This window comes from Lactuca virosa, chromosome 7 (assembly GCF_052849685.1).
Source record: "Lactuca virosa cultivar CGN04683 chromosome 7, Lactuca_virosa_CGN04683_v6, whole genome shotgun sequence".
In the NCBI taxonomy this organism is placed as follows: domain Eukaryota; kingdom Viridiplantae; phylum Streptophyta; class Magnoliopsida; order Asterales; family Asteraceae; genus Lactuca; species Lactuca virosa.
Genome location: NC_136432.1, coordinates 119052851 through 119124939, shown reverse-complemented (window position 1 = coordinate 119124939; position 72089 = coordinate 119052851). Strand labels below are relative to the sequence as shown.

At 38.2% G+C, this 72089-nt stretch overlaps 1 protein-coding gene across 1 annotated transcript; it reads left to right on the top strand.

Moving 5' to 3' along the window:
• The first annotated feature begins 38582 nt into the window (after window positions 1-38582).
• Window positions 38583-46158, top strand: LOC145125502 (putative inactive cadmium/zinc-transporting ATPase HMA3). The gene is made up of 9 exons (XM_079060955.1): window positions 38583-38976; window positions 40928-41185; window positions 41272-41369; window positions 41468-41723; window positions 41814-41951; window positions 42035-42353; window positions 42450-42652; window positions 44410-44609; window positions 44681-46158. The coding sequence occupies exons 1-9, from the start codon at window positions 38784-38786 to the stop codon at window positions 45950-45952; spliced, it is 2937 nt and encodes a 978-aa protein (XP_078917081.1). The 5' UTR covers window positions 38583-38783; the 3' UTR covers window positions 45953-46158.
• The last annotated feature ends 25931 nt before the right edge of the window (window positions 46159-72089 follow it).

Sequence of the window (72089 nt, the reverse complement as noted above, 5' to 3'; positions counted from 1 at the left end):
AATGATTGTTGTCAAGTCTTTCTGACTTCGTGTATAATCATTAAGAGGGTCAATGCATATAAGTTTAGAATCTAACAGATTTCAGGAAATGGCATGAATTTGGAAGTCTTGCATTTGCAGTAAGGATTTGGGACTGTGAAAAGAGGATCATTGGAGTGATGTTCAATTGATCTATTTTACAAAGTAAAGATCATAGACAAATATAGTATGCATACTTGGTGTATGGCATGACTAGTGTTTAGAAAACATAGTGTACATGCTTGGAGCATGGGACAACTATTGTTTTAAATTCAAGTATAAAGTTGATAAAACCGAAACAATGAATAATGAGTAATCAGTATGGTGATAAATAAAAGTGTTTATTTATATTCATAGGGTTTGATACCATATTTGATTCATTTATTCTTGTGTTTCACTTTGCATGTTTTGACTTCCAGAATAACTAAGTCGCTCTTCCTGAATGATTAAGTTATTCAAACCATCCACAGTCGGTCATATGTTGGAAGTAGATATGAATCAAGACTGTCTTGGGTTGGTTTGTAGAGGTAAAAGTTGGTGGACAAAAGTGGTGCTACAACACTCATGAGTGCTCATAAGTTCTGAGTATTGGATTCAACCCGCGTTCATTTGAATCACTTCATGGATTTTATCACGAGTGATCATGAGACGATAATATCTTATATTCTTCAAACCTAGAGATATGAGTTGTTACTATGAGTTGGTTATACATTGATTGCACGAAAACGCATTGGTAACTCGATGTTATAAAACGTGCCTTTGTGTATGATTCAACAAGTAGTAGAACAAGCCATATGAGTCGAAGTTTATCCATTCCTTTTACCTTCGGAATAAAAGCGATATCTGTGGGCCCCTCGATGATTTAAAGATGATACATGTGAGTGCTTGGCCAAGCCAGGACTGATTTGATTTGTTCAATCAGTCAGTCATCATGAATCGAAAATCGGGAAACAACAAATGGACAGAGAGAATGATTGATAATCCATGTCTCAGTCCATATGATATCTAGAATGGAGGAATATATGATTCCTTATCTAATGGACAAGTCATTGACAAAGGTCAGAGTTCATCGACAAGGTCAGAGTTCGACAGAAGCTTTTGAGAGCTACGATTGCTGATCGGTTCCTGAAGTCATACGTAATAATAGTTTTAGACTTATCCAAGTGGGAGACTGTTGGATTAATGTCTAAGTCCATAACTATAATTGGTAAGACTTGACCCGACCCGGCATGGTCCATTTGGGTTGCATGGCATCATGCATTTGGATAGACTATAATGAGAGAAATAACACTTAAGGTTGGTTAATATATTATAAGTTCTAATATATTAATAAGGTTATTTAATTAGTATTGATCAAGAATTAATTTGGAATTAATTAAGTGATCAAAAGGAGACTAATTAAATATATGGGTTGATTGTGTAAATCATTCATTCTTATATATGTGGGCTTGTGATCCAAGATTCCTTATGTTGGACTAAGTCCATGGGGTGACCCATGGATACTCCATGGAGGTTAAAATCCATGGAGCATAAGGAATGGGTAAAGTTATGAGTTACATGGTGTAACCCTAATAGCCACCATATAAAAGAATCCCATGGCTCAAGAAATCGTGCACTAATGTGTGAGTGTGAGGGCTAGACGATTTCAAGGAGTGTTCAAGTTTCTCTCAAGTTATTCCAAGTGTATTTGGTGTTGTGTGAACCATTTGAGGTGTCACACTTGGGGCACTAGGCACTCAAGCTTCATGAAGACATTCTACATCAAAGAGGTATGTATTCTATCTTGTTATATTTATTATTTTGTATGCTAGATTAGGATAATACCTTGGATGTTCATAATTGTATGTATAATAGAGAAAACATAGATCCAAGGTATTTAGGGTTGCATGTACACTTAGGAGTGTTAGAATGCTCATAACCCAACACGGAGATCATTCGGGAAACGACAGAGAAGATCGTTCAGATTCGTGAACGATTGAAAGCCTCTAGAGACCGACAGAAAAGCTATGCTGATAAACGAAGGAAACCGTTGGAATTCCAGGTGGGAGACCGTGTTCTATTGAAGGTCTCACCCTGGAAGGGCTTGATATGCTTCGGAAAGCGTGGAAAGCTAAATCCAAGGTACATAGGGCCTTTCGAGATTCTCGCAAGAATCGGCCCTGTAGCTTACAAACTTAACTTACCACGCGAACTTAGTAACGTACATTCTACTTTCCACATCTCGAACTTGAAAAAGTGTCTGTCCGACGAGACTCTTGTAATCCCGCTCGACGAGATCGAGATCAACGAGAGCCTCAACTTCGTGGAAGAACCAGTAGAGATCATGGACCGGGAGGTCAAGCAAACGAAACAAAGCCGTATCCCGATAGTGAAGGTTTGCTGGAACGCCAAGCGAGGACCTGAATTCACTTGGGAGCGAGAGGATCAGATGAAACTGAAATATCCTCATCTTTTTACTTAGTTATTTGTAAATACTTATTTGCTTAAACTCTAATTTCGGGACAAAATTCCTTCTAACAAGGGGATGATGTGACAACCCGAAATTTCTATTCTGTACAACCATTCACTTCAATAGAAGTCAGAACTGTTTCTGCTAACTTTCAAGCTTTTAGGAATAAATTTGAGTGTTTTTAAGTTAGTACTTCAGGAGATATCAAGAGAGAGGATGCCCTGGGTTTATTGTGCAACAATAATATTCCAAAACTCCAAGAGTTTGGAGTTTACGGCCTAAACAAGGGTGTTTACGGCCGTAAACCCTAAAAGGGGGTATAAATATGACACTTAGTCATATTTTACCACTTTTCACATTTTCAAGATCCAAAATCAAATTCTCTCTCAAGTATCATCCAACATTTCTTCAAGATCTTCAACTTGTAAGTGTTTCTAGCCCTAATAAGTTGATATCTACCTTAATCTAGTGATCTAACATGATTCCATCCGTGAAATCATTCCAAAAGTGTAGATCTTCAAGTTTCACCAAGAACACCAAGAACACACACTAGTGTTCTTGGACTTTTAGCACCTTTTCAAGCTTCTACCTAGTAAGTACTCCTACCCTAGTGTATTATAAAGCTTGTTACACTTCTAAACATCAAGAAAACAACCAAGAAACACAAGATCAAGGTGTTTACGGTCCAATATGTTATTGGACCGTAAACCCTATTAAGGGTGCCAAAGTGTGCCCTAGTCCCTTCTAAGCCTTGGAATACTAGTCTAGACCCCTTCCTTGTTGCGCTTAGGACTCAAAACAACCAAAGACCATAAACATTTGGGTTTACGGCCGTAAACCCAAAGGGAAATGGTCTAAGGACCATAAACTCCTAAAAAGGAGTGAAATGGTGCCCTAATCTCTTCTTAAGGCTTAAACATGAAGTAGGAATGCTTCTTGTGATCTTTAAGGCTTCAGAACACAAAATGGTCAAGAAACATGAGTTTACGGCCGTAAACTCATGGGTTTACGACCATAAACTCAAGGAGTTATGGTCACAAAACCGTAAACTCCAAGGGAGTTTACCCTTGAACCCCAAACTCAATAGCAAGGTCCTACCACCCTTAGATGCAATCCTTATGACTTATAGCACTTAAATCAAGTGTTTTACATGTCTTAGGATGTCTTAACTTGGTTAATTAGTTGTTTTATGACTAATTGGGTACATATATGGGATTATATGTTAAATAGGATCATTGTGTGTGTACAAGTCTTCACTTGACACTTATGATCCTACATCATTCAGTTCATCCGCAACCACCCACTGCAGGTGAGTTCATACCCCTTAATCAATCTTTTAAATGATTTTAAATGCTTTCATGGGGGGGAATACAAGTAGAAAACAGGAAGTTATAGAATCAATCACATGTGATTTATAACTGTGTTTTCAACCAATTGATTTCACATACTTCAAAATGTGATAAATACAATAGTTTTCGGCTGTTTTATACTTGGTTATCAAATGATTTACTTTTGAATATTTTCATAAACTGACATCAAGTCATCATTATTTATTGTTCAAAACTCTTAAATGTTTTACAAAACCTCTTTCAACTTATCGTTAAAAACCATATCTATACACTTATGTTTCATATACATATGTATTGATATGAGAGCTTTCATTCTTTCTTCAGTTCCAACATTCTTGTGTAGCAAGGGTGTATAAACCTACTTGGACATTCAATTTACATTCCAGTAAACTATTATAGGTATAGTTTAGGGGATACAAACTACTATTCCTATTACAAGGAATTACACAAGAATCAGTTCATTCATGAGTCTATACTAATACATTACATGCAATATGAAGAGATACTATTACATGGATATCATTACATGGATACTTTTACATGGATTCTGTTACATAGATACTATATATTATATGTGTAGATACTATTATATATGTACGGGACTAACCATTCTACACCCAGCTGTTAGCTACAGAGGGAAAATGCACATCGACGGATGTCTACGGTTAATACTATACGGCAATTACTATGCCGTGTTTATCCTAGTACCAAAGGATAATACTTAAATGATTATATAATTTCCCTTTTACTTTTATTTTGTGACACATTCACATAAACGATGAGGTAGACTATATATTTATAATAATAGTCACACAAGGGAAAAACTTTCATTGATACAGAAATGCAGCTTTCAAAGCATTCAGGTCTTGGTAGAAGACTACCTTTTATACTAGTAGGAAATATGGGATTTTCTAGGGTTTTCACACTTATACTAAATGTTTCATCAAATATTTACAAGTCTTTCATAACAGCTTTTCAAATCAATGACACCATAATACTTATGAATTCACCAGCTTTATGCTGATCTACGCTTTCAAAATAACTTGTGTTCTCAGGTCACCAGTAGATAGCTACGATGACCAGGTTTTGAGAAGACGGAGCACAGACAAGACTCGTCTTTTATTTTGATTACATATTTTGGTGTCTTATTACTATGAAAGAACACTCATGTATTAAAACTTTACTTTTAATGTAATGGATGATGTTGTTACTTGTTTACTACTTTGCACTGTTATGATACTTCACATGACGTCCTCCACCCCTGAACGTTTCCGCCGTTCTTGGTTGGTTCGCGTATTTAGTGGCCTACTCGCCGAGTCCATGAAGGGACTCGACGAGTAGGAGGGGAAAATTGGGTCCCCGTTATATTGGGCCGTTCAGGATCATTACCAGGGTTGGAAAAGTGGCTTATATGCTAGAGCTACCGGAGGAGCTCAACCGAATTCATAGCACGTTCCATGTTTCGAAATTGTGAAAGTGTATTATAGATCAGGAGGCAGTAGTATTGCTGGATGATATACAGGTCGATGAGCGCCTGAATTGCATGGAGAGGCTTGTAGCCATCTTGGAAAGGAAGAAGAAGATTCTGCAGAACAAAGAGATGCCTTTGGTGAAAGTGCAGTGGGAGCATCGGAGGGGATCCGAGTGGACATGGGAGCCGGAAGCGGAAATGCGAGAGCATTACCCGACGTTATTTATTCCAGCAGACTTCGAGGGCAAAGTATAGTTCAAGTAGGGGAGAATTGTAACGCCCCGATTCTCAGGTATTGTTTAAATAAGAATTTAATTGGTTTCAAGGCCTACTCGACGAGTTGGTTGTCGTACTCGTCGAGTAGCAGCGGGTTGGTTCGCGTATTTAGTGGCCTACTCGCCGAGTCCATGAAGGGACTCGACGAGTAGGAGCTGGCAGATGAAACCCTAAATCCCAGGGTTTTGCACCCTATTTAAGGAAGCATAAGCCTCCTTTGGCCTCTTTGCAGTCCATTGAGAGCTCAGAAAACCCTAATTCGTGTGGTGCTTCATTCTTATGTATTTAAAGCTTTGGAGAGGAGATATTTTGAGAAAAGGAGCATGAAGGACAAAAGGCTAGGGGCAAGGAGGTGTGGGAAATCAAAAATCTACCTCAGATAGCATCATTTGGAGGTATCAAGTCGTCACCTTTTCTTCTTTTTCCCTTCTAGAACTCTTTTGGTTGAGATCTAGGGTTTTTATGGTTTGGTTGAGAAGATAAGGTGGGATATGGGCTAGATCTGAAGTTGTAACTTCAGATCTGGACCCTTCTAGGGATCTAGAGTCATAAAGCCCCGAATTTGGTCATGTGTGAAGCCTCTTTGAGTATGAAACGCCCATTGTGAGCTTGGATTTGACATTTAGAGCCTTTGTAGCTTTGCATGCACGTAAATTTTGCAACTTTACTTGAAAAGCATGCCTTAGAAGCTTGGATCTGTAATTTAGAGCCACTGCATGGCTTAAAAGAGTCTGTATGGCTTAAGGACTGATGGAACTCGGCGGGTCGCAAGGTTGACTCGGCGAGTCTCATGAAGATGAGCTTGGACCCGACGAGTTGGATGAACAACTCGGCGAGTCCGATGAAGATTGCCGTAGACTCGACGAGTAGATGAACAACTCGGCGAGTCGGTTGAGGATTCCCCAATTTATGTATGCGCGTGTAACCGTCGAGTTATAAGAAGGAAGCTCGACGAGTGGCCTTAGGGTTTCGATCGTAAACCGAAGGAACTCGACGAGTCACTCAGGTGACTCGGCGAATGGGTTAGTACTTCAAGGAACTCGGCGAGTAGCCGAGGGTACTCGGCGAGTCAAGGTCAACATGGACTGTTGACCTTGACTGATGACTTTGACTTTGACCAGGGTTTGATTAGTTGGCTTATGGGGTACCTTGAAAGGTTGGGAACTTATGGGTATGATTATACTATGGTAGTAGGTGGTGGAGTTTGTGGCAGTGATCCGAGGGTTGAAGTTTATCTACCGAGTCGACATCTGCAAGGTGAGTTATCCTTACTATATCGATATGGTCTAAGGCACCAAGGTCGGCCCTTTAGTTGTTATCGTTATGGTATGCTACATGTGGATATGATCTGTTAGATCGGAATCAGGATAGACAGTATGTTATGCTCTTATGATCGTAGGGATTGATATGTTAGTGACCTGCTAGGTCAGTGCTCTAGTTATGAGAGATTTCTATGTTTGGTGATCAGTGAGATAGATATGTTTGATGTTTGTATATGCCAGTATATGCTAGTTATGCGCACATGGTTATTTGCTTGTTGCTTGGGTTGAGGCGGTCCTGCTTTGTGCTGAAGGCCAACACACCCTATGAGCGGTCCGGGGAGACTGTAGGCCCACATGGCGGTCCAGTTATGCCGAAGGCTCGGGACAGATTCAGTTAGACTGTAGGCCCTGCAGGGCGGTCCAGTCAGGCCGAAGGCCCAGTATGCATGTTGATGTTTATTGGTGATTGATATGGTATTATCAGTGTGGTATTGGTATTTTGGGGGTAGCTCACTAAGCCCCCGGGCTTACAGTTTTCAGTTTATTGTTTCAGGTACTTTAGGAGATCATGGCAAGGCGAAGGCGTGACCGTACCGCTCCTCATCCTTATGATCTGGTTATTGGGACACTCTGATGAATAATGATTGAAAACATTTTTGTAAACAAATACTATTTGGTTTTATTTATGATTGAAAAAGTTTAAATTTGGCGTAAAATTTTTGGATGTTACAAGTTGGTATCAGAGCCTTGGTTTGAGTGAATTGGGGGTGTACTCGTGTGAACCCAGTCTCAAATCAAGGGAGTTTTCGGAATAAATTCTAAAATAGTTTCCAAAATAAAGGATGGAGGATGCAGAGGGTACAATCAGCCGGAGCCTGTAAGTAAACCCCAAAATACCATACAGTTATTTGATATTTTGATATGATAGAACAACATGCTAGTGTTAGGCTAGGAATCTTCAGGAATCGCATGATAGACTTGCCTGATTATATGATACCTCCTAGCCTAGGGTTTCTTGTTTATGGAATTGACATCATAACTGTAGGTGTTTAGTGTATACATCACAGCTGTATATAACCAAGATCTTATAGCCTGAGAATGCCCGATTCGACCTTAGTGTAGGATTGGATATTCGAAAGTCTATCGGGTTCAGCGTTATGTGTGGCTAGCATACACTAGTGCTGCAGGGTTGGTGAAAGTTTCATGGATTTGTGAGTTGTGGAAGCTGTGAGACCAATGGCGAGGTAGTCGATATTCCTCTAGGAGTGAGGGTTGAGCGCATATTTTGTTGATGATAGTATTGGGGCGTTGTGGTGATACTTGAGACAAATATGGGTAGGTGCGGAAGGTAGTATGGGCCCGTACTACTGAAAGCATATGACCCATACGCGTAGCAAGGAAGTCACAACCCCTAGGGTGGTGGGAATTGGTCTCCCGATATATGTTGCTTATCTGATGCCTTGGTTGTATTTTCAGTATGGTGGTGATGAGACATTTTACTTCTGGATCCGGGTCAGGATCAGGATCGGGAGACGGAGGGTCGGAGGTGCCGATAGCACCTGAGCCCGTGGTACAGATAGGGACAGAGGAGTTGGATGCTAGGATCCGGGAGATTATGCACGACGAGATTGTTGTAGCATTCCGAGCGCAGCTGCCAGAGATGTTTGGGTCGATTAAGACCGCGATGGTTGAGTACTTTGATGAGCGATATGCAGCTCTAGCAGAGACAGTTGCCGCTGCAGCCACATCGGCTGTAACTGCGGTAGGGGTTGGAGGAGGAGCCGGCAGGGCTTTCTAGTACCGGGACTTCGATAACACGAAGCCCCCGACGTTTGATGGTACACAGGATGCGATCAGGGCTATGAGGTGGTTATCTGACGTGGAGGGATTTTTCTTCACGTGTTCATGTCCTGCTGACCAGAAGGTCAGGTGTGCCCTGAACCTGCTGAGGCTTGGGGCAAAGGACTAGTGGAGATTGACGACAAGGTCGTACACTGATGATCAGCGAGCTGTTGTTACTTGGGAGCAGTTCCAGGATATGTTCCGCACCCGCTACATTCCACGCATTGAGCGGGAGCGGCTTGCTCAGGAGTTTTTGACATTGAGACAGGATGGGGAGTCAGTGATGGAGATCACTCGTATGTTCACGGAGAGGGCTATGTTCTGCCCGGAGTTTGCTTCAGAGTAGTCTCAGATGACTCGTTATCTGAGTATGCTCAAGACTGATATTCGACAGTTTGTTGATACGCAACGTTGTGAGACTCTTTTGGATCTTCAGGAAGCCGCGAGGCGGCGCGAGTTGGAGATAGAGCTGCAGTTGAAGGAGCAGCGTCAGGTTCCGAAAAAGTCTCAGCCGGCACCTAAGCGGTCCAAGACCGTTGATACTCGGACCGGGGGTCAGCAGAGCCACACTTGTGGAAAGTGTGGCAGGGGCCATTATAGGATTTGTCGAGCAGGAGGTGGTTGCCACAAATATGGCAAGGAGGGGCACTATACCAGGGACTGTCACCAGTCCGCCCCTCCAGCAGATATGAGGATTTGTTATCATTGTCATCAGGTTGGTCACGTGAAGACCAACTGCCCGCAGCTCGCCGCCAAGCCGGCGCAGGGATTCGTACCGGCTACTTTGAGGATGGAAGATGGGAGGCCAGTCAAGATGGAGCCTCCGAAGGCTCAGGGGCACGCCTTCCAGCTCACGGCCGAGGAGGCCAAGGCAGCACCGGATGTGGTTGCTGGTATGTTTCTATTTTCTGTTTCAGTTATTGTATCTATGTTATGCTTATCGGTGGTACCTGTGTTTATGTACGTTTTTAGTAAACTCCTTGCCTGCTTTGGTTTTATTCGACTCGGGGGCGAGTCGGTCGTTTGTATCTCGGACTTTCAGTAGAGAGTTCAGTGTGTCGGTAGATGAGCTTGAGTGTCCGTTGCGAGTTTCGATCGCCAACGAGCACGGGGTTTCTGCTTCTTCGGTCTACCGGGGATGCGATCTGGAGATTTTCGGGGTATCATTCCCGATAGATTTGATTCCTATTCCCACGGGGGAAGTATGTGTGATCGTAGGGATGGATTGGCTCAGCCATTTTAGCGCCATGATCGATTGTGAGGGACATCGAGTGGTAGTTCGAACCCCAAGTGGGGGAGAACTGGTGGTATATGGTGAGGGCACCAGAGTAGGATCAGGGTTTTGTTCGGCTGCCAGGGCTCGACAGTATATTCAGCACGGATGTGCCGATTATTTAGCGTATGTGGTGGATACGCGGGTCAGGGATCAGACTTCAGTTTCAGAGGTCCCGGTGGTTAGAGGGTTTGCTGATGTGTTTCCGGAGGAGTTACCTGGAGCGCCTCCGGAGAGGCAGGTAAAGTTCAGGATTGATCTAGCGCCGGGTGCGGCCCCTATCGCTAAGGCGTCATACCATCTGGCACCGCCAGAGATGCAGGAGTTGTCATCTCAGTTGCAGGAGCTGCTGGGTAAGCAGTTTATTCGTCCGAGTAGTTCCCCATGGGGAGCATCGATCCTTTTTGTCAGGAAAAAGGACGGTTCGCACAGGATGTGCATTGACTATAGGGAGTTGAACAAGTTAACGGTGAAGAACCGTTATACACTCCCAAGGATAGATGATCTTTTCGATCAGCTGCAGGGTGCATCTTGGTTTTCCAAGATCGATTTGAGATCCGGGTATCACCAGGTCAGGGTGAGGGAGGAAGACGTGGAGAAGACCGCGTTTCGAACTCGTTATGGTCATTACGAGTTCGTGGTGATGCCGTTTGGGCTTGTCACACCCCAAAACCGGAACGGCGAAATCGTTCGGGGGTGGAGGACGTCATGTACAGTATCACAACAATGAATAGTAGTAAACAAGCAACAACATCATCCGTTGCATTAATAATATAATTTAATACAAGTGTGTTCTGCTTAGTTTAATAGACACCAAAAATATGAAACAAAATAAAAGATGAGTCTTGAACGAGCTCCATCTTCTCAAAACCTGGCACCGGTACCTGTCTACTGGCGACCTGAGAATACAAGTTATTTTGAAAGAGTTGATCAGCTTTAAAGCTGGTGAGATCATAAGTATTTTAGTGTCATTGTTTGTAAGAAAGTGTTTGTGAGTATGCGATGTGTAAGTTTGTAAAAGTTTGTGAATGTTTGTAAAATGTTTGAATCTCCTAGAAAACCCTATGTTTTTCTACTAAAAGTAGCCTTCTACCAAGGCATCAAGTGTTTGTATGTGTGTCTCTTGTAAGAGTATGTATTTTCCCAAATCTGACTATCATTAACCAAAAATATAGTTTTTACATTACTGTTCATTGTGTGAAGATCACAACGTGAATGCAATGGGAAATAAAATAGTACTATAGTGTTGTATTAAGTAACTACTGCTGTACTAACTACCTTAAACCAATTGTTATTTAAAGTACCATGTGATCGGCCTGTACCATACTACCGACTAGAAACACGACGATGTAAGACGTCGGAAGGAATGACGTTTGGCACCCGTAGACTTGTAAGTCCCACTGTAGCGAGCAGCAAGGTGTAGGATAGTCAATCCAGTATAGATCTATACACAAACTCAACGCTCTCCACTTAAGGAGATTCTGGATACAAAATGAGCCATGACAGGTGATGCCATGCCCCGTTACGTGGCTCACATAACTGTAGTAGTGTTCTTGTATATGTATTGTGTGTACTAGCTGTATTGTGTGTTCTCTCTCTGTCTAGTATGTATGTATGTTCTCTCTGTTTCTCATAATAGTATGTTCTCTTGTATAATGTATAGTATGTACTAGCTGTATTGTGTGTTCTCTCTCTGTCTAGTATGTATGTATGTTCTCTCTGTTTCTCATAATTGTATGTTCTCTTGTATAATGTATAGTATGTACTAGCTGTATTGTATGTTCTCTCTGTTTCTCATAATAGTATGTGTTGACTCATGTATGAACTGACTCATTGTATGTTTCATTGTTCTAGTAATAGTATTAGTAACTTCCTAAACTATACCTATTATAGTTTACTAGCAATGTTGTTTGTATGAATGAACATGTTTGTATACCTTTGCTACCCAAAGGCATTGAATTGAAAGAAGGAACTTTTATATCTATATACATATACATAATATATGACTAGGATTCAAACGACCTTCGGACAAACAACCGATACCCTAAGTCCACAACCAAACAAGGAACAGGAGGTAAGGTGAACTATCAGTCCTAAGTCCTTTCAGTCCTACTTATATAACTATATCTATATAGATACACATATAACAGAATATAAGTTTAAAAGAGTTTAATAAAAGTATTTGACATATAAAAGAGTTTGTAAAACAGTTTGAAGTAGTTTGTTTGATAACACAGTTTGAAAAGTAAGAAATCCACTTATTTGGTAGTTATTAATCACATGTGATTGATATAATAACTATAATAGTTCAACTTGTATTCCCCCCATAAAAGCATTTAAAATCATTTAAAAGGTTGATTAAGGAGGTATGAACTCACCTGTAGTGAGTGGTTTGGATGAACGGATGGTATAGGATGCTAAGTGTCAAGTGAAGACTTGAACACACACACACGGATCCTAATTAACATATAATAACACATATATGTATCCAATTAGTCATTTAACAACTAATTAATCAAGTAAAGACACCCTAAAACATGGATAACACTTTTATTCAAGTGCTATTAGTACCAAGGATTGCATCTAAGGGTTGTAGGGCTTTGCTTTTGAGTTTATGGTCCAAGGGTAAACTCTTCATGAGTTTACAGTTTTGGGTTTACGATCCCAATGGGTTTACGGCCGTAAACCCATGGTAACTTCTACCATTTTGTGTTTTGAGGTCTTATAAGTCATAAAGAAGTATCCTTACTTCAAGTCCAAGCCTTAGGAAGTAATTGTGGCACCATTGCACTACATTTTAGAGTTTACGGCCCATGGACCATTCCTCATGAGTTTACGGCCGTAAACTCATGTGTGCTTGGTTCTTTTGTTTGTTTAAGGTCCTATACTCCACAAGGAAGTGATCTAGACTTGTATCCAAGGCTTACTAAGGGACTAGGGCTCACAATGGCCCTTTCATTAGAGTTTACGGTCCAAGGAGATTGCCTTGGCCGTAAACTCTTATGATCTTATGTTTCTTGATGTTTTCTAGTTGTTTAACAAGTGTATCAAGCCTATAACAAGCTAAGGTAATAGTACTTACAATATAGAAGCTTGTAAGGGTGTTAAGAGCCCAAGAACACTAGTGTGTGTTCTTGGTGTTCTTGGTGAAATGAAGAACACTTGAAGATCTAAGAAAATGGAATGATTTCATGGATGGAATCATGTAAGATCACTAGATAATGGAAGAGATCAACTAAACAAGGCAAGAAACACCTACAAAGTTGAAGATCAAGAAGGAAAATCGGATGCTACTTGAGAGAGAAATGAGTTTCTAGGCTTGAAATGGTAAAAAAGTGTATAAAATGACTAAGTGTCATATTTATACTCCTTAGAGTTTACAGCCCTAAACACCATGTTTGGGCCGTAAACTCCAAACTCTTGGAGTTTTGGAACTTTAGTGATGCACAATAAACCCTAGAGTATCCTCTCTCCAGTTATCTCTCGCAGTACTAGGCTTTAAAACACTCAAACTGACTCCAAAAAGCTTAAAAGTTAGCAGAAACAGTTCTGACTTCTATTGAAGTGAATGGTTGTACATAATAGAAATTTCGGGTTGTCACAGGGCTCACCAATGCGCCGACAGTGTTTATGGATCTGATGAATCGGGTCTGCAGACCGATGCTCGATCGCTCGGTCATTGTGTTCATAGATGATATCTTGGTGTATTCCAAGACCCGAGAGCAGCACGAGGAGCACCTCAGGGAGCTGCTGGAGGTACTGTGACGAGAACGACTGTATGCCAAGTTCTCGAAGTGTGAGTTTTGGTTACGAGAGGTCCAGTTTCTCGGACATCTCGTTAACCAGGAGGGGATTTTGGTCGACCCGGCCAAAGTCGAGGCGGTTATGCAGTGGGAGATTCCGAAATCTCCCTCAGACATCAGGAGTTTCTTGGGATTAGCAGGGTACTACCGGAGATTCATTCGAGATTTTTCCAAGATTGCAGTAACCCTCACTCGTATAACGAGGAAGGGGGTGGATTTCCGGTGGGGCCCTGAGCAGCAGAGGGCGTTTGAGACCCTCCGGCGATGTTTATGTGAGGCGCCAGTGTTGACGCTCCCCGAAGGAGTCGAGGATTTCGTAGTATTTTGTGATGCGTCCATCACAGGTCTGGGGGCGGTCCTCATGCAGAGGGGACGAGTGATAGCCTATGCATCGCGGCAGCTGAAGCCGCATGAGACGAGATACCCTACGCACGATCTTGAGTTGGGAGCGGTGGTATTCGCTCTCAAGATTTGGAGGTATTATCTGTACGAGATCCGATGTACTATATACACGAATCACAAGAGTTTGAGGCACATCATGGATCAGCCGAACCTGAATATGAGGCAGCGCAGGTGGATGGATGTAGTCAAGGACTATGATTGTGAGATCCTTTACCATCCTGGTAAAGCGAATGTGGTTGCGGACGCTTTGAGCCGCAAGTCAGCTGGGTCTACTACCCCAACAAGGTGTATGAGGATATCGGTGGATTCTCCGCTTGTGAGTTTGATTAGAGATGCTCAGGTTGAGGGCATGAGACCAGAGAACTGGAAGTTGGAGCGGATTAAGGGCGAGAGCGCCCGGTTTGTTCAGGATAGCCGCAGATTATTGACCCGACACGGTCGGGTTTGGGTTCCGACGTCCGGAGGGGTCCGACAGACAGTGATGGAGGAGGCTCATAAGTCTCATTTCTCTATACACCCGGGGGCCACCAAGATGTATCGCGATCTGAGTTTGAGCTACTGGTGGCCATGTATGAAGCGAGAAATCGCTTGGTATGTTGAGAGGTGCCTGACCTGTAGAATGGTCAAGGCCGAGCATCAGAGGCCGCATGGTAAGATGCAGCCTCTGGAGATTCCTATGTGGAAATGGGAACAGATCACGATGGATTTCATTACGAAATTGCCGAGGACGGCGAAGGGGTTCGATGCTATATGGGTCATCGTGGATCGGTTGACCAAGAGTGCCCATTTCTTGGCCATACGGGAGAGTTCGTCGGCCGAGAGATTGGCCGATATGTAGGTCAGCGAGATTGTCTCTCGCCATGGGGTTCTAGTCTCCATTGTTTCCGATCGGGATGTCAGGTTTCCTTCCCGGTTTTGGCAGAAGTTCCATGAGGAACTGGGTACGCGGCTGTACTTTAGTACATCGTTCCATCCGCAGACCGATGGACAGAGTGAGCGAACCATTCAGACCCTCGAAGATATGTTGAGGGCGTGCATCATTGACTTTGGTGGGAGTTGGGATTCCCATCTACCGCTTTCAGAGTTCGCCTACAATAACATCTATCATTCCAGTATTGGCGCCGCGCCTTTTGAGCTGTTGTATGGTCGGAGATGTATAACCCCGGTCTGTTGGGGTGAGGTTGGACACAGAGTGATGGGTCGGACGGAGGTAGTATTGCAAACTACCGAAAAGATCTAGCAGATCAGACAGCGGCTGCAGACCGCTCAGAGTCGGCAAAAAAGTTACGCTGATAGACGCCGATTCGATTTAGAGTTTCAGGTTGGTGACATGGTACTTCTGAAGGTCTCGCCCTGGAAAGGTGTGATCCGCTTCAGGAAGAGGGGAAAATTGGGTCCCCGTTATATTGGGCCGTTCAGGATCATTGCCAGGGTTGGCAAAGTGACTTATATGCTAGAGCTACCGGAGGAGCCCAGCCGAATTCATAGCACGTTGCATGTTTCGCAATTGCGAAAGTGTATTACGGATCAGGAGGCATTAGTTGTTGGGAGTGTGTCCAAGATCATTAACTAGTTGGTGATGTTTCTAATAATAGCAGGGTCCTCTTGGGTTGCCCTCAAGACTCAAGATTGAGTAGAATATATAATAGGAGTAATTAGTTTATTAATTATTATGGTTTAATAATTAATTAGAAACTAATTGGAAAACAATTTAGGAATTAATTAACAGTTTAATTAATAGAAGGGTTGAATGTGAATTAACCAATAGTTGATTGATCAGGGAACATTCCAGAACCCTAGAATGAAGGGGGTTGGACGAAAATTCCCTTTGGATAAAGGGAATTTCGTTCCTAGCATATTCCATCCCACATGGGTGGAAGGATAAAACCCTAGGAAGTATCCAAGGCTATAAATAGGGCCTTAGGGATTCATTCCTCCTTGCTCATTTTTGGCTTGAGTATTCGCCACCTTCTTTCTCCCTCATTGTGGAAGAACTTTTCGTGAGTTCATCCCTCCTAGTTTATATTTGTTTCTACTCCTTTGAGTTCATTGGGTGTGAGCCAAGAGAGGGATTCTGGTTTGGATCCTCATCATCCAAACAAGGTGGCACGCACAAGGAGTCAAGCTCGAAGATCATTGGCTGCTAAAGAGGTTAGTATTCTTCTTGTATTTTCGGTTTTCCTAGGGTAGAAGTAATAGTATGAAGCCATAGACCCATAGGGTGCATGTACACTTAGGTAAATCGTTTTGTTGTTTCGATTATTCCGCTGCCTAGTTATAGAGTGTATTTGATGCATATGTTTCCCAACAGTGGTATCAGAGCCATTGGTTCATAGTTACTATCACCCTACCTCCATGTTTTCTGAATATATTGCTTTGGAACTGAATGATGAAAGTTTAATTGAAAACCCTAAGTTCACGACGTGAAAAGAGTAGTTCACGACGTGAACATTGGCAGATCAGAACTATCGGTTTTGATCTTGCTTATTTTTCAAATTAAGACTTTATCTTGCATGGATAATTACCTAATTGGATTAGATCTGAAAAATTCGAAATGTATGAAACCCTAATCACAGCTCACGACGTGAGAGCTATGAGCTCACGACGTGAGCTCAGCAGATTCGGGATTTTTGTTTATTTTATTCCATTTTAAATTTGAAGTTTTGTTTAATATGGATAAATGTCAAATTTCAATTGTGTAAATCTGAAAATAGATAAATATTATTTAAATGGTGATTTTAATATTTTAATATTGTTTATAATATAGTTTTATGAATTTGAATATTAATCCCTCATGTTTTATTAATTGTTATATTGCATCCTTGTAATTAATTTGAATTAATAATAGACAACTAGATTTAAAGAGTTTTAAATTTGGCCCTTATATATGTAAGATACATATATTGTATGTATAAGAAAATTACAATATGCGTCCTCGCGTATTTTAAATATTGACATTGTCGGTCTTACCTCGACTAGGCTCACCCGTTCTAATGTAGGGGTTTAAGGAGGTCTCTATGATTCCTAATGAGGTCGGTTTTTAATATGCTTCGCGCTTACCACCCTCACCGCCTCATTGCATTTTGTGAATGGAGTTACCGAAAGGGTTTGATAGTGATAATGGTCAATCTAGAAGTATTTTAAATACAAGTATAAAACAATATCCCGTTTTATTTAAATAAAGTGAATCTTATGTTGTCCATAAAAATTGCACATTCTCTTTATAACTTGTTGATGGAGCTCGTGTGGTTAACCGGCACGTCAATTAGAGAGTATAAGTAGAGAATGATGTGAGACTCTCGAATCTCAAGCGTAACTTGAGCCGGGGACCACGTAATTTTGTATGGGTGATTCGCCATCTATTCAATGATCCGCGGCATCCCCGTCATTGAATTTGAGATGAACATAATCCGAGATGAACATGCCATTGATAGTCAATGAATCTCAAAGATCTAGGAATTTCATGGTGATTGAAATTGACAAAGAGCTTTGTCTACCTAAATAACTTTGTGGTGTGTTTACGGCATCCCTTTACGCATCATGAAGCCAAACATGGATCCCAGCCTTAATCCAATAATTCATTTAGGGTAATTATTAATTAAGGACTTATATCAAACTAATTGGAGTCTTATCTTTTGTAGATGTCGAACCAAGCAAACAACAACAACAACGATTTGCCTCTTCTTCCTCCTCCTTCTCCAACTCAAAACTCAAGCTTCTCTCTCATGCCGGTTCTTAATAGGGAGAAACTCAAGGAAGATGGATCCAACTATCTTGATTGGATCAGAACCTTGAGGATCACGTTAAGATATGAGAACAAGGAGTATGTTCTCGACGAAGATGTCCCCGTGCTTGGAGAAAACCCTACCCCAGAAGAAGTTATTGCCTACAACAAGCATTACGATGAATCAACCAAAGTGGCTTGCCTTATGTTAGCGATCATGGGTTCTGGTCTCCAAAAGAACTTTGAGACATGGGGTGCTTTTGACATCAACCAGCAGCTCGAGGAAATGTTTCAAGAGCAAACAAGGCAAGAACGATTCGAGATCGTTAAATCCCTCATGGCATGTAAGCTACAAGAGGGAGCTTATGTGTGTGCGCACGTCCAAAAGATGAAGTCGTACATAGACAGACTTGGGAATCTAGGTGTCGAGCTGCCTAAGGAGTTGTCCATTGACATGGTCTTGAACTCGCTTACTAGTTCGTATTCTCAGTTCATCATGAACTTCAATATGAATGGCCTCGACAAGACCTTAATGGAGTTACATGGCATGCTCAAAACTGCTGAAGCGAGTATGAAGAAGCCCAACAACTCTAACCCTACTGCTCCCGTGCTGGCTGTTGACCGTGGTTCTTCCAAAAGGAAAAGGGCGCCTCAACCCAAAGAAAAGGTAAGGGTAAGGTCGGAAAGTCTGGTCCTCCTCCCAAGAAAAGGGCCCAAGCTGAAATAGCTCCTTCTTCAGATCCAAAAGAGGCCATTTGTTTTTACTGCTAGGAAAAGGGACACTGGAAGCGTAGTTGCCCTAAATACCTCGAGGACCTTAAGAAGGGCAAAGTCAAGGTGGCTAGCACCTCATGTATGTTCATGATAGAACTCCATAGCACATTTACTTCTAACTCTTGGATTCTTGATACAGGATGTGGTACTCACATTTGCTCTGATATGCAGGGACTAAGACAAAGTAGGAAGTTAAAGCATGGTGAGCTCAACCTAATCATGGGAAACAGGCACAAGTCAGCTGTTACAAGGATTGGGAACTATGAGCTAATGCTTAGTGGTGTTGTTTATCTTAGTTTATTAAATTGTTGCTACTCGCCTGATATGGCACGAAACATTATTTCTTTTCATGCACTTTATAAGGATGGTTGTCGATTTTCTTTTGATAATGATAATGGTGACATTTTGGTTTATAAGAATGGTTGTTTTATTTTCAAAGCTAGTCCTTGTAAAGGTGTGTATGAAAGTATTGTTTGCGATGGTGATGTTGATAAACTAATTATGAATGTTGGTTCATCTAATAGTGAATTAGATAAATCGTGTTTGTGGCATTGTCGACTTGGCCATATAAACAAGAAACGCATTGCCAAGCTCCAATCTGATGGAATCCTGGAATCATTTGACCTCAAGTCGGATGATGTATGCGAATCTTGCTTACTTGGCAAGATGACAAAGGCGCCATTCACAGGCCACTGTGAAAGAGGCAAGGATTTGTTAGACCTCATCCACACAGATGTTTGTGGACCCTTCAAATCCGCCACAAGACATGGAGAAAGATACTTCGTGACTTTTACCGACGATTTTAGTAGATATGGATATATCTATCTAATCAAGCATAAGTCGGAAACCTTTGAGGTGTTCAAGGAGTTTCAAAACGAAGTAGAAAACCAATTGGGCAGAAAGATCAAGATGCTCTGATCTGATAGGGGTGGAGAATATCTAAGTCTTGAATTCTACGATCATCTTAAGAATTGTGGTATAGTTTCACAATTGTATCCTCCTAGAACACCACAGTTGAATGGTGTAGCTGAAAGGAGAAATCGAACATTGTTAGACATGGTTCGATCTATGATGAGTCGAGCTACACTTCCGATATCTTTTTGGGGGTATTCCTTGGAGACAGCCGCCCATATCCTAAACCTCGTACCTACTAAGAAGGTTGCTAAAACACCCTCTGAAATGTGGAGTGGGACACGTCCTTCTCTAGCACATGTAAAGGTTTGGGGATGCGAAGCTTTTGTTCGTCGTGAGGCGAATGACAAGCTTGAACCCCGATCGGAGAAGTGTTACTTCATTGGCTATCCGCAAAAATCGTTTGGATACTTGTTCTACAAGCCTTCGGAAAACAAGGTGTTTGTTGCTCGAAGGGGATTCTTCCTTGAGAGGAATCTCATTTCCAAAGAGGACAGTGGGAGCCGCATAGATCTTGAAGAGCTTCGAGAATCGAATGAAGAAGAACCTTTAGTAGACACTAGCACTCAACTTGAGATGCAACAGCCCGTTGAGGAAACTCGAACCGGGGCTGAGCAACCTGTTGAGCAAAATGATATATCTCCACCTCCCCTTTGCAGATCCAATAGAGTTCGTCTTCCTCCTGAATTCTATGGTTTCCATGTAAGTACAGAAGGAGACGTATTGATCAGTGATCGTACACTGGTTGATATGGATGAGCCATCCAACTATAGGGAAGCGATGGCAGGAACTGAAGCTGCTAAGTGGAAGGAAAGCATGGAGAGCGAGATTCAGTCTATGCATGACAACCAAGTTTGGAATTTAGTTGATCCTGCACCTGGCACTAAAATTGTTGGGTGCAAATGGATCTTCAAGAAGAAGACAGGCATGGATGGGAATGTGCACACGTTCAAGGCTAGGTTGGTTGCAAAGGGTTACACCCAGACTCAAGGAATTGATTATGAGGAAACCTTTTCACCAGTAGCCAAGATCAAGTCTATTAGGATATTACTTGCCATAGCAGCCTTTCATGATTATGAAGTATGGCAAATGGATGTGAAGACCGCTTTCCTTAATGGAAAACTCACAGAGGAAGTGTATATGGCACAACCTGAAGGTTTCATAGATCCAAAATATCCAAATAGAGTGTGTAAGCTTGAAAGGTCAATATATGGACTGAAACAAGCATCTCGCAGCTGGAACCTTTGCTTTCATGAGAAGATCAAGGAGTTTGGATTTTCAAGAAGTGAAGGGGAGTCCTGCGTATATATAAAAGCTAGTGGGAGTAATGTAGTCTTCCTAGTGTTGTATGTGGATGATATACTCCTTATAGGAAACGATATCCCGACGTTGCAAGGTGTTAAGACGTGGCTTGGGAGTTGTTTCGCTATGAAGGATCTAGGAGAGGCTGCATACATACTTGGTATAAGGATCTATAGAGATAGATCAAAGCGTCTAATAGGGCTAAGCCAAAGTACATACTTGGATAAGATCTTGAAGAAATTCAAGATGCAGGACTCCAAGAAAGGGTATCTACCTATGCAACATGGCACAAAATTGAGTAAAACTCAATGTCCTGAGTCTAGTGATGAACAGGAAAGAATGAGTCGAGTCCCGTATGCTTCTGCTATAGGATCGATCATGTATGCCATGACGTGTACTCGTCCTGACGTCTCATTTGCTCTGAGTATGGTGAGTCGTTTTCAGGACAACCCAGGCGAAAGTCATTGGACGGCAGTAAAGAACATTCTGAAATACCTAAGAAGAACAAAGGATATGTTCTTGGTATATGGGGGTAAGGATGAGTTGAGAGTTACAGGTTATACAGATGCAAGTTTCCAAACTGATAGGGACAACTCATGTTCGCAGTCGGGATGGGTATTCTTGCTTAATGGAGGAGCGGTCACTTGGAAGAGTTCCAAGCAGTCGACAGTGGCAGACTCTACGTGTGAGTCAGAGTATATAGCAGCTAGTGAAGCTGCAAAAGAAGCTACATGGTTGAAGAATTTCATTGATGATCTTGGTGTCGTTCCGAGCATCAAGGATCCCTTGGAGATCTTCTGTGACAATGAGGGTGCAGTCGCATTGACTAAAGAACCCAAAGACCATGGTAACTCAAGACATATACTTAGAAAGTTCCACTATGTAAGACATCGAGTCGAGGATGGAGATATTTTTGTGAGCAGAGTATCGTCAGAGGAGAATCCAGCCGATCCGTTCACTAAACCACTATCAAGGATCAAGCATGATAGTCATACGAGATCTATAGGCATTAGATTTGCTGAAGATATGGAATAGTTGTTTAGTTGTTTAGTTTGATAATCCTTGAAACATTGAGCAGTATGAATTTGTAATAGAAGTGATGTTTGTTTTGTGGAGACTTAATAAAATGCTGGATTGCTATCATTTCTGTTTATTTATTACTATGTTTCACTTTTGCATGTTTAGAACCACTTCCCGAGTACTAAGTACTCAAACCTCCACAGTCAGTCATACTCTTGGAAGTAAGTAGTGATTCAAGACTGTCATGAGTGTTGGTGGATTGACCATTTTGATTGGCATAACATAGTGATTGTGTCAACACTCGTGAGTGCTTAATGGAGATTTAAGCATTGGAACAACCCGCACTTAGAGATTACTTCATGGATTTAGTCACAAGTAATTCTAAGATGATAATATCTTCTGTTCTTCAAACCGAGATACATGTGGGGCTTTGCTCTAGGATTCTGTTATGCATTGGTGTACTTCAACGCTATTCGTAATTGGTGGCTATAACGGGTACATTCATGTGTGACATGATGAAATGGACAAGGACTATGTAGTCGAAGTTTATTCGTCCCTTCTGCTTTAATAGGAGAAGCGATATCTATGGGCCCCTCGATGATTTGGTGCTGACATCTTAAAACCTGGCCGGGTACTGACTAGAATTGATGTGTTCGATTTAGTAGTCAGATGTAGTCGTCACAAATCTATATTGGGAAACATAATTTTGAATTCTGGGGTTGACCATTATCCATGTCTCGAATTCATAGAGATATCACTAGGATGAAGGAATAGTTGATCACTTATCTGAGGGCTGATACTGATTAGATCAGAGTTCGGCAGATGCATTGGATGGCATTCTCTCTGTTGATTATTTGAGAAATATAGAACCATGCATATCTAGTTGATGACTTGTCCAAGTGGGAGACTATTGGGAGTGTGTCCAAGATCATTAACTAGTTGGTGATGTTTCTAATAATAGCAGGGTCCTCTTGGGTTGCCCTCAAGACTCAAGATTGAGTAGAATATATAATAGGAGTAATTAGTTTATTAATTATTATGGTTTAATAATTAATTAGAAACTAATTGGAAAACAATTTGGGAATTAATTAACAGTTTAATTAATAGAAGGGTTGAATGTGAATTAACCAATAGTTGATTGATCAGGGAACATTCCAGAACCCTAGAATGAAGGGGGTTGGACGAAAATTCCCTTTGGATAAAGGGAATTTCGTTCCTAGCATATTCCATCCCACATGGGTGGAAGGATAAAACCCTAGGAAGTATCCAAGGCTATAAATAGGGCCTTAGGGATTCATTCCTCCTTGCTCATTTTTGGCTTGAGTATTCGCCACCTTCTTTCTCCCTCATTGTGGAAGAACTTTTCGTGAGTTCATCTCTCCTAGTTTATATTTGTTTCTACTCCTTTGAGTTCATTGGGTGTGAGCCAAGAGAGGGATTCTGGTTTGGATCCTCATCATCCAAACAAGGTGGCACGCACAAGGAGTCAAGCTCGAAGATCATTGGCTGCTAAAGAGGTTAGTATTCTTCTTGTATTTTCGGTTTTCCTAGGGTAGAAGTAATAGTATGAAGCCATAGATCCATAGGGTGCATGTACACTTAGGTAAATCGTTTTGTTGTTTCGATTATTCCGCTGCCTAGTTATAGAGTGTATTTGATGCATATGTTTCCCAACATTAGTATCGATGGATGATATACAGGTCGATGAGCGCCTGAATTACGTGGAGAGGCCTGTAGCCATTTGGAAAGGAAGAAGAAGATTCTGCAGAACAAAGAGATGCCTTTGGTGAAAGTGCAGTGGGAGCATCGGAGGGGATCCGAGTGGACATGGGAGCCGGAAGCGGAAATGCGAGAGCATTACCCGACGTTGTTTATTCCAGCAGACTTCGAGGGCAAAGTATAGTTCAAGTAGGGGAGAATTGTAACGCCCCGATTCTCAGGTATTGTTTAAATAAGAATTTAATTGGTTTCAAGGCCTACTCGACGAGTTGGTTGTCGTACTCGTCGAGTAGCAGCGGGTTGGTTCGCGTATTTAGTGGCCTACTCGCCGAGTCCATGAAGGGACTCGACGAGTAGGAGCTGGCAGATGAAACCCTAAATCCCAGGGTTTTGCACCCTATTTAAGGAAGCATAAGCCTCCTTTGGCCTCTTTGCAGTCCATTGAGAGCTCAGAAAACCCTAATTCGTGTGGTGCTTCATTCTTATGTATTTAAAGCTTTGGAGAGGAGATCTTTTGAGAAAAGGAGGTTGAATGACAAAAGGCTAGGGGCAAGGAGGTGTGGGAAATCAAAAATCTACCTCAGATAGCATCATTTGGAGGTATCAAGTCGTCACCTTTTCTTCTTTTTCCCTTCTAGACCTCTTTTGGTTGAGATCTAGGGTTTGTATGGTTTGGTTGAGAAGATAAGGTGGGATATGGGCTAGATCTGAAGTTGTAACTTCAGATCTGGACCCTTCTGGGGATCTAGAGTCATAAAGCCCCGAATTTGGTCATGTGTGAAGCCTCTTTGAGTATGAAACCCCCATTGTGAGCTTGGATTTGACATTTAGAGCCTTTGTAGCTATTCATGCACGTAAAGTTTGCAACTTTACGTGAAAAGCATGCCTTAGAAGCTTGGATCTGTAATTTGGAGCCACTGCATGGCTTAAAAGAGTCTGTATGGCTTAAGGACTGATGGAACTCGGCGGGTCGCAAGGTTGACTCGGCGAGTCTCATGAAGATGAGCTTGGACCCGACGAGTTGGATGAACAACTCGGCGAGTCCGATGAAGATTGCCGTAGACTCGACGAGTAGATGAACAACTCGGCGAGTCGGTTGAGGTTTCCCCAATTTATGTATGCGTGTGTAACCGTCGAGTTGCAAGAAGGAAGCTCGACGAGTGGCCTTAGGGTTTCGATCGTAAACCGAAGGAACTCGACGAGTCACTCAGGTGACTCGGCGAGTGGGTTAGTACTTCAAGGAACTCGGCGAGTCAAGGTCAACATGGATTGTTGACCTTGACTGATGACTTTGACTTTGACCAGGGTTTGATTAGTTGGCTTATGGGGTACCTTGAAAGGTTGGGAACTTATGGGTATGATTATACTATGGTAATAGGTGGTGGAGTTTGTGGCAGTGATCCGAGGGTTGAAGTTTATCTACCGAGTCGACATCTGCAAGGTGAGTTATCCTCACTATATCGATAGGGTCTAAGGCACCAAGGCCGGCCCTTTAGTTGTTATCGTTATGGTATGCTACATGTGGATATGATCTGTTAGATCGGAATCAGGATAGACAGTATGTTATGCTCTTATGATCCGTAGGGATTGATATGTTAGTGACCTGCTAGGTCAGTGCTCTAGTTATGAGAGATTGCTATGTTTGTTGATCAGTGAGATAGATATGTTTGATGTTTGTATATGCCAGTATATGTTAGTTATGCACACATGGTTATTTGCTTGTTGCTTGGGTTGAGGCGGTCCTGCTTTGTGCTGAAGGCCAACACACCCTATGAGCGGTCCGTGGAGACTGTAGGCCCACGTGGCGGTCCAGTTATGCTGAAGGCTCGGGACAGATTCAGATAGACTGTAGGCCCTGCAGGGCGGTCCAATCAGGCCGAAGACCCAGTATGCATGTTGATGTTTATTGGTGATTGATATGGTATTATCAGTGTGATATTGGTATTTTGGGGGTAACTCACTAAGCCCTCGGGCTTACAGTTTTCAGTTTATTGTTTCAGGTACTTCAGGAGATCATGGCAAGGCGAAGGCGTGACCGTACCGCTCCTCATCCTTATGATCTGGTTATTGGGACACTCTGATGAATAATGATTGAAAACATTTTTGTAAACAAATACTATTTGGTTTTATTTATGATTGAAAAGGTTTAAATTTGGCGTAAAATTTTTGGATGTTACAGTCAAATAATGTCTATTTTACTCTTCGATATATACCTGAGAAAAGGTAGCCACTCCAAATCAACTCGTCTTAAGTTTGGAAGATTCACAATGATTCTTGATGCATCAAAACGAGTACCGTTTGTCCCTTTCAAGGCTTCAAATACCCCCTCTACCAAATCACAACTCCTTATATGACTTTTTCCAGGTTTTACAGATGTAACAACTGATTGAATGCAAAAATAATCCTTTGATCAGATATAACATATATCAATTTGAACTCGATGAACTATGCATAGAAACTCTTCGATAAAATGCCTGAAAGAAGTCAATGATGTTTTTCAAACAGATCCTAATAAGCGTGGCCCACATTTAATAAAAAAATTATTATGTGGCATTTTATTTAATTATGTGGCACTGTTAACCGGTTACAGAAGGTTCAATGACTAAATAGACAAGTCACTAACAGATTTGTTCCCTCAAAAAACACGAAAATAAGTTAAAGGACTGAAATACATAATAGGGCCGTTGCGTCATTTTCCCATCATTTTATGGTGACACTTACATACTCTGGTCTATGTAATGACTAATATAACCAAACAACAAAATAATAAATACTTCCAGGCTGATGTATATAAAACAATAAAATTACAAAATAGGAATAAATGTCGGATCAAAACAAAAACCAAGAAGGTGAGTCATGTTCGAACCTTTAAGCAGATTGGAACCCCAACATTGAGATGTGTACATGTCATGAGAAAAAAGCAATCAAGAGATGAAATCCTTCCCGTTTGAATTATTATGGTGGCACGTGATTTGAACCATACCGAATTTGTATAGCTTTTATGACATTCTTTGTTTTTACTAACTGCAAATATTCATCTAGTTTTTAAACAGAAAAAAGGAAAAATTTAAAAACACAAGTGCGGATTCCATGGGACAACATCAAACTTCATTGTCGTTACCAATATGGGCAATGTATTACCTATAATAGCAACGATTTGTAATTATTTTACCTATAATACCAAATTAGTAATATTTCTTTACTGATAATAGCAATATACAATCTAAAACATGTAAAAAGGTAACAAAAAATAGAAGTTTAATATATGTTGCTATTATCGGTAAAAAAAGTTTTTTTTATGCTATTATGGGTCCAAGAGTGTACTATGCTTATAACTTATATAAATACTATAACTTTGTTCGTTTTCTAGTTGCTAAGGCTTACCCTTTTAGCAACTGCTTTATATAAATCATATGAAATTGGTTTGGGCTGCTAGGTTACATTTGCACCAAGCTCTTGGATGACATGATTGACACCATCCCTGCCTTTATACACATCATTCGTACTAACTACTAACTGTAACATATAAATAACATCATTTAAAATCATAAGGTCTAACTGCAAGAAATCGACAATGTACTTTGATTTATTTGTTTATGATTGCATCCGACTTTCATTTATTTTTGTTACAACATTACACGGTGTGAGTGGATGCGTTTGTGTTTTAGTTTTTTTTTCATTTAGCCCTAAAGGTTAAAAAATAAACAAAATACAAAAAAGAGTTTTATAACAAACCTGAATCAACAAAAATGATATATTTTAATCAAAGACCTACGTACAAGAAATAACAATGTACTTTTTAAAATTTTCTATTACAAGATTACAGTTTTAATTTCTCTTATTACAATATTGTATTTCGAGAAATTTAGGGTATAACTTAAAGTACAATCCCCTTATAACAAATCCATTAAAGTACAATGTTAATATGATATAATAAGTAAAAAGGTGAAAATAAAATGATATAATAAAATATTTGAAAAATATATTCCATATTTCTTGCATTTAGCCCCAAGATGCCAACATATATCCAAACATCAGATAAGAGTTTTTTTTCAAGCATACTTTTGGGAGCTTTGTAGGACTTCAGAACATGATTTGAGTTTAAAATACTACTGTTAGCTACTTAATTCCCACAACCATTAATTGCTCATCAAAATTTTGATAGTTATTATCAGTAAAATGGAAAATAGAAGCATAGTGAAAACATATCAAACATAAAACATTTGCCATCCATCTACCCATCCATAATTTATTTGAAACTAAAACAGAAATTACACAATAAAATTAGCTAAAATTAGCTATCCATCGAACTGATACTTTTCTTTACTTGCAAAATAAAAATTTGTATCAGGAATACCCAAATGAAACCGATCACCATTGCAAAACATATATAGGATTAAAGTACTTCAATTACATTGGATTAAGATTTTAGTTCAAGTCATAAAAATAATAATAATTGAAGAAAAAAAATTATTTAGAGCATGCTACCTAATTTTTAAAAATGCACATTATTGGAATTAAATTTGATAGCTGGTGGGTGTTATATCACACTCATCACACTTTTCAAGTGCCACGTCATTCTTCACCACACCCCACAAAACTGGTGGGTGTCATAAGTCACTTTACCATACTTTTGTTTTGTTTTTTTTAATTGAACAAAATGTAATTAATTTAAAAACATTTTTGATTTTTTTCCATTTTTTAGTTCAATAACATGTGATTAACTAAAAAAACTTCATTAATTTTAATTGAAACGATTACATTCCTAAAAACGAAAAAAATACAAAAAAACGATTACAATCCTAAAAACGACAAAAGTCATAAAAACGATTACAATCCAAAAAACGATTACTATTTGTAATATTTTTTCATGATGTCTGTTGTAGTCTTCAAAACCATATCGAGTTCGTCTCCATAGAGGTGATCGAAAGGTTTTGTTAAAAATTCCATATCCCGGCTTCTTTGTTTCTCATCTCGAGCTCGTTGCTTTTCCTCTCTTATTCTTTTTTTATCATCCAACTTCTCATTTTCAAAACTCAAACGAGTCTTAAAATTCAAATTATAAATTTCTAAACTACTAGCAACTCTATTTACTTTATCCCTCTTCTCGTTCCCGATGTATTTGAGGATGATCCTCTCTTTTTTGCCGTATCTCGACCCATTGGACGGACTACTTCTTCAAGCTAGAGCTCATCCACTTCGTTCAAATCAACCCCAAAATGCGCATCCAATGAAGTGGTGTAAGTTGTCTCGGAAACATTGATTCTTTTCGAACCACTTTCTTCGCAACCATACTCTTTTACCCATTTCGGGGACTCGGATAAAAACCTCCAAATTTCAAGAAACTTGAACGACTTCTTATTATTATCAACAATAAAAATTTTAAGAGCCATCTCTAAAATTTGTTCATCGCTTTCCCCACTTTTCCGTTGAGTTAACAAATTGTTTTAGATGTCGTTAAATTTAGTGATAAATTATTCATCTCGCGGAACTTGCTAGTACACTGATCTTTAGTGTGGTACTCTCCACGATTCATAACCTTAAGAATAAGTTCCTTTATGTGTCGCCAGAAATGCTCATCTTTTTGCGTGTTTCCTTTCTTGGAATCCTCCGAAATATCGACCCATGATTGCGCTAAAACCAACTCTTCGTCCGATTGCCATTGTTGAGACGCCATTTTCTTTTTACGAACCAGTGTTTTTCCTTTTCCGCATTTTTTAGGGTTGGATGATTTGGTTTGGGTTTCCAGAACAATTACGGGTTGGGGCTCGGCTACCGGTTCGGGATCCGGTTGAGTTTCCTGGACAAACTCGTCTTCCTGTGACTGACCGTATTCCGGGAGGGGGGGGGGGGGAATTTTGAAACGTGGTTGGGCTAAGTGATTGCATCGTGTAATATTGTTGTGGTATTTGTTGATAGATAAATAGTTGGAGTTGGAGTTGGAGGCGGGGAAAAATTGAAGACAGATCCATTTGTGGTTGGTAAATCGACGGCTCAACTGGACGAACATTTGCACGCGATTTGCTACGAGCGGTATATTGAGGGTTGTTTGGATTCATTTTTGAAATGCAAAGGTTTTAAAAGTTGTGTAGGAGGTGGTTTGTGTGTGAAAAATGTAATAGAAAGGTTGTATTTATAGTGTTTTTTGAAAAAAAAAAATTAAAAATACCAATTTCTAGTCGTTGGCAACGGCTAGAAACAACTCCTTCCCCATTTTTCGTGCGGAAAAGCTATACCCGAACAAACCGTTATCGCATTTTTTTGGCACCTTGGTACGGTGTTTACCGCATACCATATCTTACAGCGGTATGCGATACATGGTGCACTGTGTAGCCTTACTTTGTTGAAGCCTGATAGCATGGACATCAAGAAGAGGATTAGAGGTCTGAAAAAAGTGAGAAAGCTCTCCTATTAGCCATGCATGTTTAATCTCTATAGTGTGAATACTATACAAAACAGATACAAATGTTACAACTATAATAAAATTCCAAAAGAGAACCATTAGTTATTCAAATTGATTAATCTTTTAGAAACCACAAAGGGTATTGTTTTATCATTCAAATACATGTGGAGCTATATAGAATGAATGTATCTACAAACTCATTTAAATTACAATACTTTCATGGTGATCACACACCAATTAGATTCAAAGTTAAATCATATTAAATGACATTTTTCTTATACCAAAGAATCCTAAAAGCCAAACTTTTGAGTAATTTACAAATAAATTGACCTTATACTCAGTAAAACCCACTTACCAAATGAATTGACAATAGGTGATTACATGCATCAATTGTTTTACCTAGTATGAATAGCGGAAAATTAGATGAAACATAGTTATATGATTTTAAAAAATGGGTGGGGTTGTTAATAAAACAAATATATATGATATTGATGCCATAAAATGTTTTATCTTTTTCTCTGCATATCTTGATTAAGAATATGATTGACTGCTCAATTTTATACATTCACACACCTACATCAGATTTTAGTCATTTTACATATATATGACATACATACATCATATTTTACATACATATTACCTACATAAGATTTTACACACACAACAACAACATACAAATTCGATGATTAACAGGAAAAGCATAACAAAAAATAATAATTTCAAGTGTTAAAGTAAGAAAGTGAGCTCGAGTTCTACGAGGGATAAAGTGAGATAGAAAAGAGAGATGGTTACCGATGTAGGGTTCATCATCGAGGAGCGCCAATCGAGTAAGAGAGATAGAATTGAAATTAAATGGAATCACAAAGTTATTTAAGCAATTTACTTTTAATTTGAATGTTCAAGCAATAAAACCCTTAATACCATTACATAAAATCCCTAGAATCCGATTAATCACTTCACTGTTCCAAATCAATTTTTTGTCGAATAAAAGACGAAGAATCGATGGTGTGTGCATTGATCTAAGACGGAGAACAAAGATAAATGTGAGAAAATGGGAACATCAATGGTATTAGCGCTGCTCTATTGATGGTTTTCGAAAAAGAAACCTTAAGCGATGAGAGTAGTGGAGAAACGATTACCTTTTATTTGGAATTTCGGATGAAAAATCTGACCAAAAAAAATGAAATTGTTTTTTCTATAGAAGGAAACAAAGAAAATCAGATTTGGTTGTGAAATTGTAAACATGGAAGTCGTAGAGAAATAAAAGAATATATCAAGCAGATTAAAGGAAACCGAATGAGGAGAAAATTTAGGCCAAATAAATTGGCAAAGCAGGATAAACAGGGCATTGGTTTGGGAGGGAAAAAAGTTTAGGATCTACTGACATGTGATCCGTGAAAGATCTTCATGCCCAAGAGTTATTATAGAATGATATTTGCTAATGACATATGATTTTATAGGTTCACACCTTATAGCAAATTACTACTTATTGATTATTAATTAGAGTAATTTGATTATTAATAAATATAATCAATACTTGTATTTAATTGAAAAAAACATTATTTTATAAAATAATATTTTACCAACATACTAGGAATTATTGTTTATAGGAAATAATAACAGAAGAGAATAAAAACTAGTTATACTCATAATGTATGAATATATATGTTTTGTACAAGTTAAACGGACACTTTGAGTAACCATTTAGTTAGGAATGTAACTACTTGTTAGTAAGAATATGCGAGACACTCTCTTGGTCTTTGACTTTTGTGTTAAAACTCTGAACTCCATTAGGAGTTGGAGTTTGAGTTTTTTCTTGCCTTTACTTCACACCATGCTTGTAAGAAGAGGTCATTCTTTCTTTAAATGACATCCTTGATTTAGTACATATCAGTATGTATAAAAGGAGTGCATTACTAGTAAGAAATGTTGGATCTTTTGTTCTCTTTTCTCTCTTCAAGGGATGCCAATTTGATGCTTATCAAGCTCTTTTTCCCTCTCACCTTTCTTGCAAATTGGTGCTAGATTTGAAGGTTCATAAGTTTCTTCTCCTTAAGGCTTATTTAGTATAAGTCTTAATGGTTTAAGAACAAATTAATACAAGTGAAGACTATCTTTAAGTGGTTTATGAAAGATCTTGTATGCCCAAGAGTCATTATAGAATAATATTGCTAATGACATATGATCCTATAGGGTCACACCTTATAGCAAGTTATGCTAATTGATTATTTATTACTATAATTTGATTATTAATTAATATAATCAACATTTGTATTTAATTTGAAAAACAATATTTTATGAAAATAATATTTACATACATATTGTGAATTATTGTTTCTAGGAAATAATAATAAAAGAGAACAAAACTAGCTTAATATTATATGGTATGAATATTAATATTGTGTACAACATTTTGGTCAAATGATAAATAATATTTTAACATAAATAACATCACAAAAGAGTTTGGTATTAATGAAATTTACCTTTTAACATAAGATGGTAAAAACAGTTTTAAAGTAAAACAAAGTTTATCGTTAAAACTAGCTAATTGTAGCAAACAATAAATTTCGCCAATTAAAATAGTATAAGTTTAAAATTGAGATTTTAGAAACTTGTCAAACTCTAAACCTTATTTTATAAAAGAAAGTTTTATTGAAAGGTTTACATATGTTCTAAAACGCTCAAACGGTAAAACTTAATATTATTTATTATATTTAAATTTGATCGCGTTAATTATATAAAACTAGGTATTATAAAAAGAACATTGTTAAAATATGATTTTATATAAAATGAGATTTTTAAAAGTATACCATGGTTTATTGGATGCATGCAATAACCATGATATAATATATGTTTATAAAACTATAATTATAAAACATAAGAGACCCCTTAGAAACGCGAGTCTATGCCGTCTACTTTGGAAACACTCGCACGTCACTTGTATGGTTCTTGTGGGATAAATGTCACCTAACCACTTGGATTCATCTTTTGATGGCCCAGGTAGTTTCAGACTTTCTAATGGGATAAATGTCACCTAACTACTGGTTATGTGCCAGTTCTACATGTTCTTCAAACATGATGATTTGATCGGAAATCTTTTGTGATAGAGGTAACCTAAGCAAGAGAGATCTAAGGCATAGATGAGATCAAACATGTCTATTAAACTTTGTTATTAGCGATCCTATAAAACTAGGAGATATATAGCATAACATAATTGATACCCAATATCTACCTAGTTGAATTCAAATAAATGGGATAAATGTCACCTAACCATTTTATTTGTTTTGCAACTTGGATCCAAGACTTAGATAATTAATGTTTTTAGAAACTAAAAATGTATTAATTATTGAAGATTAAATATTACAAATACTAAATGAATTTTGTTAAAGTTTTATAGACATGAATAATCCAAGCTCATTTCCATGCATCATATTTCACTAGTTGAACTAAATAAAACAATAACATTCAATGAATACAATTTTAATGAATGAGTTCATGTCTTGAGAGACCAGAAATTGTACAATCTTTAAGGACCTATTTCTAAACCACCTGCTTTGACAAGTAGATCTGAACATGATGCCTAGTAAAGGCATTACTATGACGCTGAAGATGCTTCTAACATCATATTAGGAACAATTATTCTAGATTTCCAGGAAGTCTTGGATAATTTAGATGTATATATGATGATATATCAGGTTAAGCAAATATTCCAACAATACATTGATATTTATTTTGAGCCAGTTCAGACAATGGAATTATGCAAGGCTGAAAAGAGTCACCATGTGTGATCTAAAAGACACATAGTTTATGGAATGGATACCTTTAGGCCCAAGAAATCCAAGAAGGCTCACACACATGGATCATGTTTCTTTTGTGAAGAAACAAGATACTGGAAAAGGAATTGCTCCTTTATCTAAAAAGAAAGTTTGGAAGGGACTAGTAGTTCAAGTATTTACTAGATAAAACTTATGATTTTCATTTAACATTCAAGTACTTGGTAATTAATGTTAATCTAATATTTGTAAATGACTTGCAAATATTTACAGAAGAGTAACCAGTTAAGCACAAGCAAGTTAGAACTACACTCTCGAAGTTTAGTTTATTATTTATGCATAGAACATAAAGTACTTGTAATGTAAAGTAATATTTGTTTTGGAACAATGTATGTTTTAAATTTAGTCTGTCTAAATATATGTCTCAATTAAATTATCAAATCATTGATTATTTACTTAAATCGTTTTTAATAACGCTCACTTCATATTCTGTAATGATTAAAATTCTATTTATGAGACTAGGTCTTTTAATAAGAATTATCAATGTTTTATAAATAACAAGTTCTATGTGCAAACACTTTTGACTTAAACTTGTTTTGAATCAAACTTATCTATGACATTGTTATCTATATTATTTAAATAAAATTCACAGATTCCAACTTCAAAAAATGGTTTTTTGAAGGAAAATAATGTAATTTATTTGGCATATGTGAATCTTATTTATATATAAAAGATTCATAATGATATTTTCATTAAACTATAGAGAAAATATTTATCAAGGAACTATACATTGTGATGTATGACTTCCTTTCTAATGAATGTCTAAGATTTAGCAAAAGATACCAAACGAACCTTATTAAAAACTGTAGTCGTTGTAATTATATTTTACATAATAAAACATAATTGTGAAATCTTTGTTGAAATTTTCAAATATAAAGTCACCAAATCCAAGAGGAGTCAAATGATTTCACTACCATGTTGGAGAAAATGTTTTTGTGATTGTGTGAAGTGGAAACCACACAAGAACCACTTGCTGCTTGCTAATTTGAATATCCATTACTTAATCAAGAAATTAGCCAACTAATTACTACAAATACATTTAAACTCATGAATAAAAACATACAAGTAGCAAAAAGATGTTAATACATAAAACGTTGTCATAAAGATTCAAGAACAAGTTCACGAAATTCTTTAATATTCAACCAAATATTCAAATGACTTCACCAAAGTCAACCAAGATTAGTTTAGCCTAACATGACTAAACTCAAGAAAACAAAGTAAGAGTAGATTGTACCAAACATTTTGCAAGAATCAAGAGCAAAAATATGATGTTTTTGATGTGTTCTTGGCCTTCAAAATGCTCCCAAAATCCCAGAGAATCCTCCAAAATTCGGATGTGAAGAAGTGTCCAAAAGATGCACACCAACCTTCCTCAAATAGCACTAAAGACAAATTTCCAAATCTAGCCCTGCATGAAGTCACACGGGCCGCATGACTTTCTTGTGCGGGCCGCATGAGTTGGCTAAGAATGGGCCACTTCCATCTATTGGGCCTGCACTGCTTTAGCCCACTGGTCCACTTCTTATCCTTTAGACCGTAACCCACAAATCTTCAAGTTTTCTTCAATTTAAACCCAATTTGTCTTCTCCAAATCCTACAGAGCTCGAATACTCGATCGATCAATCAATTCCACAAACTTAAATATTTATTCCATCTCCTTTTAAGCGCATGATTCTTCATTATCCTCCAAGTCCATTTGAACCCCTCAATCCCGAACATCTCCGCTCCATATTAGTATTCTAAAAATCTGGAATCATGCTCAAAGACTATAAACAACCCGATTAAAGATAAAAAATAATAATAAGAGGAAATATGCATAAAGACTAACTAAAATGAGATGATTTATGCTAAAATAAACTAGAAAAAGAAGTAAATAAAATGAAACTATCAACTAAGGTGGTGATGTTTGTTTTTTTTTTCTTACAAGATGTTTTTTAAGACATGAAAAATCTTCTAAATCTTCTGGAGACTTTGTAACCCTAAAAAACCAGTCTTATTTTTTTCAAACTACATTCTTCAAACAATTTTCTTCCACCACCATCGCCACCTCAGCTGCTACTACCACATACACTACTTCTGTCGCCACCGCTGCCACCAACACCACCACCGCCTCTGCTACCTCAACCACCACCACCTCTACCAACTATGTTGCCGCCACCATCACTACCTTTACAACTACAATCACCCCTGCCAACTCGGTCATCACCACCACCACTCCCTTCGTCACCATCTCTACCCCTTTGCCATCATCCATTGCCACCGCTATTACAACCATCACTATCACTTTTTATCACCTCCACTACCACAACCTTTGCTACTGTCACCACCCCCATATCCACCCACTTCGCGGTCACTACTACCACCACCACCTTAACTATTTTGCACCAACTTCTTTTCCTTATTTTTACGATGGAAAAACCATCAAAGAGAACGATCATGGGGCTTTAAAAAAATTTACGAGTTTCCTATGAGTGAGAAATATGTATCTACTGAATTCCTTTCGTATCATTTAGGGGGTGTTTTGGATGCTTTTTAAGTGACTTTTTGACTTTTGGTTTTTCGAAAAAGTCAAAAAATTCTAAAAGATGTTTGACATTTGCAAAAGACAATTTGAAATTAACTTTTTGGCAAGAATGAATGAGTGGTTTTTCAAAAGACAAGTCGTGAGTTTTTGTGACTTTTACTTTCTTAAAAGATAAATTACATTCAAAAGTCAAGAAATATTAGACAAACACTTTTTAAAAATGATTTTTGACTTTTGCCTCCTCAAAAGTTAAAGTCAAAAAATTCTTTTAAAAAAAACTTTTTAGCTTAAAAAACAATCCCAAACACCCCTTAATGTTGTTTAACAACTTCAAATTGTTTTTGAGGAATGAATCAACTTTGTACACCCTATTGGGAATGGAAGACGAAAACTAGTTTCTTAGAGTAATTTACGCTGTGACTCTGTGAGCGTAGGGGATTTTTTGTAAATTATATTGGGTTTAGCGTTGATGAAAACAATCATAAGGAATATTTTCTCTTAACACGTAAGTAAGAGATAAATGACTGCCCCAAAATTAAATGAACTCTAATATATGTGATTGCCCAGAAACTCCATATCTAGATTGTTTAGTTTTTTATTTGGCTTCCAAGATATATATATATATATATATATATATATATATATATATATATATTATTTTGTTTCTTATATTTATTGTGTGTTAGAATGCACCAATAAGAATTTAGTAAATTAAATAATTAATTAATTAAATAAATATAGATATTAAATGATTTTCATAATTATATGTATATTAAATGATATCCATAATTATAATTCTCTTTTTATGGAAACTAATTAAATCCGTCATTAATGTCAGCAATAACATTCTTTCAGAATAAATTCGCATCTATGTTTTTATATATGAGTTTGTATTTTGTTTCAGGACACTTAAAATACAATAAAGTTTTATGGAATATGAAGAACGAGAGTGTATTCTACTAGAATACAATCTCATTCTGCTGGAATACACTCTCATTCTTCTAGATATGAATTCATTTTGAAAGAATATTATTGTTGACATTAATGACGAATTTAATTAGTTTCCATAAAAATGAATTATAAGTATGGATAACATTTAATATACATATAATTAATACTAAATTCTTATTGGTTAATTCTAGCACACTGAGAAACATTTGAACCTATATATATATATATATATATATATATATATATATATATATATATATATATATATATATATATATATATATATATATACTCACACACACACACATTGTAAAAGCGACAAGTGTAGGTTTGTGAGACGAACAAAGGGTAAAAAGCTCGATTTTATGAAATATTGGAGATGAAGAAAGAGTAATTTTGGATTAAATTTTTGGAGACGAATAAAGATTAGAAGGTAAAACTTGATTTTTTAGAATTTTCAAGCGTAAGTTGTTTTGGCTTTGAATTTGTCCAATGGTTGTTAGTTCCAAACACGGGGTATCAACCGAAGATTTTGATAGTGGTGGTCTTCTCAAAGAAGAGAGAGGAAGTCGGAGAAGATACATAAGTAGCGGTGTCAATTTATGGTATGCCACGACAAAAATACACGACACGAAACAAAATTGATACGAAATTGAAATTCGAATTCGTGTTCACGTTTTGTTCGTGTCAAGTGTAAAAAACACGAGTTTGTGTTTAAAATTCGACACAAAATTAACACGATTTAACATGTGTTTATCGTGTTTGTCGTGCTATATGTGATTAAATATGAATTAAAAAACTAATAATTGAATTGTTTCATGTTTATCATGTTTTAATCAATTCGTTTTCATGTTAATGAAAATAAACACGGCATCGCGTCATGTCGTATTAGTGTTATATAAAACGTTGTCGTGCTGTGTCACACAAAAACACGACACAACTGTTCGATTTGACACCCCAATACATAAGACGACTGGAGATGGGGTGTAGGGTGGGGGTGGGATGAGGTATGGTGGGTCCCTTTTTAGTTTTATATCATTAAAATTGCAATCGATTATAAGAAAGAAAAAAAGTTATTGAAAAAGGTAAAAATAGTCTTTTTATACGGAGAAAGAAAAACATAATTTCTTTAACCAAATGGATGAGTCTTTTTGAACTTTTTAGAGTTTTGAGGAAAAGTACAAATATGAGCAGACATATGGACCAAAACTGTAATTTACTCAAAAAGAAAATATATACAACCAAACATAGGATGATACAATTATTTATGTAATTCAAACCAAAATAATATAATCATAAAACTCGGAAGGAACTCCGTCCAACCACTCCCATTGACACTACAAATAATCATCCTCTCTTCTCAGTTGTTACTGCTACAATTCATTTCCTTCGTCTGTTCATCAGATCTACTCTCGTTCTTTTCTTTTGCCCAAAATCTTCCATTCTACCTGAAATTGGGGTTTCCGATATACAGAAATGAAGGAAGATTCGCCAAATGATTTGGAGAAAAGCTATTTCGATGTATTGGGTTTATGTTGTTCGTCGGAGGTGTCACTGATCGAGAAGATTCTTAAACCTCTCGAAGGCGTTCACCATGTCTCCGTCATCATTCCTTCCAGAACTGTAATTGTGCTTCACGACGCCGCCTTAATTTCTCAATTTCAAATTGGTAAACTCTTTCTCTCACACACACTTACATCTGTTTGAGAATTAGATTTACGATTTTCATTTTAAGCGTTGAAGGAATAGGTTCAAAAGCTAAAACTGATTTGGTTTTTGTTTTCGTGATTATAGAAGATCCGGTTATATATCTACACTCAAACACGTTTCTTAACTTTTTGAGACTTTTTCTGTGGAAAAATACCACTAACCAACAACGAAAATTTGAGAATTTTAGTGTATTTTAAGGAGTTGAAGTTTTTTACAACTTGTTTTATTTTTTTTTTGTTTTTTTTTTCTTTTACAATTTGTAAAAACGAATATGTAAAAAAAAAAGAATTTACATATTTACAATCTTACATTAATGAAAATGTATGTGGAAAGAAAATTAGAAATGAATTTGTAAAAAAATTTAGCTGTAAAAACTAAAAACATATTGAATAAAGTTGTAACAGGGAAGATTCGAACACAGTAAATTTTTTTTTTATACACAATTTATAGAGTTGTACTTTACAATACTTTAATATATAAAATGTTGTATATGTAAAAAATTTGTTGTGCGGTTCCCATTTTTGAAAGGATATTGTGATAAAAGTTGTAAAAACCCTGTAAAAGAAGTTCTAAAAATATTTTTAAAAAATTGTAAAAATTTAATAAGCTTATAGAAACCAAATTATAAAAGTAAATTTTAAAAAGGTTGATATAAGTTTTATATTTGGAAAACATATGAAAAACTCAAATTTATCAATAAACTATCTTAAATAATTTTTTAAAAATTTAATGTATAAACTCCTTTAATGATCTCACCAAACACTATAGTAAGGTAAGTTGCATAATTTTTAAAAAATCTAATTTATAAACTCCTTTAAAAAATCTATTTGTCTGTGTCTGCTGACCAAGCGAGAAAATATCAAACAAATTACAAACGATTGTGTATAGAGAAAATAGAGTACCATTATTTTATAATTTATATTATATTAAAATAAATAGCTGAGATCATCGAGTTATTGAACACTAGTAATGTGGTTAAGTAATAGTCAATAGATATATTATATGTGACGAGACCAAATTTCTAGATTTGAAAAAATATATATAAATAGTCCTTGGGTTTTTTTGGTATGGGTCATACACAAAACTTTTTCACTTATTTGAAAGTTATATTTAGATCACATAATGTTATTACATTAATTTGATAAAAATGGTATAAAATAGGTGGTGTATTTAAAGTTTTTTTTAAAGAACATCTTCATCCACACTTTATTTTTACCATTACACTTTATTTATGGATTTTAAATTAAATAAGGATTTCAACCCAATTCTATTTTACACTTTATAAATAGAGAAATAAATAGTTACATTTTAAATTTAGAATGTAAATTATACCATCTCCAATACAGTACTTTATTTTTACATTCTATCTTTAAAGTGTAAAACAGAGTTTAGAATGGTTAGGGATGCTCTAAAGCATTACATTATTTGTAACACTAAAAAAATATTACAAGTCCTTTTTCCAACTGTCATGGATTTTCAAAATCAACCTTTGTATTTATTAGTTTTTACAAACGGTATAAAAATTGTTTTTCTAAATTATTAAGAAAAATACTAGATATTAATAAGTCTGAAATATAGAAATTAAATTAAATTACATGATAAATTAATATCTATATAACTTGTAATATAATATCATAATAACAATATTAAATAGAGACTATTATTATACAAACAATAGATAAAAGTTGAAGAAATCCCAATTTATATGGTTGAAGTTTGACATATTTGGTGTTAATAAATAGCACAATACAATATCTGGGTGTTATATATTCACCAACACAAATTTTGGTGTAAATTTTGGATTTGGGTTATACAAAAAAATCTTATTAAAATTTTCCATACGACAGTTTTCTTATGTATTAAATAAATGATAATTATTTCTTTTTTCTCTTTACCCTTGTTTGTTTTAGTTAAGGCGCTAAACCAAGCACGACTAGAAGCAAATGTGAGGATGAAAGGAGTTCAAAGCTACGGAAACAAGTACCCAAACCCATACGCCGTCGTTTGTGGTGTGCTGCTTTTGCTATCATTTTTGAAATATATTTATTCGCCATTTAAATGGTTGGCACTTGGAGCTGTTGCTGTGGGCATTATACCCTTAGCTTTGAAAGCTTTTGCATCTCTACGAATTTTCAGATTCGACATCAATCTTCTCATGCTCATTGCAGGTAATACATCATTTATATTTATGGATGTGATATTTTGTGGATCATATAAATTCTATAACTAATAAATCATTTTTTATCTTTTGCAGTCGCTGGATCCATTGTCCTGAAGGATTACTGGGAAGCCGGCACAATTGTTTTTCTATTAGTTATATCTGAATGGCTGGAGGCAAGAGCAAGTCACAAGGTTTATATAATTACCTACCCCCCTCCCTCAAAAGCATGCAAATGAATATTCCTAATTAATGTTTAAAAAAAATGACGTGAATTTTTTTATATGTATAGGCGACTGCTGTGATGTCATCATTGATGAGCATAGCTCCTCAGAAAGCTGTATTAGCTGACACTGGTGAAGAAGTCAACACTAGCGAAGTCAAAGTCAACACAAGACTTGCGGTCAAAGCTGGGACCATGATCCCCATTGATGGAATAGTCGTGGAAGGGAAATGTGAAGTCGATGAAAAAACTCTAACTGGTGAATCGTTTCCTGTTGTTAAACAAGTAGATTCCATCGTTTATGCAGGGACGCTCAATCTAAATGGTATGCAATCATTCTACATATCTGTATATATATATTTTTTAAAGATATTAATTTGATTTGGAATTTTTTATTTTTATTTTTTTATTTCAGGTTATATTAGTGTTAAGACTACTGCTCTAGCTGACGATTGTGTGGTGGCAAAAATGGGAAAGCTTGTTGAAGAGGCTCAAAATAACAAATCTAAAACTCAAAGATATATAGACGAAATAGCCAAGTATTACACCCCTGGTAAAATTTTGTTATTTATATTTTCTTTTTGTTTCTAGGGATTTCTCGTTAAATATTTTGTTTGTGGTTTTTGGGTTTTGCAGCTGTTGTTGTGGTAGCTGCCAGCTTGGCAGCTATACCAGCTGCTATGCGAGTTCGTGACGTGGAGAAATGGTATCACTTGGCTTTGGTGGTTTTGGTAAGTGCATGTCCATGTGCACTTATCTTATCAACTCCAATTGCAGCATTCTGTGCATTGTCAAAAGCAGCTACATCTGGACTTTTAGTCAAAGGCGCTGAATACCTTGAAATACTTTCTGCTGTTAAATTTATTTGCTTTGATAAAACGGGAACAATCACTAAAGGAGAGTTCTCTGTCTCAAGCTTTAAACCGGTCATTCATACCGACAAATTGCTATATTGGTAAATTAGTTTTATGATTTCCTACTGGTTTGGATACCTTTTTTTTTTTTTTTTTTTTTTTTAATAATTTTTTTTCTACTTATTTAATTTGGTTAGGGTTTCGAGCATCGAGAGCAAGTCGAGTCATCCAATGGCTGCGACACTTGTGGACTATGCACAGTCTCATTCAGTCCAACCACAACCAGACAATGTGGAGGAATTCAAAGATTTTCCTGGAGAAGGAGTTTACGGGAAGATTGATGGGAAAGATGTTTATATCGGAAATAAAAGGATCGCCATTAGAGCAGGCTGCTCACAAGGTATAAATACTTAGAAGTATAAATATATATTTCATAGATATAGTTTTTAGAAGTATAAATACTTATTTTTATATTTTTTGTAAATACTATGTATCTATACTTTTGAATACATAAAAATACCTATTTATACTTCTACAATACGTGTTTATATTTATATACTTCTAAAAATGTAAAATAAGTATGTACACTTCTAAAATACATACTAATATTTCTAAAAAATGTATTTATACTTTTAAAAAACGTAAAAATATGTACTTATATTTTTAAAAAAATATATAAATATGTATTTTTACGTTTTAAAAAAATATATTCAAAGTATATTAATCTGTCATTTAGAAGTAAAAATACATTTATACTTCTAATGTGAGGGTTTTCTTGCGAAAATAATATCATGGTAACTTGGAAAACCTGTTATAACATGTAAAACGGTAAAACGAAACAATTTTTGCAAATATGAACGCATTAATGAAAATAAAAAGGGAAATAAACTTATTAAGGTAATTAACTTTTCGGTTTGTTGACATCTGGGTAACTATCTTTTTGTGTACACATCTAGGTAACTATCTTTTTTTGTACACATATGACCATTATGACCGACAGTAGCAGGTTACATCCGGTCATAATGGTCATATGTGAACACGTCCAAAAAGTTCTTTACCTAGATGCGTACAACAAAAGATAGTTACCCAGATGTGACCAAACCGAAAAGGCAAGAGTAATTTAAACAAATGGTCCCTGTGGTTTTGGTAATTTGTGCGTTTGGTCCCTAACTTATTTTTTAATTCGGATGATCTACTGTTTATTTTTGTTGTGCGTTTGGTCCCTGCCTTATCTAAAAAAACTATTGTGCCCTTTTTAATTTCTTTTTTAATTAATTTTCTTATTTTATGTATTTATTTTTTATATATTTAAAAAAATTAATAGACCCCACATATCTGTATCTCCTCACCTAAGCCTGAAAAGCCGCCATCCATCTCTCATCCTCATCAACTTTTATTTCATTTCCATCTTTAGTGATATCGACGTCTTCACCATCCTTTCTTTTTTCGGTCATTCAACTCCGGCGAACCAACACCACAACCCTTCTATTGAGTTGTGGTGGTGGAAAATTCAATGAAGAGACAGTGGGTTGTGGGTGAGGAGATACAGATATATGGGGTCTATTAATTTTTTTAAATATATAAAAATTAAATACATAAATAAGAAAATTAATTAAAAAATAAAGTAAAAAGGACATAATAGTCCTTTGAGGTAAGACAGTGATCAAACGCACAACAAAAATAAACAATAGGTATCATCTGAGTTAAAAAATAAGTTAGGGACCAAGTGCATAAATTACCCAAACCACAGGGACCATTCGTGTAATTTACTCTTGCCTTTTCGGTTTGGTCACATCTGGGTAACTATTTTTTTTTTATACGTATCTAGGTAACGAACTTTTTGGAAGTGTTCACATATGACCATTATGATCGGTTATGATCAGATGTAACCTGCTACAGCCGGTCATAATGGTCATATGTGAACATGGTCATACGTGAACACTTCCAAAAAGTTCGTTACCTAGATACGTACAAAAAAAATGTACAAAAAAAAGATAGTTACCGAGATATGAACAAACCGACAAGTTAATTACCTTAATATGTCTATTTCCCAAATAAAAATAGGCAAATATAAGGACTTTTATGGCAATTCCCCTTGATTATTTGCAATTACAGTTCTGTTTTCTAATGTAATTCTTGAACAATCAATATTCTCAGATCTTATCAGTGATGAAAGGAATGAAGGGAGGTCGACAGGGTACATATTTGTAGGGTCTTCACTTTCCGGAATCTTTAGTTTATCAGATTCATGTCGAATTGGAGTACGTGAAGCGCTCCAACAACTCAAATCAATGGGAATTAAAACCGCCATGCTCACCGGAGACTCCCAATCCGCCGCCAATCACGCACAAAATCAGGTAATTCAAAATCAAAATCAAAATTCCCCTTCTTTTTTCCATTTCTTTCAACTCAATTTCTGAATTCACAGTTAGAAGGAGCATTAGACATGGTCCACGCAGAACTTCTCCCTCAAGATAAAGCCAAAATCATCAAAGAAATCCAAAAAGAATCCCCTGTAGCTATGGTGGGAGACGGGATGAACGATGCTCCTGCTTTAGCCACAGCAGACATCGGGATCTCAATGGGGGTGTCGGGGTCCGCATTAGCAAATGAGACAGGACACGTGATTCTGATGTCCAATGATATCCGGAAAGTTCCGGTAGCTGTAAGGCTTGCGAGAAGAACACGTAGAAAGATATTTGAGAATATTTTCATTGCTATGGTTACTAAGGCTGCTGTTATTGCATTGGCTATTGCTGGTCACCCGCTTGTTTGGGCTGCGGTTCTTGCTGACATGGGAACCTGCTTACTTGTCATTTTCAACAGCATGCTTCTGCTACAAGGTACAAACTCGAAAAGCAGGAAAAAGAATTCGGGTTCTTTACGTAACGATGCACAGTGTACATTTAACTCTATGGTTGAAGAAAAATGTTGTGATGTGGGTGGTGGTTGTGATTTAAAGGTTAAAGACGATTCTTGTAGTTCAGAGGTTGAAGAAAGTTGTTGTGATGGTGGTGGTTGTGGTTCAGAGGTTAAAGCCAAATGTTGTGATGTGGGTGGTGGTTGTGATTCAAAGGTTAAAGACAATTGTTGTAGTTCAGAGGTTAAAGAAAGTTGTTGTGGTTCAAAGGTTAAAGATAATTGTTGTAGTTCAGAGGTAGAGATTAAAGAAAGTTGTGATGGTGGTGGTTGTGGTTCAAAGGTTAAAGACAATTGTTGTAGTTCAGAGGTAAAGGTTAAAGAAAGTTGTTGTGGTTCAAAGGTTGAAGAAAAGTGTTGTGATGTGGGTGGTGGTGGTGGTTGTGGTTGGGTTGTCCAAGACAAGTGTGTGGGTGGTTGTTGTGGTCCTGATAAAAATGTACAAGAACAGAAGCAATTGGTACAAGGAAAAGGAACACACGGGTGTTGTGATGATGAGAACGACGAAATACAAGAGGTAAAGCCAGTGGTACAATCATGTAAAGCAAAAAACTCCGAAACAAAGTGTTGTAAGGTAAACAAAGATTTGGAATCACAGATTTGCGTTAAAGAGCAAGGAGAACGCAACACCAGTAATTCCTACATCAAGTTGGAGAAAATGGTTAAAAATTGTTGCAGGAGGCGTGGCTTGAAAAAGAGGAATGTTGTGAGTGGGTGTTGCAAGAGCTTTGCATACAAATGTTGTCGGTATGGACGCTTATCAGAGATTGTGATTGAGTAAATGTTTTCCAAGATTTCCCACTTATAAATATGTATTATAACGTGTACCATTTATATGTATATAGGCCTATGTATTTGTATTATAGTAATAACGTTTCTATGTATTTTGTATTTGTATTCAAGTTATGACATTTCTATGTATAGTAGCTTTTGTATCTATATTCAGGATTATAAATAATATGTTAGTAATTGGTTTATAAACTCCCATCATCATTATTGTCGAAATTACTTGAAGTATATGTATATCAGGGTTTATATTTCGATTGAAAGATATACTGATGAGAACTGTGAACATGGGATACAATACAGCAAGACCGTGTAGTTTGGCTATTGAGAACAAACATTACTAAATATCATGTAGACCTTAATTATTACATTTAAGGCAACCAGACAAAATACAAATCCTAGAATCAACAAATAAAAGCACTCCATCAACAATTTGTACATGTTGGTGTACCACCCTTGTATTTCTTTTCGAGACATTGGTTGTGATTTGTTTTTATCGTTCTTTGTTTTAATCTATGAAGTGTTGAAGGTTTGTGGTTTTAATTATTACATGGTATTATAGCTTTGGGCGAAGCTTTGATTCCGATTTCATTTTGATTTTTTAGTTTTACAAAAACCGACTAGGGTTTATAGTGTTCATTTATGATATCGTATTGACTCTAATCGTTTGGTTGAATCAAGTGTGTGCAAAGGTTTCTTTGTTGTATTGTGAAAGATTGGTGGCATCCTGAGTTGGAGTTACCTGAACAACAAATTAGGGTTTTTTCATCTCTCTTGGGTGATGTTCTTTGTTAGGTTTATTCGGTTTCTTTCACTGATCTAAGAGTTTGTGTAAGAATCCTTGGTGAGCAAGGTTAGGTTGTTCTTGTTTACTTTTATTGTTTTCTAATTCTAGGTTTACTATTTATAAGGCCTAATTTTGAGTTTATATGGTCTATCCTTTGTTGGTATGTATTGGAAAGTTCAAATCGACTATTGGAGTTTTATCTATTCGTGATTGAGTTCGGTTTTTCTCGCTTATTTTGCATCTTAATATTTGTAAGTCTTCTATATTGAGACATCTCATGTGGTTGATCTTTATGTAACACTTGATATTGCTTTGGAGCACTCTCTCTCTCTCTCTCTCTCTCTCTCTCTCTCTCTCTCTCTCTCTCTCTCTCTCTCTCTCTCTCTCTCTCTCTCTCTCTCTCTCTCTCTCTCAGAAGAGATAGACCAAATGACTGCAACCTTTGATAAGAAATTTGTTTGTTTTTTAACATCTGCATCTGCAGACTGTTGCAATAAACTGAAATTTAAATAAACTGATTTCACAAACTTAAAATAGTTTCATACTACAATAATTGTTTTGAGAATACACGTCCTAGACCATATATTACAAGTGATTTTTTTGTTAAATATATTGTATTTGTTCATTTAAATTATATTTCAATTCATTAGGCAGCAATCGTTTGGACATCATCAAGTCGAGGAGGATTTCTTGTTAAATCTGTTGCCGATGACGGAATAGAAAGGAGGAAGTGTTACCGTGCTTGGATCCAAGGAGCTGTTATCGATGAGTTTGTTAAAGGTGTTACCGATTTCTTGTTATAGCGGTTGTCTTCTCTACCATATTTCTTGTTAAAGCTGTTACCGATGAGTTTGACGGTGGTGTTTTCCGAGAGCATGCAAAGGTGGTGGAAGAAGGTTATTTATCTGATGATTTGTGTGTATAAGGTGTGTGTATTTTTAATGGTGGAAAGAGGTTATTCATCTTCCTTTACATCTTCTTGAAAATGCTAGCGATTATAGATTTTTGTTGCCTGGGATTTGCTTGAGAAAAAGTAATGTGAAAGAAGGTTGAATGATTATTATATGTTTGTTTAAATGGTTATATATATATATATATATATATATATATATATATATATATATATATATATATATATATATATATATATATATATAGAGAGAGAGAGAGAGAGAGAGACCCCTTGCATATGTTTCATTTTTTCTTTTTTCTTTTTTAAAATAAAGGAAAACCTCATAAATTGTCCTTGGGGTAGTGAAATTGTTACAACCGAAGAAAACATGTCACCGACCGCCATTAGAAATTAGCTAAGACAAATAAATGTAATATTACATTATATTGATTAATATATTCAAATACGCCCTTACGTATATGAATAATGCGACGAATAAGCTCAAAAATAGGTGCGTGAAAAGTTGTGTCACCTTAGAGACATGTTAAAATATTCGGGAAATACACGACAACATGATTCCAAAAATATAAACTTCGTTAAAATTTGACTTTGTATGAAGAACTTATGGTTTTTATTAGAAATAAAAATCAACCGCGTAAATAATTTTATGAAGTAAAAATAGTATGAAGATGTCGGTTAAGTTTTGGATAATGTCACAAAAAGGGAAGTCGTAGGACTCCTCAATATAATAATTTTGAGACAAAAGATGTCAAGATTGGAGCCCATATGGGGAAGTTATAATTTTTATAAAAGTCATTTATGGATACCCCCGTTAGGCCAAAAGATGAAAGTTTAAATTTGTCAAAAAAAAAAAAAACTAAAGGAAAGGTGTAGTGCTAGTCGAGAGCATCATGTGGGTATAAAGAGGGTAAAGAATGGAGCTCGTACGCAAGAGATATGAAAATTTCAAAAACATTTTTGTGCGAGTGCCACGCACGACGTTCACACTGACACATGATTCACGAAGATTGTGGATGACGTGGCCCAGCGAGAGAGTGACACGTGGCAACGCCCAGTTCGAACCACGATGCACTTTGTGCAACGCGCACACTAAAAGGCGCGACGCGCGGTCCAAAACCTTGCTATAAATAAAAGTGTTTGTAGACCCGCTTTTGCACACCTCTCTCAAAGCCTCTCACTCCCTCTGTTCGATGCGCTTCAGTTTGCAAGAGGTCTCCGAGCTCCGGAGTCTCGATGCTACCCTACTACCGTGATTCACGCTACTATGGTGAGTTTACGGCCCTACTGTTACAAGTTTTTAAAAGTTTTAAGGGGTGGGAATACATGTCATAATACTACATTATCGATTTTAAAAATATTATTATTTGTAATATATCTATAGTTTATAAAATACATGAAACGTTAGGATGATATTATATATGGTAGTTACTCTGTCAATGTTTTAGGAATAATATTATACCTAGTCGTTATGCTGCACAATCCATAGGATGATATTATACCTGGTAGAAATTCTGCCCAAAAGTATATAATAATATTATAACAAGTCGTTATACTGACAGATGCTCTAGGGTAACATAGTACCTAGTTATTACGCTCGTCAAACCTAAGAATAAGTATAGTACCTGATTGTTACTCTACACTAATATCCTATCAAGAACATCAAAACTACGTGTGTATATATATATATATATATATATATATATATATATATATATATATATATATATATATATATATATATACGTATCAGTATAATTATGAAAGAGAATCACATAAAAAAAAACTAAAGTCAACAAGATCGATAAACATACTATAAGATTAAACAAAACAGTTGTTAAATGAGAACAACACTATTTATCCTTTAGCTGATTAGTTTTCAGCAAACCCCGGCCTATAATCGTTAAATGTTAAATGATTGAGAAAGATATATATAAATCTATATGGGGCTGACACCCCCACTTGTGGTTGCTAGTTTCAACCTTGATCATCGAATCACAACTGACATAACTTTCTAAACTACATTATGACGTCTAATGAAGCATTGTGTGGGACAAATATCTAGTCGAAAGCTCGATTGTAGGAACTCATTGTAACAAATGTTCAACCAACCTTAATAAAATAAACTACGTAGAGGGGAACGCCTTGAAGTAGTAATAATATGTAGCAATAAACGAAAGGGGTGAAAAATCTTTAAAGAGAAGTTATAGGATAGTGCAAAAGGGGTGAAATATCCTACAAAGAATGAAAAATAGAATTTCATCAAAAAACTTAAAAGATAAAACTATTCTATGTATAAAACTATAAAAACATGTGAATTCACTAACATTATGTTGACGCTTTCAAACCACATGTATTATCAGGAAAATGAGCAATGGAGGTAGCCATGTGAAGGAAGATGTTATCAAGGAAGTGTCTGGAAGTCTCATTTGTTCTCTTATTTGTTTAGTGTTGTTAAGTTATGGTGATGTTCTTGTACCAGGAACAACGATGTAATCTTTTATAATAAAATAAAGAGTAAATTACACGATTCGTCCCTACTACAAGTGTCAAATTGCGCGTTTGGTCCCTATTTTCAAAAATTAACTCGGACCGTCCTTGATATAGTTACAAGTTACACACTTCGTCCCTAACATACATGAAATGACTATAATGCGTTTTTTTGTCACACCCCCAACCATCGGCGGAAACACCGGGTAGTGTAACGTCATTCTTCGTATCACAGTTATATAACATACATTGAACAGTACTAAGAAATACATACCTTTATTGATAATTGAAAGTTACATAACTGTTTTATTTCTAGAACCTATTACATAATATCCGACTATGGCATACTTATTAATGAATAGAAAGGTAATAATAAAACTTCTTCTGTTTGAATACGTACCAGCTTTTCAAGTTCCTGAAAACACATGCATTTTAAAATACATCAACATAAAGTTGGTGAGTCCACAGGTTTTGACTCCATAAAATAATACATTTTCCACGTTCAAAAGTATAGTTTTGAAAGTATCATTTTGACTCTCCAACGTTTAGTATATATATCCTAGGTATAATGGTTTACTTACCAAATAAGTATATACCTATAAGTCTCATATTTTATAAATATAAATGTTTGTAATTCCATACAAACGAAAGTTGCTACGTATAAATCTTATTTCAATTCAATACGAGTAAACCGCTACGTATAAATCTATTTCAATTCTATACGATTATGTGTGTTAGGTATAATTATTTACTTAATATACAAGTAGTACCTAGGGTATAAGTAGGGGCAAACTTATACTTAACATTAATACTTGTATACGACAAAGTATAATGTTTCTAACAATTTGCTACCATGAGCCTGTAACCGCTGCTATGACATAATACCTCTGATAAAACCCACTCATGATTTCCATGAGGAAAACCCACTCATGATTTACATGAGGAAAACCCACTCATGATTTCCATGAGGAACACCGCACGCTTCATCGATGCCGGAACAATAACAAGTAAAAGGATAGTTTGTCACTTGCTTATGGTTGACTGTAGCTAACAGTCACAAGCGAGGTGGTCAACCCGTGTACTAATTATACACGACTTCCTCGCTCACACGGGATTAACGGTTACAGTTCAGAGGATTTCCGCTAAGATCCCCAATCTTAGTTGATGAATACAATTACTCATGTAGACTTTGACGGCTTCCTATAGCTCTATCAACAAAAGCATCTTCATGTCTAAAACCCTAAGTTACTAGACTATGCTTTTAAACATTACTCCTAACTTCATAACATTTAGGCAGTATAACAGCTATAGCTTGAAGTAAAACCAGGTTTTATCTTGACATAAAACCAATAACAACAACATATAACATACCAAGTTTTATCTTGTCATAAAACTAACAATAACAACATACTTTATAAATTAACATATAGAACTTCCGAATATAACTTCGGAGCTATATCACACACAACATATATATAGAATCCTAAGTATAACTCAAGATCTACATTAGTATACTACTATAACAATAACATGCTAACAACTTTACGATAGTTGTATACTTTCAGATATGAAATAACTATATCCCGGTTATTATAACTATCTACGTTGATACTAATATACTATCATATAGATATAATAATAACGTATATACAATATTTAACAAGCGTTTTCCCCCGAAATATTAGAAAGTGGGGCCGTGAAACTCACCCTAGTAGTGTGATTTTATGTTATCTAAGCAGAAACGGTCAGCGTATGAGGTCGTCGGGGCTCGGGATGCAAGATGGCTTCAGCAAAGGAGAGAGGAGAAAGAATTTTAGGTGTAAGAATGGCTGAAGTCAGACCTGCTATTTATAGTAGGGATTTTGGACCCCCACGTCGTGGGTTTTATAAGGCCCACGTCGTGACTTTGGATCTTATCCCCGTAGACTTGCCATTTGCGTCCCTAGCTTCGGAAGGTGGCCATGTGACTCATCACGTCGTGGGATATCCTTGCTCACGTCGTGAGTTTGGATATTATCCCCTCGCAGCCTCGTCACACACCTTCTAGATTCCGAGACGTGGATAAATGACTCCTCACATCGTGAGTTCTGTGCTCACGTCGTGAGCTCAGTCAGATTAGGATTTCTGACAGCTGAATTTTCGGAAGGTCGTAACTTTCACATACGAACTCCGTTTTTGACGTTCTTTATATGCACGCGTAGGTATTTAAAATTACTACAACTCTCTTTTAGACTCCAATAGCTAGATCTAAGTCTATTTTAAATTCCTCTTATTATAGAGATTTATAGTGTTCGGTTTATCATAACTTCTTCAGATTCAGACATTCTCTATATTTTTGGAATCGTATAGACGTATACTTTGAGTTGTATCATAAAGAAAGTTCATATTTGTATTAGAATTTATCATGAACTACATAGAACTCTTATCACATTACTAGGTTAACATAATCACATTATATGATTGGCATAATCACATGTGATTGTCTATTGACCTATTTTGACCAGTGTTACATTTTCTATTTTTTTTTCATTTATTTTTCAGATTCCTGATTATTTTTTATTATTAAAAAATGTTTTAATTAAACTTGTGGGTCCCACCTCACCTCCTTTGCACCATTCCCTTTTTATGTTCATCTACAATCCTAAACACCACCACATTTACATCTTCTCCACTCTACTAAGACAACCTCCGCCGAAAACAACCTCCATCTCCGTCAGAAAACGTCCTTTTGTCATTATCAATAAGACACCAACTTGAACCAGCCACACCATCAAACCCTTACCTTCACCACTTACTCATCCTTCCTCTTCACCGCCAATTACATAGCTAATCGCTCAAAACTTGATGCTCAAAATCAAAACAGAAATAACTCAAAACCGATGCAGATTCAAGTAAATCATTATCGTCAAGATGCTAAAGCTAAAAAAACGAAATCACTCAATACAAAAAAAACGAAAGCGAACCTGAAGCTCAATGTCAAAAGTAAAATTAAACCTAAAACCTAAATTCAAACTGATACTTGAATTCAATCATGGAACTCAAAATGTAAGCAGAAATCAAATTGCAAATGGAACCTAAAAATCAAACCTGCAATCGAGATAGGGGGAATGGGACGGGAAGAAGATATGCAGAGAAAGAGGAAGGGAAGCAGCATAAACGATACTGGTGGTGTGGCGGTGGTGCCTCTCTTGACAGCGTGGTGGTGCCTCTCTTGACGGCAGTGGTGCCTCTCTTGACGGCAGTGGTGCCTCGCTTCACCTGATATAGCCCAAAACATATCTAATTTCTTCAAAGGGACAGAAATTTCCGGGAACAAGACGAGGTTTTAGAGCGTATGTGTTTCCGATATTCGAAGTTTGTAAGGTTTTGTAGCTTGGACGTTTTTGGCGGCATCGTAGGTTTGCAGGTGGGTGTTGTGAGAAGAGAGGAAGGAGAAGAAGCTCTTTTGCGTTTGACGGGAGAACATTGAAGAGGGTAAGGACGTAAGGTATAAAAAGGGGAGGGACCACTTCAATTTCCTTTTCAATAAAAAACTCAAAAAACAATAAACAATTGCAAAATAAATCAAAAAGAAATGGGAAAGGACAATATAGTCATAAGCCATTTCATGTATGGCAAGGACGAAACGCGTAAATTTTACGATATAAGGGACAGTCCAAGTTAATTTTTGAAAATAGGGACCAAACATGCAATTTGTCACTAACACTAGGGACGAATCATGTAATTTACTCTAAAATAAATAAAAGTAATGGTTGTGTTTTATCTTATGTGTATTGTTCAATGTATTCAATAACTGTGTACCATCATCACAACGTCACACAGCCCAACGATTCCGTCGTCAGTCAGGGTTGTGACAGATTGGTATCAGAGCTATTGGTTATAACGAACTAGCAATTCCTTTGGAAGTACAACTATAACCTATGGCATACACTCTAATTAGGTTTAACCCTTAAGCCTAATCATTTAAAGTATTACTGTTAATTTCCCTACTGATAGACTACTTACGGGGGAGGTGCTAATAATGGAAAATGGCGCCTTGTGTTGCTGTATTTCAAAACGGCTATACACCAAAATGGTCCTACCCTCCGACTTTTCCTACATGACTGATCCTTACTTGATAGTCTTGAAGTACAAAAGAACATTAATAAAATACACCAAATAAAACAATATTCAAATATAGTGTTATATACATAAACTCATATAAATATACCTAACCATCATAACAAAATCCATGAGATCATAAACTCAAGATTTTAGGTCAAATACAATATCCAGAGTTAGTAGTGTACAATAGTCGTACCACAACTAGACCTAGAATGCATAACTAAGTTTTATTATGGTCCGACCGACGCACGACTAAACTTGGATACGGTAGTTGACAAGCTAAACGCTTGAGGATTCTTGGATTGGTGACTTAGTTTGATTACTTAAGATTCTTGGATTGGAGAATTAGATCGAGATATACTGCTTAAGGACTCAACACTTAGCTTGAGTTACACTACTGAGGATGCCTAGATTGATGGTCTAACTTCATGTATCCGACATACCCATGTGGAGAGTCGCAGGAGACATGGTACTATTTACTACATACTTATAATTGGATATTATTTGTATTTATTGATTCTCACGCTACCTCTCATAAACATCATCATGTTTGATGTCTTATGTAGGTTCACAAGAGTAGTATGGACGACATGGGTATCTTGATTACACTCCCCTTACCAGAGGATGACCAGGTGGTACCTCATACATCGAAGCCAGAGAACGACTATGATTTAGCGATACCATTATCACCTAAAACCATATCAGTAGAGGAGGAGCCCTTCGATGAGGAGGAGACCTTCAAGGAGGAGGAGTTCCATGAGGAGGAGAATGAAGAAAATCTAGTTGATAGCCCACCTTACCTATATTCATCATCCAGTGATGACCCTTCTGATCATGCATAACCCAAGGAGGATGTCGATTCTACAGATGGGAGCGACCCAGAGCCCGATTCACCGTTAGATGTCATACCATATTTTCCCTCACCTTCTTATAGATCCTATAGGATTTGCCTCACATATCCCAAGTAGAAGAACACCCTGAGGAAGTCTACTCCATTCCATTCAGGAAGCGAGCTATATCCCCTCTATCATCACCCATGTCTCCGACAAGACCATGCCCTACCTTTCCATGGACTCTCCAAATTAGGGAGTGGTGCATGCAGGACAACATTGGATTCCACTATGAGGTAGGCGAGTCTCCCCGAGCCCCATCACCTACTCCCATTCCTGAGACTCCAGAGGAGCAGGCGATATCAATGCTCGTTCTGCGCACAACACATTATGCATATAGGATATTACATTCGGAGGAAGAGCTTAGTTTACTGAGGAGTGAGCTAAGGCTATTGACGAGTAGAGTCTGAGATTTGGACCAGTTTAGAGACATCGATGAACCGAGGATCTTAAACGCTTATAAACATATATGAGATTTAGTCATAGTTCTTGATGCACCAGATTCTGACGGAGGAGATGGAGATATGTATGGAGATCTTGGAGGAGAGAGTGGCAATATCTGAGGCGAGAGCATACGCCTCAGACATGGTGATCGATTTTTTAAATCATCAGGCGGCGTAGTTGTTAGCGTTGTTGGTTGTTTATTTTGGATTTTGGTAGGTGGCTCTATTAAGGATTGATAGGGCAGTATTTTTTGGTTGGGGGCTGTGGAAAAGTCTGTAAGCAAGGTAGTAGTATTGTAGCACCCGAGTCGCCAAGTATGAGTTTTTGTTTCATTCTATGTTTAATTAAAATAAAAGGCGATGGAGGATTGTGAGTACGTTGGGCGTACACTAGGTATGTACGGTGTACTCCTTGATGCATATTATCGGGGGATCCTTGACGTACGCTGGGTGTACCCATGCGTATGCTGCGCCTAATCGAGCCAGGGGAAAACTTCAATTTTTAGGGTTTGCACCCTATTTAAAGACCTTAAGCCCCTCAAGTCCTCTACCCTCTCAGCCTCCACTCCCCTTTTAATGAAAATCTCGAACCCTAGCCTCCTTGTGTGTATTTTGAGCTTTCCTTGAATTTTTGTGGTGTTCTTTGGTGGTTTTGAAGGAGAAGGAAGTTTGGGAGGAAGCAAATGAGAAGAACGAGCTTGTAGATCCAGAGCTTATGCACCATTTCCAGCCTAGTGAAGGTATAAAGTTTGAACCTTGATCATGACAAGATTAGATCTAGGTTTAGGGTAGAATATGGCATCTTTTAATCCCATAGTTTGGTTTCTTGGAGTAGGAGCAACTCCAGGCCATTTGAGCTGTCCTTTTGGATTCTTGGGAGTGTTTTGAGTCATAAAAATCAGATCTTGGTGGTTAAGACTCAACCATGCAAGTGTTAGTAACCATCCAAGTGAGTTAATAAACTTAATTCATGGTTTGAGCCCCATCCATGCATGCAAAAGCATAAAGTTTGCAACTTTATAGCTTAATACGTTATTTTAAGCTTGGATCTAAGTTATGGACGTAATGGCTGAAGCGATTAAGACTTGAAAATGAGTATGGGTTGACCGGGCAATACGGTGGGCATACTCTAGAGTACAGTGCACATACTGGGTCAGTGCCCCGATTCCGATTAGCCATGAGTGTACGCTGGGCGTACGAGCCATGTACGCCGCGCGTACGCAGTCTATGAGCTTGGATAATTTTGGGCTGGATTTGTGTTGGGCTTTTGGACTTGTTTAAGTTGGGCCTTGGGCCAACCTGATTATAACGGGTCATTTTTGGGCTTAAGGCCGTGTTGGGGGTTCTTGGGCCATATTGGGCCTTAGAGGCCTTGTAGTTAAGCTTGGATGCCTTTTTGGGCTTTTTATGGATTTGGGCGATAAGGGGGAGGGAGGCCCATTGAGGCAAGAATAAAGGAGCCCCTTTTACCTTAAGTCAAGAACTAGGGTTTGGACCTTTGAGTTGGAGTGTGGCCTAATTTCTAATTAGGATTTTATTCTTGCGCGTTAGGAAGAGGTTTTTCGCGAGTCATCCGCCGAGTGCAATTTGATATCTTCAGTCTGAGGTGAGTCTTCCTTCGCAGTATCTGTGAGTCGAAGGCACTAATGCTGACCCACTAGTTTATGATGTAGCATGATGATTGATTTTGTGACAATTGTTAGTTGTTCTTCTATTTGCTTGATAACTCTGTGATTTCTGTTATGATATTATGTGGTAGTAGTAGGGGTGAAATAGACCCGATATCCAGTTGAAATAGACCGAAGGGGATTGTAAGCATCGAGCTATGCCTATATAGTGTCTGGTTGAAATAGACCAAAGGGATAAACAAGCACCCATATATGCTTGATAGTATCCGGTTGAAATAGACTGAAGGGGCAGGCTAGCACCCATATATGCTTGGAAGTATGTTTGTTTGGTATGTGGTATTTTGGGGGAACTCACTAAGCTTTATGCTTATAGTTTTCAGTTTATGTTTCAGGTACTTCCAGTTGAAAGGGGAAGGGTCTGGCCTGATCGCACCGCGTCACCCTATGTTTTCCACATTTAGTGATTTTGGGAATTTGTACTCTTATAACATGTTACTATGATACTCTTTTATATATTTTGATATTAGTGTCGTGTGATTTGAATGGAACTAAAAAGAAAATTTTATCTGTATTTTTGGGATGTTACAAGTTGGTATCAGATCCTTAGTTTGAGGGATTTGGGCATACTCTTGTGTGTGCCTGGACCCAAATAGAGGGTTTGGTAGGTTTTTCATAAAAAGGAACATTTTAATCTAAGGATTCTTAATAAAAGACAAGGGGTGTGATGCGTGCAATCAGCCGAGCTCAAGTAAGTTTTCCCAAAATACCCATACAAATTATATGTTTTATGTTATGATAAGAAAATTGCAAGCTAGATTAGAGGCTAAGGATCTGCTCAAAATTACATGATAGAATGCTAGGAGAGATGCCTTTATGTGCCTATCTGTATAAGCTTTTAGATTTGCATGATAGTATCGGATCAATTACTTGTTAGAACGGTTTGTATAGGGTATGTTTTGAGTTGAATTGTCTGATGCTCGAATACTGCATGCTTTGTGCTTTGGGAAATTCTGTTGGTACTAGCTAATTAGTGGATGAATGCATTGGGTTACATACAATTATGATTGGATAATTTTAGAAGGATAGGTTTAACTCTATTGCACAACTCTTGTTTGAGTCCAACCGTTGTAGTGTGAGACCTGTCATTCAAAGAATTATCTAGTACTAGTAGTATGTAATTGTGTTCATGCAGTAGTTAGGTAGTATTTGTAGAAGTTCCTTCTGCAGCTGATAGTAGAGAGGGGTGAGGAAGGGAGTCTTGGGGAGTCCCTATGAGATACTTTGGTATGTAAGATGCCTTATAGTTTGAAAAATGTATCAGTTGGGAGGAGTGACTTAGAGGAATCGGGGTAGTCCTTTAGGAGGGTATAAATAAGTGTGGAAGGTAGAATTAGCCCCGTACTACTGAAAGCACATGATTTATACCCAAGACCAGGAAGGCCACGATGAATCTAGGAAACTCGGGAGTGTGAACCTTCTTGTATTTTTGCTAATCGTTTATATGGTTATGTTTTAGTATGGTGGTTACACGTCACGGAGCAGGAGGTTTAGGATCTGGATCTGGTTCAGGCACGGGCACCACACCGATTGATGAGCGATTACGCGAGTTCATTGCATGAGAGATTACTAGAGGCATCCTTGATGCGGCCCCGATGATGTTCGGGTCGATCAAGGAGGGTATCATGGAGCTGATAGAGGATCGCCTTAGGATCTTTAGGGCCGATTTGGCTGCTAGCCAGTCGGGGGCCCGCACACACTCCTTCAAGGATTTCAAGGGATGTGTGGCACCAAATTTCTTTGGGGTGAAGGACCCCATCGCAGCCATGCGTTGGATAGCCGACATTGAGTGTGCTCAGATGACGAGTTTCTGCCCCGAGAGGTCGAAGGTCAGGTTCGCCGCAAGATGTTTGAGGAAGCGAGCCTGAGATTGGTGGGAGGAGGTCGAATATGCCTTGGGAGCCCCGACCATTGAGGCCATGACCTATCCAGATTTTGTGACCCGGTTTCGAGCAGAGTTTGCACCGTTTGTTGAGGTGCGATAGTTAGCCAGGGAGTTTCTTGACATGAGGAATATAACTGAGACTGTGACAGAGAAAACTGCAAAGTTCAAAGAGAGTGCATTGTTGGTACCCCAATATCCAGTTGATGAGGAGATGAGGAAGACCCGATACCATGATATGCTGAGATCTGACATCAAGGGGTTCATTAGTTTTTATGCCTGCCCGACTCTGGATGATATGATATCTAGAGTGCAGGAACAAGAGAATGATCTGGAGCACAAACGGAAAAGGAAGGCGGAGCCTAGGCAGACAGTTGGGGTTTCAGCAGAGAAACCCAAGGTTTCGTCTCTAGGTCGAAGGGCCAGCAGGGCCGGAGCCGCTGTGGTAAATGCGGCGGGTTGCATGATGGGGGTTGCAAAGCGGGTGGTTCGGGCTGCTACAAGTGCGGCAAGAAAGGGCACTTTAGCAAGGATTATACTGCTTCTATCACCATCACACATATATCAGGCCTGATTTGCTTTCATTGTAATCATATGGGTCACAAGAAGGCCAATTGCCCGAGTCTAGCATCAGGAGGACCAGTAGCAACACCTGCTCCATCGACCCTACGGATTACAGATGGCCTCCAGGGCAAGGCGGATACGCCTGTTGTGCGGAGCAGGGCCTTTCAGCTGACTGTCGAGGAGGTGCGTTCTGCACCAGATGTGGTGACAGGTATGTCTTTTCTCCTTAACTCTTTATTTATGTTTATTTCTCTGCTTATATAATCATGTGTTTTATTTTAGGATCGTTCCTTGTGAACGTCATCTCTTCTTTGATATTGTTTGATTTAGGGGCTACCCGATCTTTCGTGTCTCTTGCGCTCAGCAAGAGGTTTGTTGGAGCTCCGAGTGAGCTGTATCATACCTTAGAGGTTGGGATTGTGGATGATCGATCTGTTCGAGTATCGAGGATTTAGTGGGATTGCGTTCTAGAGATGTTTAGCGAGTGGTATTCGATCGATTTGGTTCCTATTCCTTTGCACGGGAACAAGGTCATAGTGGGGATGGATTGGCTGAGCCCTAATGGGTCGGTGATTGATTGTGAGCGGCAATTGGTACGTGTTCAGACCACAAGTGGGGGAGAGTTGGTGGTCTCTGAAGAGGGCGTTCAGCGCGGGCCTGTCCTATGCTCAGCTGCTAGGGCCAAACGATATCTTCATCAGGGTTGTTCCGGTTTTTTCGCCTATGTTACAGATACCTGGGAGAAGGGTAAGGCGTCGGTTGATGATGTGCCGATTGTGTTGGAGTACCCAGATGTGTTTCCGGAGGATTTTCCTGGGGTGCCTCCGGAGAGGCAGGTGGAGTTCCAGATTGATTTGTTTCCTGGTGCGGCTCTGATAGCCAAAACAACATATCGGTTAGCTCTACCAGAGATGTAGGAGTTGTCTACACAGCTACAGGAGCTGTTAGACAACGGATTCATCCGAATGAGTAGTTCACCAAGGGGTGCACCGATCATGTTTGTGAAGAAGAATGATGGGTCGCATCGGATGTGTATTGACTACCGGGAGCTGAATATGCTAACGGTGAAGAATTGTTATCCATTCCCGATGATTGATGACTTGTTTGACCAGCTTCAGGGTACGTCTTGGTTTTCCAAGATTGATCTTCGTTTAGGTTATCATCAGATAAGGGTCAAATAGGATGACGTGCATAAGACAGCCTTCTAGACTCGTTATGGTCATTACAAGTTTGTAGTGATGCCCTTCAGGCTCACCAATGCTCCAACCGCGTTCATGGACTTCATGAACCGCGTGTGCCGACCGATGTTGGATCGGTATGTTATTGTATTCATCGATGACATCCTGATCTATTCCAAGACCCATTAGTTAAATGATGAGCACTTGTGGTAGGTGTTGAAGACCTTGAGGAGGGAGAGACTGTATGCGAAGTTCTCCAAGTGTGAGTTTTGGTTGTGCGAGGTGCAGTTCCTAAGGCACCTTATTAACTAGAATGGTATTTTGGTCGATCCGGCCAAGGTCGAGGCCGTAATGAGGTGGGAGGTTTCGAGGTCTCCATCATAGATTTGGAGTTTCCTTGGGTTGGAAGGATATTATCGGAGATTTATTCTGGATTTCTCCAAGATAGTGGTCCCTCTATGTAACGCCCGCAGATTCGGGCTAGTCAATTTAGAGACAATAAACATTAAAAATGACTTTTCGAAAGAAGATTATTTAGAGTAAATATTCTTAACCAAAGTTATAGTATATGCCACAGGGATTCCGTACATATAAAGAACGCAAAAATCTGACTTATAACGAAGAAGTTATAACCCGTCGAAGTTTTGCGATTAAACCAGCACGGCTCCACGTAACGTAAAAAGTGAATTTTTGACGAAATACTTTTTAGCCTTAGAAATCTAAACAAAAGTCATAGTAGACATTAAACTGAGAGCGTGCATATAGAGAACATTCAAATCTGATTTCGTTAGAGGAAGTTATAATTTTTCTAAGATTTAGCATAACAGTACACAACTCGGAAATCGAATTTTAGATCAGTCAAATTTTAGCCAAAATGATCTAAATGAGAATTGAAGATCTCATTAATAGGAGTTCAATGATAAAAAGAGAGTCGAAAATGGAGTCCGTATGTAGAAGTTATCAATTTTACACGGTCGTTAATAGTGTAATCTTCTCAGACTGTTAAATTTAAAATTGGTTAGGAATTAGCCAATGGGGTCAAAAGGAAAGTTGTAGATCTTGTCAATACCTATACGTGGATATAAATAACGTCAAAAATGGAGCTTGTATGCGAAAGTTATGAATTTTTTAAGATTGACTATTTTACTTGCGTCCTACGCCATGTGGCAGCATCAGGCGAAGCCTTGGCCCCTACACAACCTATAAATAGAGCCGAAAATCACTCCATTCTTCACACCTTTCAATTCCATTCTGTCCCAAACCACCAAGGTCTCAAGACCTTTTCTCTAGCACCTCCTAGGTGTTAGTAGCGAAGCTCGGAGTGCCGAAAATCCCCGAGGAGAAGAGCTTTTGGCTCAGAAGTTCTGCCCGTGCAGAGCCCGATTCCTCGCTAAACACTCTTGTAAGTGAGTTATGCTTACCATAATTTAAGTATAACTTATGTTTAAGCTCATTATCGTTATTATGAACCTATAAACAAGATTTATCAGTGATTCCAAGTCGTTATACTGATTGATCTACTTACAGGGATGATGTCTAGGATGTGATTTAGTGAGGTGTTTAAAGTGGGATTTCCAAACAGTATACTTCGTATACCAAACGGACCCTACCTCCGATCTGATCCTACCTGGTTGTTCCTTACTTGATAGATCTTGAAATAGACTTTGAGTTAATGATGAATCTAGACTAATAATTAGTCACAATAATATTAGACTAAAACTTAGCAGTAATAATACTAGGTTACGTCAACGGAAAAGACAGTTGCTAAAAGCGAAGCGCTGCCCAAATTTTGAATCGTCACTTTAACAAGTGAGTGCATAGTTACTTTCATCTTACACATAAATATGAATTATTTAATATTAATACAAGCTATATGTGCTTTTTATCTGTGTTCCTGATATCTATGCTAGATGAACGATTTATACATGTTTTACTTGATTTAAACTGTATATGTATTTTTATACCTATAAATATATTGGGTAAAGATGGGTAGATGAAAGTCGATATAGATGATGAGAGATGAGAGATGATATAAATATTGAGAGGTGAAAGATGATGAGAAGCCTTGACTTTAAAGCTGATCCAACCATCTAGCAGAGTGTAGATGACGACCACAGACTACTCTAGACAGTCCAGTGGAACGCTAGCAGACTCGCAACCTGTAGGTGTTTTTGAACTACGTGTTCACCTGATGTACTCTAGAAAATCCTGGCAGCTGCGCCTAATGGATAATATTGGCAACTGTGCCTAATAGATAACTATGGCATCTATGCCTAATAGATAACATCGACAACTATGGACTTAGTGCCTGTTGGATAAACCCTAGCAGCGATGGACTTCGTGCCTATTCCTTAGGACAATCCTTAGGAATGAATGAATGAAGAATATATGATTCTGAGGGAAGATCCTTAAGAATAAAGAAGATAATGGGGATGGGAAATTGCGTTAATTGTTTGATGATTAAACATAATAATTATATTATTGTGGGTTGAAAACCCTATGTAGTCACCAGGTTTCCCAACCTGACCCACTCAGTTTATTGTATCACAGGTGGCTATATAAAAGATACATTCTGCTGAGAGATTCAAGGAGTATTAGGCCACTAGTTTAATTATTGTAAGGCTTGTAATATTTTGTTATGCTTATGTTTCTGTACTGACGATGCCATCCCAATGTTTTAATATAAATAAAAATACATTTATTCGGAAATGCTTTGATAATATCATTATCATGTTTTTCTGGGAACAAATTCCGCAATATTATTCTTCAAAAATGATACTCTGATTTTTTTAAATAAGCATAAAACAAATCGGTCTTTTCTGGCCGTGAAATTGGGGATGTCACACCCTAACCCGACTGACGAAGAAGACTGCCACTTTTTGTTTGGGGCCTAAGCAGCAGGCAACGTTTGAGACCCTGAGAGAGAAATTGTGCCCGACGCCGATTCTGACCCTGCAAGAGGGGGTTGAGGATTTTGTGGTTTATTGTGATGTGTCTATCATAGGATTAGGCGCAATCTTGATGTAGAGGGGCCGTGTTGTTGTATACGCTTCGAGGCAGCTGAAGCCTCATGAGGCGAACTATCCAACACATGATTTGGAGCTAGGGGTTGTAGTTTTCGCCCTCAAGATTTGGCGACATTACGTCTATGGGGTCCGTTGTAATATTTACACGGATCACAAGAGCCTGATGTACTTGATGGATCAGTCAAATCTGAATGTGAGGCAACGTCAGTGGTTGGTTGTGGTGAAGGATTATGATTGTGAGATCCTTTACCATCCAGGGAATGCCAATGTGGTGGCTGATGCTCTTAGCTGCAAGGAGGTTGTGTCTTCGATCATGGATATTTGTCTGAGGATGACAGTGATTACTCCGCTTTTGGAGCAGATTTGAGAGGCACAAATTGATGTTATGAAGGAAGAGCACCGAAAGAGTGTGCACATGTGGGTTCCTTTGATCATGATAGTCGAGGGTTATTGACTCTCCATCGGAGTGTATGAGTTCCGTATTAGGTTGGTGTGCATCAGATTCTGTTGGAAGAAGCGCACAAGTCGAGATTCTCCATTCATCTCAGGGTGACGAAGATGTATATGGATCTTCGTCCTGATTATTGGTCGCCCTGCATGAAGCGGGATGTAGGTTGATACATGGAGAGGTGCTTAACTTGCTGGAAAGTCAAGGCCGAGCATCAACGACCTCACGACAAGATGCAGTCGTTAGATATTCCCGTTTGGAAATGGGAGGAGATTACCATGGACTTCATTACGAAGTTGCCTTGGACTGTGCGTAGAGTGGACTCGATTTGGGTCATCGTGGATCGATTGACCAAGAGCACGCATTTTATCCCGATTCAGGAGAGTATCTTTGTGGAGAAGTTGGTTGAGGTATACATCAGGGATGTCGTAGCATGACATGGGGTGCCAGTTACTGTGGTTTCTGACAGGGACGTTTGGTTTACTTCCAGATTTTGGAAGAGGTTCCATGACGAGGTGGGTACTCATCTTCATTTCAATATGGCTTTCCACCCGCAGACCGACAGTCAGAGCTAGCAGACTATTCAGACCTTGGAGGATATGCTTCGGGCGTGTGTTTTGGATTTTGGTGGGAGTTGGGATACATATCGCCATTTAGCGGAGTTTTTGTATAAAAACAGTTATCACGTCAGCATCGATCGACCTCCTTTTGAGATCCTCTATGGGAGGAAATGCAGGACCCCGATATGCTGGGGCGAGGTCGGTCAGCTAGTCATGGGGAGTACCGAGGTGGTACTCAAGACCTCCGAGTTGATTCATCAGGTTCATAGCAGACTTCAGACAACTCAAAGTCGGCATAAGAGCAATGCTGACAAGCGCCGATCAGACGTGGAGTTTTAGATTGGGGATATGGTTCTCCTGAAGGTGTCACCTTGGAAAGGTGTTATCCAATTCAGGAAGCAGGGCAAGCTGGGCCCCAGGTATATCGGTCATTTTAGGGTTATAGACCAGGTGGGCAGGGTAGTGTATCGATTGGATCTTCCGGAGGAGCTCAGTCAGATTCACAATACTTTTCATGTCTCATAGCTGAGAAAATGTTTGACTGATAATTCCACAGTGGTTCCATTGGAGGACATTCAGGTGGATGATCGCCCGAACTACATTGAGAGACCAATAGTGATCCTCAACAGGAAGACAAAGACCTCGAGGAACAAGGTGGTTGTGCTGGTTAAGGTGCACTGGCAGCACCGCAAGGGATCAGAAAGGACGTGGGAGCTGGAGGATGAGATGAGGGAGCATTACCCAGAGTTATTTCTGGCAGCGAACTTTCAAGGAGGAAGTCTGATTCAAGTGGGGGATAATTATAGTACCTGATTTCCCATGTACGAGTTCTTGTTTCATTCTATGTTCAATTCAAATAAAAGGGATGAAGGATTGTGAGTACGTTAGGCGTACACTAGGTACGTACAGCGTACTCCTTGCGTGCGCATCATCTGGGGATTGTCGAAATACGTTGGGCGTACCATGTGTACGCTAGGTGTAATCGAGCCAGGGGAAAACCCTAATTTTTAGGGTTTGCACCCTATTTAAAGACCTTAAGTCCGTCTAGTCCTCTACCATCTTAGCCATCACTGCCATTTTAGTGCAAAACTCAAAACCCCATCCTCCTTGTGTTCTTTTTGAGCTTGCCTTGAGTTTTTGTGGTGTTCTTTGGTGGTTTTGAAGGAGAAGAAAGTTCGGGAGGAAACAACGAAGAAGAAGGAGCTTGTAGATCCATAGCTTGTGCACCATTTCCAGCCTAGTGAAGGTATAAAGTTTGAACCTTTATCATTACAAGCTTAGATCTAGGTTTAAGGTAGAATATGGCATTTTTTGGTCCCATAGTTTGGTTTCTTGTAGTATGAGCAACTCCAGGCCATTTGAGCCGTCCTTTTGGACTCTTGGGAGTGTTTTGAGTCATAAAAACTAGATCTTGGTGGTTAAGACTCAATCATGCAAGTGTTAATAACCATCCAAGTGAGTTAATGGACTTAACTCATGGTTTGAGCCTCATCCATACATGCAAAAGCATAAAGTTTGCAACTTTATGAATTAAGACGTTATTTTGAGCTTGGATCTAAGTTTTGGACGTAATGGCTAAATGGATTAAGACTTGGAAATGAGTATAGGTTGACTGGGTAGTATGTTGGGCGTACTGGGTTAGTGCCCCGATTCCAGTTGGTCATCATCATATGATGGGCATATGAGCAATGTACGCCGCGCGTATGCAGTCTGTTGGCTTGGACAATTTTGGGCTCGAATTGTGTTGGGCTTTTGGACTTGTTTAAGTTGGGCCTCGGGCCTACCTGATTGTAGCGGGTCATTTTTTGGCTTAAGGCCATGTTGGGGGTTCTTGGGCCATATTGGGCCTTAAAGGCCTTATAGTTGGGCTTGGATGTGTAACGCCCGTAGACCAGGGCTAGTCAATTTAGAGACGATAAGCATCAAAAATGACTTTTTGATGGAAGATTATCTAGAAGGATTAATCTTAACTAAGTTGTAGTATATGTTACAAGGATTCCGTACATATACAGATAGCCGAAATCCGAGTTATAACGAAGAAGTTATGACCTGTCGATGTTTCGCGACAGAACCGGCACAACACAGCGTGACATAAATAGTGAATTTACGTTACAACGATATTTGGCCTTAGCGATCTAAATGAAAGTCGTAGAATACGTTAAACCGAGAGCGTGCGTAAAAAGAACGCCCAAATCTGACTTCGTATTAGGAAGTTATAATTTTCCGAAGTTTCGACTTAGCAGTATGCAGCCCGAATACTCGATTTGAGATCGAGTGGTTTTTAGCCGAAACAATCTAAACGAGAATCGAAGATCTCGTTATTAGTAGTGCAACGGTAAAAAGACAGACGAAAACGGACGTCAGATGAAGGAGTTATGAATTTCTAGCGGAGTTTTCCTGTCTCGGCCTACTAAAAATAATATAAAAATAATATAATAAAAATAAAATCAAAATTAGCCGATGAAGTCTAAATGAAAGTTGTAGATCTTGTTTTTACCTACGCGTCGATATAAAGAACGTCGAAAACGGAGTTCGTATGCGAAAGTTATGAATTTATGAAGTTCGGGGCGCGAAACCCCAAAACTGTCAGAGACCACGACGTGAAATCAGTGGTCACGACGTGGCATGTCTTCTGACGCCTTCTGGAGCCTGACAGAGCAAGTGGACGATGACGCATGCAATGATGTTTAAGCCCACGACGTGAAAACACTGTTCACGACGTGAAAATCGAAAAAAATCAGCCCTATAAATAGAATCAAAGGGTAGTCGGGTTTTGGTTGCTAATTCCTTCACTCTCTCACTCCCAATACCCTCTCTAGCTGTCTTGAAGTACCCCCGAAGCCCCGGTATCATCCCGAGACCCGAAGCGAGTCCCGAAGCCTGAAGATCCCGAGAAGAAAAGAGTTTCCGAGCCGAAGCTCTGTCCGCGAGAAACCCGGCGTGTGAAGATATCCCGGTTTCACCGAAGAGTTACTACTTGGAGAGCCGTAGTGCTGTCCGATAATCGTATTATCAAGTGAGTGTATAGTCCCTTTCACAAACACGATTTTAATACAAGTATTGTTTGAATGTATTAAGTATATGTTTTGTGTGAGTGTGTAGTAACTTTCTTATAACACATATATATGAAGTGTTTGCCATGAAATACGTGCTATGTGTTATATATTGTTTGTCTATTTGAGATGGGCGTGGAATTGATGTTTTATACAGGTGTTAAATGATTTAAACTGTGTAAGTATTTATATCTACGAAAATGTTGGGTAGAACATGGGTAGATGGGATAGTTGGTGACTATGGAGTTAGCGCCTATTGTATAAGCCTTGGTGACTATGGAGTTAGCGCCTATTGTATAAGCCTTGGTGACTATGGAGTTAGCGCCTATTGTATAAACCTTGGTGACTATGGAGTTAGCGCCTATTGTATAAACCTTGGTGACTATGGAGTTAGCGCCTATTGAGTAAACCCTGGCGACGATGTGACTTCGTGCCTATACCTCAGGTTAATCCTTAAGAATGAAGGATAGATGATTCTTAGGGTAGATCCTTAAGATAAATGGAGATAATGGGGATGGGTAATTGGGTTGATTGTTTGATGATTAAATATAATAAATATATTATTGTGGGTTGAAACCCCTATATGCTCACCAGGCTCCCAAGCCTGACCCACTCAGTTTTCTTTGTATCACAGGTATCGATGCGAAGACCCATTTCACTGAGAGATTATAAGAGATGTAATTCACTAGTATAAATGAATGTATGATATGTTTATGCTTATGTGTCTGTATCGGAACATGACATCCCGAGGTTTTATTATTAAATAAAAATACATTCTCTTTGAGAAATGTTTTGATAAGTTATTATCATATCTTGTTTTGGGAACAAATCCCGCAACCGTTTTCTTTAAACGATTACTCTGATTTATAAAACAAAGCATAAACAAATCGGTCTTTTCTGGCCGTGAAATTGGGGATGTCACAGGATGCCTTTTTGGGCTTTTTATGGATTTGGGCCTTAAGGGGGAGGGAGGCCCATTGAGGCAAGAATAAAGGAGCCCTTTTTACCTTAAGTCAAGAACTAGGGTTTGGACCTTTGACTTGGAGTGTGGCCTAATTTCTAATCAGGGTTTTATGCTTGTGCGTTAGGAAGAGGTTATCGTGAGTCATCCGCCGAGTGCGATTTGATATCTCAGCCTGAGGTGAGTCTTCCTTCGCAGTATCCGTGGGTAGAAGGCACCAATGTCGGTCCACTAGTTTATGATGTAGCATGATGATTGTCTTTGTGACAATTGTCAATTATTCCTATATTTTCTTGATGACTCTGTGATTTCTGTTATGATATTATGTGGTAGTAGTAGGGGGTGAAATAGACCCGGTATCCGGTTGAAATAGACCAAAGGGGATTGCAAGCACCCAAATATGCTTGATAGTATCTTGTTGGAATAGACTGAAGGGGTAGGCAAGCACCCATATATGCTTGATAGTATCCGCTTGAAATAGACCGAAGGGGCAGGAAAGCACCCAAATATGCTTGGCAATTTGTTTGTTTGGTATGTGGTATTTTGGGGGAACTCACTAAGATTTGTGCTTATAATTTTCAATTTATGTTTCAGGTACTTCCAGTTCGAAGGGGAAGGGCTCGGCCTGATCGCACCGCATCACCCTATGTTTTCCGCATTTAGTGGTTTTGGGAATTTGTACTCTGATAACATGTTACTATGATACTCTTTTGTCTGTTTTTATATTAGTGTCGTGTGATTTGAATGGAACTAAAAACAAAATTTTATCCGTATTTTTGGGATGTTACAAGTACATTTGTTGTCTCTTTTGGTGTAATATATCATACTTTTCCTATTCCAACCACCTCTTTTGCATGATTATAGAAATCACGATGTAAAAATTTGTACTTGTAATCAAAACTTATGTATATATATATGAAAAAAATTGGTATTTCACGAATGAAATGTGTTACATTGCGAAATGATTGTGTGTGATATAACAAACTTATTTGAATTACTTGCGACTTTTAAAATGTGAATTATTTTTACAAATTATTCTAACTCTCGTAACTACTAACAAGCCATCGTTTCCTATAAAAACCACTAGCAAAAGTTCTTAATGACTAACATCTACCATAATACTAATATAGAAACATGTTGCCTATAAGAGTCACCAGATGCAACCCAGGACCCCATACAAACCCGGGTTCTGTAGCCATGGATCAAGCAGCTATTGAAGCATTGGTAGCCTAACACATCACATACGCGATGGCTAATTTTGAAGCCACTAGGAATGCATGATCGGGCGGAGGAAGTGGAGGTGAAAGTTCTCAGGGAGAAAATTGAGGTCCACTAAGGGCCTGCTCGTATAAAGATTTCATGAATTGTAAACCAAAATATTTTTATGGAGACGAGGGTGTGGTTGGATTAACTAGATGGATAGAAAAGATGGAGTCTGTCTTTGAAATCAGTTTCTGCACATAGGACTACAAAGTAAAATTTTCCACCTGCACTTTGGCGAATGCAACTATGTCATGCTGGAATAGCCACGTGAAGAATGTAGGCATTAGCAGCGCTAATGCCATCTCCTGGAGTGAACTTAAGCAGATCGTGATTGAGGAATATTGTCCCCATGAGGAAATACATAAACTAGAATAAGAATTGTGGAATTTGACAATGAAGGAAGTTGATGTGGCTGCTTTTACCAACCGTTTTAATGATCTTACCACCTTGTGCCTTAGAATGGTAACCCCGAAGCACTAGAAGATTGAGAGATACATCTGGGGGCTACCACAACCTATAAAAGGACTAGTTACCGCCTGTAAACCAACATCGTTCGATAGTGCTAAACGGTTGGCTTTCAGCCTAACTAATCAAGAAATACGTCATTACACTATGGTTCAAAAGGTAGACCTCCCAAAGACTGTGAGTAACAAGAGAAAGTTTGGGAGAGAATCCTAGGGAAGGGAAAGGTAACCATCTGAGAAGAGACATGAAAAGGTGAAGGTGTATGCTGTTACTCCAACAAGAACAACAGAGGCTACCACCGTAAGACAGAATACAGTGAATAGCCCTAAGTGCAACCAGTGTCACTATCATCATACAAGAGCTTGTTGGGTTTGCAATAATTATGGTAGGAAAAGCCACCTTGCTCAGAAATGCAGGTCCTAACATATACACCAACACCTGTTGTGAACCGAGGAACTACAACAGCTACCGAAAATAAAGCTTGTTATGAGTGCGGGGAAATGGAGTATTTTAGGAGAATTTGCCCAAAGTTGAGAGATCAGGGTGGAAATGCCAGAGGAAGGGCATTTGTGATAGGAATCAGGGATGCCATCTAGGATCCAAATGTGTTTACTGTACGTTCCTAATTAACAACCTATATGCAAATATACTTTTTGATTCAAGTTCCGGTAAAATCTATATCACTCCTAAGTTTAGAAAATTATTGAACCATCCCTCTAGTAAACTTAGGGAAGATTATATAGTAGAAATGGGTAATGGCCAAATCGGTAGTACCCAAGAAGTATTAGAGAATTGCACATTAACGTTAAATAATCATACCTTTCACGTCAACCTTATGCTTATGATCATCAAAAGCTTCGACATCATAATAGGCATGGATTGGTTATCCCCTCACCACAACGATATTCTATGCTTCGAAAAAGCAGTACGTCTTCCCTTACTGAGCGGTGAATCATTAGTTGTCTATGGATACAAACCTAGTAAGAACCTTAGGATTATTTCTTGTATGAAGGCCATGAAGTACCTACAGAAGAAGTGTTATGCCTTCCTAGCCCACATCGTTGATAACAAGAAGAGAATGAAAGAGATCAAGGATGTACCTCAACTTTGTGATTACCCTAATGTATTTCCTGAGGATCTACCTCGGCTACTACCAGTGCGTCAAGTCGAATTTCAAATTGATCTGGTTCCAAGAGCGACACCAGTAGAAAAGTCTCCTTATAGATTGGCACCATCTGAGATGCAAGAGCTCTGTAGCCAACTACATGAACTTCTTGACAAAAGGATTTATCAGACCAAGTTTCTCGCCTTGGGGAGGGCCGCTACTATTTGTCAAAAATAAGGATGGATCTTTTCGAATGTGTATCGACTACTGAGAGTTAAATAAACTGACCATCAAGAATCGATACCCACTTCCCAGAAT

Coding starts and splice junctions, on each gene's coding strand:
- LOC145125502 (XM_079060955.1), top strand. CDS start 38,784: ATGAAGGAAGATTCGCCAAATGATTTGGAGAAAAGCTATTTCGATGTA. Junction 38,977..40,927: donor AATTTCTCAATTTCAAATTG/GTAAACTCTTTC, acceptor TGTTTGTTTTAG/TTAAGGCGCTAAACCAAGCA. Junction 41,952..42,034: donor AGCCAAGTATTACACCCCTG/GTAAAATTTTGT, acceptor TGGGTTTTGCAG/CTGTTGTTGTGGTAGCTGCC.